The 72,089-nt window shown below is 34.6% G+C and overlaps 6 protein-coding genes across 7 annotated transcripts; 5 read left to right on the top strand and 1 right to left on the bottom strand.

Moving 5' to 3' along the window:
• The first annotated feature begins 5,172 nt into the window (after positions 1-5,172).
• LOC109260030 (olfactory receptor 52N4-like) lies at positions 5,173-6,138 on the top strand. The gene has a single exon (XM_019438018.2). The coding sequence runs from the start codon at positions 5,173-5,175 to the stop codon at positions 6,136-6,138; it is 966 nt and encodes a 321-aa protein (XP_019293563.2).
• A 12,266-nt stretch (positions 6,139-18,404) lies between these two features.
• LOC109259976 (putative olfactory receptor 56B2) lies at positions 18,405-19,557 on the top strand. 2 transcript variants are annotated; one of them, XM_053899227.1, is made up of 2 exons: positions 18,405-18,423; positions 18,620-19,557. In XM_053899227.1, exons 1-2 carry the CDS (start codon positions 18,405-18,407, stop codon positions 19,555-19,557), a joined length of 957 nt encoding a protein of 318 aa, XP_053755202.1. The 2 variants fall into 2 exon arrangements, with proteins under 2 accessions (XP_053755202.1, XP_019293517.2); XM_019437972.2 differs by lacking the exon at positions 18,405-18,423 and having other exon boundaries at positions 18,601-19,557.
• Positions 19,558-27,289: 7,732 nt separating this feature from the next.
• LOC109260038 (putative olfactory receptor 56B2) lies at positions 27,290-28,249 on the top strand. The gene has a single exon (XM_019438025.2). The coding sequence runs from the start codon at positions 27,290-27,292 to the stop codon at positions 28,247-28,249; it is 960 nt and encodes a 319-aa protein (XP_019293570.2).
• A 7,947-nt stretch (positions 28,250-36,196) lies between these two features.
• Positions 36,197-37,180, top strand: LOC109259975 (putative olfactory receptor 56B2). Its single transcript, XM_019437971.2, has one exon. The coding sequence runs from the start codon at positions 36,197-36,199 to the stop codon at positions 37,178-37,180; it is 984 nt and encodes a 327-aa protein (XP_019293516.2).
• Positions 37,181-44,663: 7,483 nt separating this feature from the next.
• On the top strand, positions 44,664-45,623 carry LOC109259974 (putative olfactory receptor 56B2). The gene has a single exon (XM_019437970.2). The coding sequence runs from the start codon at positions 44,664-44,666 to the stop codon at positions 45,621-45,623; it is 960 nt and encodes a 319-aa protein (XP_019293515.2).
• Positions 45,624-68,744: 23,121 nt separating this feature from the next.
• LOC109259973 (olfactory receptor 52N5-like) lies at positions 68,745-69,714 on the bottom strand. The gene is given in 2 exon segments (XM_019437968.2): positions 68,745-69,632; positions 69,634-69,714. Coding segments are annotated over 2 exon segments (969 nt in total).
• Between the last annotated feature and the right edge of the window lie 2,375 nt (positions 69,715-72,089).

The following is a 72,089-nucleotide window of genomic DNA, read 5'->3' as shown; positions in this document are numbered from 1 at the left end:
TTTGTTCTGTCAGTCCTCAGATTGACTTCTTGGGTATTGAGAATGATTTGATATTTATCTAGCTGTGTTTGAGGAATAAAGCAAGCAAGCATAGGGTCTTCCTACTATTCTGCCATCTTAGTTCCTCTCCAGCGTCTAATTATTCCTTACATAATATGTATGCATAACAAGCCTGAACTTTCTCCAATGCCATAATATTCATCATCTATGTTAGGAGGAAGTAAATTTCTTTAAAACTAGGGCAGATCTGGGGCATCTGGGTGGCTCAGTCGGTTGTGTCTGACTCTTGTTTTGGGCTTAGGTCATGATTTCATGGGTTGTGGGTTCAAGCCCTGGATCGGGTTCTGTGCTGACAGCGCAGAGTCTGCTTGGGATTCTCTCTCTCCCTCTCTCTCTCTGCCCTTTGCCTGCCCGCTCTCTCTCCCTCTCTCAAATAAATAAATAAACTAAAAAATTAAAAAAAAACTTAGGGCAGATCGTTTCTGATTCTTTTTTCATAGCTGTTAGCCTGACTTGGGGAGTGCTAAATCTTCAATGATGCTATTCAATTAGACACACGAAAATATAAACAAATAAAAGAAGTGGATGGATGTGTGAATGACTGAAACATTCTGATCTTAAGTGGTTTCAACTTGTGTCCTACAAGGTTCTACATAGAATGAAACAGCTCTGCAACAAATATTAAAATCACTAATATTCATTTTTAAAAGTTTATGTTATTCTCGTTTCCTCCCATATATACACACTCACAAACACACAACATATGAAATTATTCACTTATTTCTGTAATATTATATAGTTAGTAAACATGAAAATATTCCACTGTCTTTCATCCTCCCGAAGGGCTAAGCATGATCATGACACCTGCACCTGTGTCTTTAACGTTCTAAAATATCCTCTGGAGATATACATAATTTTCTCCCTTTGAGAAAAATGCAATAATTCTTTAAATGCTCAGTTAAATATTATAGACATCAAGGGATTTAGAGGTTAAGGGCTATACATGTACATATATTGTAGAATAGTGATGTTTTGTGACCAACATCCAGAACACCTGGAACAGACTGCATTCAGGTTATTGCTTTGCTGTCAGAAACCAGGTATTAAAGAACATACAAAAGTGGGACTAGAGACAGAATTTTTTATTTTATAGGCAGTACAATAAAGAGGAGAGAGTCTTTACATATATAACAATTGGTTATTATACTCTCAGAAACACAGGTTTGATTCCATCTACCCATCTGAAGGCAGAACTGTTGTGAAAGATTAGGTTTTCTTGGAAAAATGTTTATTTCTCCATTTCTCAGGTTGCAATTCAGTGTAACTTTCCATCACGATTATGAATATCTATGTTATCTTCCTCACCAAATAGGGATCACTTGTCCTCTTCAGGTATGAATCACCCCCATGACAAGAAGAAATGGCAGAGAGTAAGAGAACAGTTCTCATCCATGGTCAGAACACTCTTGCTGTTTACCTGCCCTTCCCTTGTTCTCAGAATGAGATCCTAATTTCCTTGCTTAATTTTTAAAGAGATTTACTTGTAATTATGGTTCTTCCATTCCTGATAGAAAAACATATTTGGAGGAACCCTCCATCATATTGAGAAAAAAACTTGTTTTATTTAAATTGAGAAAAGTATAGTGAGGGAATTAATTTATTATCTATGGGTTTGGGGAATGAAAATAGGCAACAGATGATATAAAAATGTACTTTACAAGTGGCAATATTCTTGTGTTGATGTTACTACTTCAGTATAACCTGCCCATCTATAGCATAATAGGAGCCCATTTTCCTTTCAGAAAAATTAAGTTATAATGTATGAAAATAATGTTAAATTTATTTGGGAGAAGTAATTTAATTTGTGGTTAATACCATTACTTGGCAAAAACTTGATGGATCTTTCAGAGTTTTGCAAATGTGTAGAAGATAGTACCCTAACTTCTCATGTAATAATAAAGCTAGTTTTATTCATTGACACTAGAGTTATAAAAAGGAAACACAAGGGCCATAAATATGGTATTTACCTCATATTTAGGATATATGTTCTTAAAAATAGAGCACAAGTGATCTCTGAGATATAATTCCTATACCCAGTTTATGGGTATGTGTGCTTTCCCTAAATTTTCTACTTGCTTCTACTGCATGTATACATAGAATTAAGAGTTTACTGTTCAAATGCATTAGATGAATAAACAAGTAGTGATCTTATTTTTCAACAACTTGTGATAATTTGACATATACTGGTCAAATAAGTGAAATAAGTCAGTCTGAGGAAGACAAATACAATATGATTTCACTCATATGTGGAATTTAAGAAACAAAACAGATGAACACGGTAGGGGGGAAGAGAGAGGAAAACCAAGAAACAGACTCTTAACTATAGATGGATACCAGAGGGGAAGGGGCCGGGGGGATGAGTTAAACAGGTGATGGGCACTACGGAGGGTACTTGTGATGAGCACTGGGTATTGCATGTAAGTGATGAATCACTAAATTCTACTCAAACTAATATTACATTATATGCTAACTACCTGGAGTTTAAATAAAAACATATATCTATATCTATCTATATCTACATCATCTATATATATAAAGGTTATCTTATATCTATAATAATCAAATGAGGTAAAACGCTCAATAACATACTCATCCTAGATTGCTTTGCTATTTCTAAAAAAGGAAGTTCCTTTTTGCAGTACCTAATCTCTCATCATTCAGTGTGAATAAATAAAGATTAAACAGGGGTGTAGGTAGAAAAACAGAATAAGGAACAACTTGATATCTCTGATTTATCCACTATACTAAGCAGTGTTAGCTATCCTTTTAGGATGACCGGAAGTTTATTCTGGGAAGAAAATAACAAGTCCTATCAATGCATATATGTGAGGTGTGATGAAGTCCAAGGCTGCAGCATTATAAAATATGTGAGGGTTTAATCCAACATTCATATTTAAGTGTGACATCTGCAGTGTCCTTCTATTCAACTCCAAGAATGCTGGCAAACAATAAAATTTTCATTCCAGGAAGTAGATTGATAGATTCTTTTAGAAATATTACAAGTCCCTGAGAAAAGACCTATAAACAATGACAACTAAGGATGTCAACAATGAACCAAAGAGGTCCTTACAGAAGATTCAAAATAAATATTACCAATTTCTGACACTCAATTATCACCTGGAGTTTCAAATCAGCTTTCTAAAGACTCCATATTAAGTGTGAATTAAGTCAAAATTTACGACAATTGAGAAACACTTCCAAAATGAAAGATAAAAAATGAAGTAGGCTATAAAAATAATTTATTAAACTTAAAGGTTACAGAAGTAATAGATGAGAAGTAAAATATATATGCATATATCTGTATACATATATAATTTTAATATATGTAAGTATACATATGTTTATGTATATATATATATACATAATTTTTATACATTCACACTAATCAGAGAAAAATAGGAAGTTGGAAATTTGTAATATTATACAACAACAACCAAAACAATATATTTGGGCTATATAACACTTCCAGAACACTTTTAGAAAGTGGATTAAGTAGATTCAGCCTGAACAATTTTAATTAGCAAAAAAAGAAAAAAAAAGAAAAAAAAGAATAAATTCAGAAGAACCAATATCTGACTAAAAAATGTGTAGAAAATAACAGGAAAAAATATTGGGAATAAATTATTAGAAGTTAAGTAAATTTCAAAAGTCAAAGGTGTTAGATTTCCATTGTCAGAAACCCCATTAAATGCCTCGACAATTAGACATACACAAGCACAATACCCTTCTATCATCACCATTTAACTTCAAAGCACAAAAATTTTTATATGTTCTTAAGTAATTCAGGGCCCCAAAACATAAAAATGATTTTAAAAAAATGCCAGCGGGAAATAGTTCATGTACAAGATCAAGAACTGGAATGCACCTCTTAATATCTCACTAGAAGCTAGGAAATCCATATAGAAATGTTTTTAGAAAAACTGAGGGTGGGGGGGAATAGCATTTAATCCAATTTTAAATCCAGCAAAATGATGAATAGACTAAACCATATTCAGACATTGATACTCTTCCAAAAAAGTTTTTCATGCAGTCCAGGAAATAGAAAGAAGAAAAATCAGATTTACAAATAGCAATATGACACAAACAGTAGGTGAAGAGGAATTTCTAGATGAGAATTATGTGTCTAACTGAGAAAAAAACTATTTCAGTGAAGCAGGACAAAGACTTCCCAGAAACAGACAGATGGTGTGGGATGAACTAACATTGATAGTGTTTAACTGTCAAGCAATGATAGTAAAATGTTTTACAATTCTGAAAATAAGTTAAATTTTTTGAGATATCTACATCAAATACTAAGAAAAATAAAGTATTATCAGACGAGATTGGGCATATTCAGGGTGGTATGGCCGTAGACAATAAAGTATTATCAAAAGGAATTTGATATTGCATGCCAGCAACTCAGACATGAAGAAGCATCATCTAAATAGTGCCTCAATGCATTCAACTGTAAAGTGCAGATTAATAAAAATACATCCTGGACTTGTAGTGAGGATTAAATGAGTTAATATTTGTGAAGTTCTTGGAATGGTATTTAGTATAGCATAAATATAACCCAATAAGGCTAATGACAACAACAAAAACGTTACCATATCTGTTAGTTCATTGGAGAAATGATCAATGAACTTCTCCCTAAGAAAACACTCAAAGGGAGATATGCATAGTAATTAACATTTAAATAACATATGCTAACAAAACATCATGAGAAAGATCATAATATAATTATCATTCATTATAAATTTGAGTATTGAATTTATGAATATTGAATCTATTCCTTTTTGTTTCAAAATAGTGAAGGCACAATATATGTCACAAAATCTGGAAACCAGTGAGTGCTAAATATTCATTTTGAATGTATCATTAAATTAATGAATTAATGATAAACACACTCTGGGTTTGAACTATGTTTCAGTATTCTCTCATGTTGGCAATATTTGGTTGATATTAAAATGCACACTTGAGAGAAAGAGAAAGGGAGAGTGAGAGAGAAAGTATGGCTAAAATTTCTCTTTTTTTTTAAAAGAATTTTTCCCCTATCTTGGAGGATCAGCAAACAAAAAAAAACAGAAACACACAAAAATCTATAAGCTGTTTAATGATTACAGTAACGTGATCATGCTAATGTTAAACCAAACAGACCTGACCCCAGCCTCATTCATTCTTAATGGGATCCCAGGACTGGAGGATGTGCACATGTGGATTTCCTTCCCATTCTGCTCCATGTATGCTGTGGCAGTGGTAGGGAATTGTGGGCTCCTCTACCTCATCCGCTATGAGGACTCCCTGCACAGGACCATGTACTATTTCTTGGCTATGCTTTCCCTAACTGATCTTGTCATGTGCACTACTACAATCCCTAAAGCTCTCTGCATCTTCTGGTTCCACCTTAAGGAAATCAGCTTTAATGAATGCCTAGTCCAGATGTTCTTCATCTATACCTCAACAGGGATGGAATCTGGGGTACTCATGCTTATGGCGCTGGACCGTTATGTGGCCATCTGCTACCCTCTACGCTACTCAACTATCCTTACCAATCCTGTCCTTGCAAAGGTTGGGCTTGCTACTTTCCTGAGAGTGGTGCTGCTTGTCATTCCTTTGACTTTCATCATCAAGAGGCTACCCTACTGTAGAGGGAATATACTACACCATACCTACTGTGACCATATGTCTGTAGCCAAGTTATCCTGTGGAAATATCAAGGTCAATGTCATCTATGGTCTGATGGTTGCCCTCCTGATTGGGGGCTTTGACATCCTGTGCATAACAATCTCCTACACCATGATCCTCCGGGCAGTAGTCAGCCTCTCCTCAGCAGATGCTCGGCAGAAGGCCTTCAGCACCTGCACTGCCCACATCTGTGCCATCGTTTTCTCCTACAGTCCAGCCTTCTTCTGTTTCTTTTCCCACCGCTTTGGGGGCCACACAGTCCCTCCATCTTGCCACATCATTGTGGCCAATATTTATCTGCTCCTGCCTCCCACTATGAACCCTATTGTCTATGGAGTGAAAACCAAACAGATACGAGACTGTGTCATAAGGATCTTTTCAAGTTCTAAGGACATCAAATCCCACAGCATATGAAAGGGATATTTGTAAGGGAAGGAAGGAGGAGTGAAGTAGAAGAGAAGCAAAGGGGGGAAAAAAGGAAGAGAAGAGAAAGGGAAGGGAGTCTACAGGAGGAAATAGAATAAAAGAAATACTTCTGTTGGTTGTTTTGTCAGGATCTAATAATGCCTTCCTGAAAGTACCATTTGGGCCAAGAAAACGGAGGGTGTTGAGTATCTCATTCTCACTCAGTGTCTTCGGAATCCTAATATCACTGTCATGCCCACAACATTTTCTATGTGTTTTCATCTCCTCTGTGAAGGACTGGTCTCATCATTAATCAGGTTTCCACAAACAAAAACATAATGAGACAACTGAGGGACATGAAATCAGCTTTGATAGATGTTTGATGGAAGGCAATCATCTACAACCAGATGCCAGTTTGTCCAATTTCCAAATAGTGATTGGAATTTCCAGTTTGAAAATATATTGTTACTTTATTTGCGCTATTTTAAATTAATTGCTGTATTTTTGTCATCATTACCAAAATTCCTCTATTTTCTCAATGTTGTTTTCCTGACGGAGAATCTATGAAATGTTCATGAGGGCATTAGTTTAATGCGGTTTCAGCCTCTACATTTTTAATTTGGAAATAAGTTAGGCACCTAACCACATCTCTCCTAGCGTGTCCCAAACAAAACTGTTTCCTTACAGACTGGTGGGATATGCAGTTCTTTTCAAAATTAGCTTCAATAATAGTGTGGAGAGGTGGAAATACCTGTTAGCCAAATTAAGAAGGCTAACAGTATGCATTATTTTATGAGCACAGGATTAGGAAAGAACAAAAGGTACTTCTTTTGTCTTCTTTCCATTCAAGAATGAAATTCGTGAAATAAAATTCAGTTTTTCATCTTCATATTCTTACAAATTAATAACTAGTGGATAGACCAAAAAGTAGTAATTTTACATGAATTTCACAGAAATAATGCCAATTAAAATGATGCAGAGTAAATTCATTAATTTAATTTCTCCCTATCCAAGTAACAAGAATACACATTTCTTCCAGTGATTCAATTTATGGGTACTCATTAAGTTTTATTTAATTATGTCAAGTTTCCTATACTGCTCCCATTATAAAATCCTGAAAAACATCTGCCCCACCCCTCAAAATATAATTATTCTCCATGTATCATCTTTTCACTTCTCACTGTAACAGCAAGCCTTCTATAAAAGAAATTGTCAACATTCACTTTCTCTTCTCATAACCACTTTCCCTATAGTTTGTCTTTCTAACCATCACCTGGAATTAGTTTTGGTGATTTTATCATTGCCTTCCAAAGTAAATTGAATAGGTCATTCTGTAATCTCATGTAACATTACCTCTCAGAAATATTGTATGTGTATACCCCAGAGTAGCTTAACTTGTTCACACCCTTGGAAAAGCTTTTCTTTCTGTTCTTCAATTCATGTATTTGCTCCCTTTTTTTCCCCCATAAAAAACCTCTTTCTTTTACTCTACAAGCAGGAACACTATTTGGGTTTCTATCTGAATCTGTGCTCCCTGAATTGCAATTCTTTGGTCCCATATAAATTCTCATTTACCTCCCCCCCCAAAAATTATGTTTAATTTATTTATTCCTGTTGTTTTGAAATATATATATTTTTTAATATCAGAAGCATTAAAAATGTCATGTTTTTCTCCACTTTTGCTGAACACTCTTTACAACCGCTAGTTTCATGGGGTGACATAGGATATCTTTGCCTTGCTCTTTTTTTTTCCATACAGAGTGTTTATTTTATTACCACAGGTCACAAATGAAACATCACGCTGCAAGAAATGTGTTCCAGATGACTGAGTTTACTGAAATTGATAAAATACCTTATTCGTATTTGCTGATGTGAAAACTCATTAGTAGTTCTTGATGTTAGTAGCATAGAGTCTGTTGAATATGATACAAGCTGGGGTTGTTTGTATGTATCTTTTGTTAAGCCAGGAAGTTTTCTTTTTTTTTTTTTTTTAGTGTTTTTATGATAAACTGGCATAGAACCATAAAAACCACTTTCTATAACTTCTATAAATATTAAGATAATTATATGATCTTTGTTTCTTTTTTAATATGGTGAGGTATATCAATTAGCTGCATCAAATCACTTATGTATCACTGAGATAAACATTTCTTGTTTATTACATAGTTTTAATACACTATTATTGGTTAACTAATCTTTTACTTACAATTTTTGTTATAAATAATGAAGAAACTGTGCCTATAATTTTGTTTCTTCATATCATCTCTATAAAGTACATGTCTTTGAAATTAACATTGTAAGTGCTTGGCAAAATGTATATCTTTTCTTATTTTACCATTTTCTGGTATACTTTGCATAATTAAAAAATTATCTATCACTTGAAATTTGCTCTTCTGCTGTGAACAGAAACAATCTGGGCCTACAGGATTATTTACTTGTTGGGGGGAATGGAGTGGATTGAAAGGGTTTGAATATGGTATTAATTGTCTTTAATTTTGCCCTGTTTAATATTTTAGTTCTCTTCTGTTATTTTTTGTTTTCAAATATGTTAGCATATAGTGCTTAAAATGTAAAAAGTATTTAAAGAGTGCACGCTATTTGGTTCTTATACTTTTAGGGCCCAAATTTGGTTTCTTTGCATCTTATTTATAATTTTTCTCTCACTCAGATATATAAGAAATGTATCTATATTAATAATATTTTTAGAATAAGTTTTTTTCATTAATCTTCAATATTTTTTATAGTTTTGTTTCCTGTTTTTATTGCATTAAATTCTGTCCTGTCCTGATTATTTTAGTTTTTGACTTAATTCACTTGTTCTTCATCTGTATTTCTGTATAAAATATCGGATTTGTTTTGTTATGGTTAAAATGTTTTTTTTCTTTTTGATAGAAGTTAAAAATTAAAAAAAAGAGAACTTATTTGGATATAGTTTTTACATATGTCATCCACATTTTATCATGAAATTCTTTAAATATAATTTGTTTTTATGAAATTTCTTTTTCTCCCTACAAGATATTAAGTAGCATATATTTTAGATTCTGGCCAAACTGTCCTCTCTTATTAAGTTCTAGTTTTCTTCTGTTATAGTCAGATAATATTTTTATTGATGTAAATTTTGAGAGGACTGAGACATTGGAACCCAATATATGTTGATCTATGTGTACATATCTTGTGGTCTCATTAATAGATGTGTGTTTTCTCTTTGTTGTAGGGTTCTGTATCTCTTCTTTGTTCATACTTGTTAATCATGTTATTCATGGCTTTTTTATTCATATGTGTCAGGCTTAAGGTCCAATGTTAGTAAAGGGGTTTCTCCAGTTACTATATCATCGAGATCCATAAAAATTCTTATTTATATGCTTTTTTAAAATTGATTTTTTTTCTCTACCCAAATTGTTCGTGAGGGCAGGAACATTGTTCTTCTTATTCAGCACAGTAACTATAGGCATGGCTCAGGTGCATGTGCATACACACAACATTCAAAACATATTAGTTGAATAAAGAAATAAATGCATTGATGAGATTATCAAAAGGGAATTTAGGAAAAGAAACTTCAGTCCAAATTCTGAAGAACAATAATACTTAAAGAGTGGGCATTAGAATAAAAGACCATCCAACTTTCTTGGAAGGAATGAATAGGGATGTGAAAAGAATTATTGGTGTATAACAGCTCTGAGTAAAAGGAAGGCAGTGTTTTCTTTCTTTCTTTTTTTTAATGTTTGTTTACTTTTGAGAGAGACAGAACACGAGTAGGGTAGGGGAAGAGAGAGAGGGAGACACAGAATCAGAAACAGGGTCCAGGCTCCTAACTGTTAGCACAGAGCCCAACATGGGGCTCAAACTCAACAGACTGCGAGATCATAATCTCAGCGTAGTTGGTTGCTAACCGACTGAGCCACCCAGGGAAGCCACTGACTGCCTTCCCAAGAAGGCAGTGTTTCCTGATAAGGACTGAGTCAAATATAGTTTGTTACAGTAAAATTGTATAACAAGCAACCATAAAACTTCAGAGGCACACAATAAAAAATTAGTTTTGTCCACGAGCCAAGGACTCACCTGGAGACTTGTGTTAATTTACGTTAGAATTATCTTGCTGATCCTAGCTGGGTTTGTTCATGTATCCAGCAGTCAGCTGGCTGGATGAGTTGAGACTGACTGGGGGACAGCCTCATTTGAGACTCACTTCTACCACATGGGTCATGAATCCTTTCAAGCTGGAAAGCTCCTTCATTTGTAACATGTTACTGGTCAGGTTCCAAGAGAGGAGGTGAAAAGTATATGCATTTTGCAAGCCTATAATTATATCTAGTTTTCTATTGTCCCATTGACCAAAGCAAGAGAGCTAAGCCCAAGATATTAGACAGGCGACTGTACAAATTTATAGGTCTAAGGGTGTGAATATCGACAGACCATTAGCTGCGGTCTCTATGAGGATTTCATTAGTAAGGAAGTTTAATGACAAGAAACTGTATTACAGTAGAATTAATAATAGGTACAAAGAGAAGAAAACAACAACACTTATAAAAATATTATCTATGAAGCAAATGAGACTATTAGTTTCTTCCTAATGATTGAGAATTAAACATATTTAAATGTTTGAAGGAGAAAGCAGTAAAAATTGAAATGCAGACCCCAAAGGCAAAAAATAAACAATAAAAAGTGAGTATCTGAGATACTGAGATAAGTATCTGAGACCAGGAGCACATCTGGAGGCAATAGCCGAAGAGGAGCAATCTCTTCCGCTATGGCAGGCGGACTGGTGGAGAGGGGTGAAAAACGGGCTGTGCTTGTGACTTCGGTAAGAAGTCAGTTTAATTTACAGAAAATGTTATCTTTTTCTTTCTCTCCTCTCACCCTCTGGTTTATTTGTAGAACACCTTCTAAAATGGAGCACTCTTCTCATTATCTTATATACTTATTAGTTTTTTTTTTTAATTTAACTCTTAACTGATATAATCTCGAGAAAATAAAACTCACATCTTGCCCAGAAACTTAATTTGAAAGTTCCCCTGTGTCTTAACCAAACTTGCATATTACCACTGTGTATCTTACCCTACTTCCTGAATACGCAATTCCTTGTGTTTGAAATATGCTTACTTTTCTCTTTTACCTTTTTGGAGTGCTCCTGCTCACCCTCCAAAGTCCACCTCAAAATTTATGTATTCTGCCTTTTTTATTATTTATCACATGTATAATTGATGCTTCTATAATTGCTTGCTTCTACATGCTCTTTTATAATACAGAAATGTACATAATACTATATTAACCGTGTTGTGTTATATAGGTTATTACATTATTATACTATATTAATAATGTGACTTTCACCTTTGATAGACAATAATTTCTTCAAACTCAAGATCTTTGGTTCATTGCTTAAAATTTCCAGCAAATGAAAATGTCTGAACATGGTTGAAGTTTCTAAATACTCATTAAATGTGGGTACTTTTGTAAGTAAATGAATGGATCGTCTATACTTAGATTTTATACATAATCACAACAATAGAATATTCAATTTTGCGAGAGCACATGGACTTTTTTGAAAACCTATAAAGTCAGAATCTACAAAGTATCACATATCTGGCTCCATATTCAAGGCACAGATTTGGATAAGATGAGCATTTGTACTCAGAAATTGTACAACTATGAAGAGGATGTGCTGATGATAAAGGGGGCAATGTCTTAAAATTTAGTACTGCTGGTTTTGTTAAGAAGGGAAATATGCTCGTGGTTAAAGAAACATTTTGATATAGAAATAGAATTTGGAATACGCCTGAGAATAAGTGAAAATGACTAATAGAGATTTTAATCTAGTGTTGGGGTTGTTTTTTGTGTATACAAGATGAATGGGAAGTAGTGAGCACTTGGATTCCAAGTTTAGTTCCACCACATTCTAACTGTATGACGACAGGCCACTTTCTTCACATTTATGCACATCAGTTTACTCATGTATACAGTGGGCAAATAATAGTAATGAACTTCATGGAGGTATTATGAGAATTAATTTTTTAATATATGTAACATGTTTAGAATATCTTATGGCATGCAAGAAGTACTAGACAAGTGTTTGCTATTTTTTTTTTTTTGTGAAATAGATAAAGTAGTTATACTGGCTTGCATGAAGGAAAAAAAAACTTACAAAAGGCTTCCTTTAAAGAGAAAGCTATGCTAAAATGTAGATATTTAAATACATTTATGCCTGTATGTAATAAAAGCTTAGCTGCATCAAACCCAGTTTAGGGTGTTGGCTAAATTATGTGATTTCAATACTTGTTCCTAATTACGTTGCTGGATTTGACTGACTTCAGACTGACTTGGGACTTACCGGCCCTAGGGAATTGGCTTTCTCGCCACAGAACAGGCCACTGAGTTTCTCTCCACTGATCATAAAACCCTGAAGTTCATCTTCAGTACTGGTATCCCATCTCTGGTTATCCTGAAGGCCATTACTTAAGATAAGTCAAATACAGCACACCCACAGTAAGTACATAGTTGGGGACAAAGCCAATCTTTTCATCTTCTGCAGAGATATGGGGATGTCTTCTACAGAAAAGAAGGACCCATCTGTGATAAGCAAAACTGTATAATAATCTCCAGTGATTCTATAGAAATCATGAAATCACTTGGTGCCAAATTAACATAAATCCTGGAAAATTTAACCAAACTTGATAGGACAAAATGATGGAATTTCCATAACCACTATGCTGTAATATGTAAAAAAATATTATAGTATATTAGTACTGACATTGTTTAGAATCATATTCACTGTTTTGTCAATTTTCTTTTATTAGATGTTATGTATCTTACGATTTTTCAGAAAATTTTCCAAACTCAAGATTTAGTTGGCTGTATCAGAAGTCATCACTTCCCTTTGGGTTTCTGTAACATATTTATACTCCTGTTTCTCTTAGCTTTCTGTCTCCTAATAATCATGGTATTAAGCCTTGATGGCTACTGTCCTGAGTAAGGAAAGAGCCATCCAATGGCCTCATTTAAACTGGCCACATAAATATTAATTCTCCTTCTATTTTGCAAGGATTTTAACAGAATTTAATTGTTAATACAAACCCAGGAGCTAGAAATGAATTATCTTATTTCATGATTAGAAGAGAGGATCCTAGAGGCTAAGGTAATTTTTCAAGTTCATTGGGGCCACATAGAGCTACATTTCACTCAAAATATTTGAAGGTTTTCTGAACTCTAAGAACAATACATTTTGGGTGTGTAGCTTTCAGTAGGAAGCCCTGTAACTGAAAAGACACTCAGCTATTCTTAAATGTCTGGCCAGAAATATTAAGTTTTAGCACAAGTCAGTAAATAAATAAACATAATCCACGGTAAGAACACATTACACTGTGTGTTCACTAACTGGAATTAAAATAAAAACTTAAACCCACCAAGCCAATGCAAATGCAAAAAAAAAAAAAAAAAGAATACATTACTCAGTTTTTCTTCAAAGTAATTTTTTGTGTTTTACTAACACATTAGCCTTTGGACCTCTAATATATTGATGAATGTGAACTGAGATAGTGGGCATCTCTGTCCTGTTGATTAAATAAATGATCTTTGTTAGACAATACTTACCATATTACAAAAGTTCTTTTTTAAATACCTGTTGTTGAAGTTGATTTTTAAAATTATAAATAGATAAAATCAAATACTTTTCTGACCTACCTGACCCATATTTATTTTCCTTTAATTTTTAAAAACATTAATAGCATTTATGTTTTAGACCAACTAGGTTCAAAGCAAAATTGAGCAGAAGGCAGTGGGTCAAAAAGAAATTAAAAAAAAAAAAAAAGAATTATCATATGATCCAGCAATTCCACTTCTGGATATATACTTAATCAAATTGAAAGTAAGGTCTCAGACATATTTATAAATCCATGTATATAGCAGAATTATGCACAATAAGCTAAAATATAGAAGCAACCCAAGAGGCCATCAACCAGTGAATGGATAAACAAAATGTGGTGTGTGTGTATGTGTGTGTGTGTGTGTGTGTGTGTGTGATGGAATATTACTCAACCTTAAAAAGGGAGGAAATTCTGCAATAGGCTACAATATGGATTGACCTTGGGGACATTATTTTGAATGAAATAAACCAGTAAGAAAAAGACAAATACTGTTTGATTCTACTTATATGAGATACTCAGTAGTCAAAAAAAAAAAAAAAAAAAAAGACAGGGTAATGGTGGTGGCCAGGTGATTGAGGGAAGAGAGAATGTTCAATAGTTATAGAATATCAATTTTACAAGATAAAAAGAATTATGGGAACGGGTGGTGGTGATAGTTGCACACAATGGGAATGTATTTAATGTCATTGAACTGTACACTTAAAAATAGTTAAGATAATAAATTTCATGTAATTTGGGTTACACCACAATAAAAGAAAATTGAGCAGAAGGTGTACAGAGATATCCTATGTATTCCCTGCCCCCGTACATACATTTCTAAAATAATATGTTTTAATGTCATGAATTATAAATAATATATCTCTAATGATAAACTATATTTGGTTGTGTATGGTAGATATATTTTACATGTTGCATAATTAGATTTGCAAATATTAGAAATTTATAATCAAAATAGTCCTAAAACATTTCTTTTTGCAAGGTATTTTCCGGTTTGAAATTGTCTTATTCTAGCAGCTTGAAAGTTTTCCTCTTTTTATAATTCCTTGAATAACTTCAGAGGATAGCAATTATATCTTCTAAGAAGTAAATTTTAAGATATAATTTAGGAGTTAATATTAGATCCTTTGGCATATTATTCTGATATTTTACACATTTCCAACTTCTGTTTCAATTTATTTATCTATTCAGTCAATCATAGTAAGTTTTACACTCTTTAAAATATTGCACAGTTCCTGAATGTCCAGTTTTGATTCATAAAGTATACCACTATATTCTTTAATATTTCAAAACAATTTTTCCAAATGCTATGTCTCAACTTTGAGTTTTTGTTTTCTGTTGAATAAGTTCTTAGATTGTGTTTATTTTTTAAATGTTTTTATTTATTTTTGAGAGTGAGAGAGCACAAGCAGAGTTAGGGACAGGGAGAGAGAGAGAGGGAGACACAGAATCCGAAGCAGGCTCCAGGCTCTGAACTGTCAGCACAGAGCCTGACGCGGAGTTTGAACTTATAAACCACAAGATTGTGACCTGAGCCGAAGTCAGATGCTTAACCGACTGAACCATCCTGGTAACCCAGATTGTGTCTATTTTTAATTAAAATATAGTTAACATACATGTTACATTAGTTTCAGGGGTACAACAAAGTGATTTGAAAGTCTTTATGTTATGCTGTGTTCACACAAGTGTAGCTAGCTACCATCTGTCACCATATGACACGATTACAACACCACTGAATATATTTCCTGTAGTGTGCTTTTCATCCCTGTGACTTATTCATTCCATAACTGGAAGCCTATATTTCCCCTCCCCTTCCCCTATGCCCAAGATTGTGTCTATTTTACAACACTCTTTAAATAATAGCTTTCATTTTTTGAGACTTCTTACTACATTTTTCCAGTTCCACTACTTTGCTCTCTTATTTTTATTGTTTTCTTTGTTTAATCTGAAATTAGTTGCTGTAATGCCTTGTATTATATGATTGCTTTATCACTTCATAGACACTTTTTTGTTTTCTATTGTATACATTTGAAGTTACAGATTTATTAATGCTTATTAAATTTACAAATGTATTAACCATATTCCCAAAGGTTTAAGTTCATCATTATTTTTCTATTCTTTCTTTTTTACAATTTCTATTATTATATTATATTTGTTACATTTATAAGTTCATACTGTTCCTAAATATTTCCAAATGTATGTATTCTTTTGTCTCTATAAGAATTTTTTGTTATTTCTCACTTATGGCCCATAACATGATGTATCTTGTGTACTTAAAATAGTCTGTAATCTCCTATTTTTGCATGTAGGTTTATAATTAAACCCTTGGGTACAAAATTGTTAATACTGTTATCAAACTTATATCATTACCAATTATTGTTTACATATTTGTTTCAAGAAATATATTTTCACATTTCTCACCCTAACTTTAAATTTGTAATTTCTACTTGAATTTCTTACAAGTTATGGTTCAGTGTTCAGATTCAGGTGAGTCACAAATATTATATTATCCTATAAATTGTCCCATACATCACTGCATAATTGTTATTTTTAACTCCATTAATGCTTTAAAAATAGCTGATACTGATGTTATTATATTGCTTTAAGAATTCTTGATTCTTTCTATACATTTACTTTCCAACTTTGCACTTTTAGTGCCCCTTAGAAATAATACAAGTTTTTTAAAAAAAATTAATTTGAAAATTCCTCCTGTAATCTGCAAATGTATTCTAATAATTATTGTATTTACCGATGTATATGAATTGTCTTTTTCATGCCAATATCCATTATTTTATTTTTGTTTTGATAAAATATCCATTATTCTTTTCTAACTCTATATTGTTTTGATTTGCTTCTCCCTTACATTTTTTAACATTCTCCATTACATTTTCCCTTACATCATTCCTTTACATTTTTAACATACGTGAATATGTCACTATGTCTGTTAACAGCTCAAACCTCCTCATGAATAATTCAAGAATCATGGGCATATAAACTGCTTAATCCTCCTCCAGTATTCTTTCATATAACAAATATGTACTGAGTGTATATTAAGTGCCAGGCATTATAAATGATATAAATTACACAAATAACATGTCTTTGCTTTCTTTTTTTTTTTAATTAATTTTTATTATTTTTTTTTGAGAGAGAGAGACAGAGACAGAGCACGAGCGGGGGGGCGGGGGGGAGCGGGCAGAGAGAGAGGGAGACAGAATCTGAAGCAGGCTCCAGGTTCTGAGCTGTCAGCACAGAGCCCGTCGCAGGGTTGGAGCTCATCAACCATGAGATCATGACCTGAGCCAAAGTGAAATGCTTAACCGACTAAGCCACCCCTTGCTTTTGCTTTCTTTGGGAGATATGTATATTAACTTAATGAACTAGACACTGACACCCATTATTGCTCCTTTGGGAAGTTAGAAACAGTCTTTCTGTTTGTTCTTTTAAGTGAAGTTGAAATTATTCCATTGCTCTGAACTGATGAAGGAATCTCACTGTCAGTACCCAAAATAGCACGCCCAAAGCTATTTCACTGTTCAGGTTTGGGTGTCAAAATGCCAAACCATAAACACTAGAGCTTTTAACCTATATAGTATATATCTAAACTACTATAGCATCAGTTTGAAATTTTAAAAACTTTAATTACATTTATCTCTTCATTTCGATCTCAAGTATTTTTAATTCTTAACTTGAAATTTAGCATATTTGTTAAAAATATTGTTATGTTTTCTTAACAATTAAAAATTAATAGTTACATCTTATTTCATTTAATTAGTTCATTATGTTGTAAGGAGTATAAAATGCCATTATCTGGATTAGGTGAATATATCCACCAAGACTATATTAACACTACCTTTCTGTACATACTATCATTTTAAGACACAATTATTTTTAAATACTCTTTATTTATATTGTATCCTTAATATATGCAATCCTTAAGAAGAAATAAATAAATAGCACACATTTTGAAAGAACACACAATGTAATCTCCTTTCATTTTAAATACAAAATATTAGTAAAATACTATATCAAAGAAATGTCTTATATAGAGAGTAATTTGATCTTATCAGAACTTCTGAATAAAATATTGATCCCATACTCATTAGTTTGTCAGTTTTGTTTTTGTTTTCACTTCTGCTTTATTAAGTATAATGTGACTGTCTGGACTACTTAAGAAGCAAAACTATGTCCAAAAGGGGAAAGTTACACAAAACCAGAAAGAACTGGTTTGAAAATACTGAGATTTCCAACCCATGTTGAAAACCCATATTTATAGTTGCATGGACTTAGGTAAGTAGCATACTGGACAGCACTTTACTGCTTATAAAGTTGATATACTAACTGAACTCATATATTTTAATGACATATAAATAATATTCTATAACCTTATCTGTCATCTGAGAAGACTCCATGCATGGAAATCTCTACTCTGAGACTTGCATTTGGTCTACAAAGAAAGCAATCTACCAGCAAAGTCAAACTTAAAGACCAGGCTATGACATGAGATGGTTTTCTTTTTATCAAGCTTCCATGACATAATATGGAAGATAATAAGCAAGACCCTATTGCTATACTGTTCTATTCCTCAATTATCAGAGAGTTGAAATCTTACAACTTGCTTTATAGAGTATTTGTGATGATTGAATGACTCCTAATTTGAAACGTGTTACCAACATTCCAGTTTTGTAATAATATCACACAAATGTTAGTGCTGAAGTGAGAATAATGAAGATGAATACCCCTTTTAATCTCATGAACCCAGATAACTCCTTTTCAAATACTTACAGTGTTTGTGATATTAAGTACAGTAACTTTGAATGTTTTCTTCCCTTAGTGAAGGATGTTCCAGCATCCTGGAGATTCCAACATCTCTAAGTTCCAGGTCTCTGAGTTCATTCTGATGGGATTCCCAGGCATTCACACCTGGCAGCACTGGCTCTCCCTGCCCCTGGCTCTGCTCTACCTCTTAGCTCTCACTGCCAACATCCTTATCCTGATCATCATCAATCAGGAGGCCACACTGAATCAGCCTATGTACTTTTTCCTAGGTGTCCTGGCTGTTGTAGACATGGGACTGGCTACCACCATCATGCCCAAGATTTTGGCCATCTTATGGTTCAGTGCCAAGGCCATCAGTCTCCCTGAGTGTTTTGCTCAGATGTATGTCATACATTGTTTTGTAGCCATGGAATCAGGTATCTTTGTCTGCATGGCTATAGATAGATATATAGCCATTTGCAAACCACTACGCTATCCAGCAATAGTTACTGATTCTTTTGTGGTCAAGGCAACTGTGTTCATGGCACTTAGAAACAGCCTGGCTACCATCCCAGTGCCTGTGTTGGCTGCTCAGAGACACTACTGCTCACAGAACCAAATTGAGCACTGCCTGTGCTCTAATCTTGGAGTCACTAGCTTATCCTGTGATGACAGGACAATCAACAGCATCTACCAGCTACTTCTGGCATGGACACTGATGGGGAGTGACCTGGCTTTGATTTTTTTATCATATGCTTTGATACTTCACTCGGTGCTAAAGCTGAACTCAGCAGAAGCTGCTTCCAAAGCCCTAAGTACCTGCACTTCCCACCTCATCCTCATTTTGTTCTTTTACACAGTCATTGTTGTCATTTCCATCACCCATAATGCAGCAATGACGCTTCCCCTTGTCCCAGTTCTCCTCAATGTATTACACAATGTCATTCCTCCTGCCCTCAACCCCATGGTGTATGCACTCAAGAACAGGGAGCTTAGGCAGGGCTTGTATAAGGTTCTGAAGATGGACAAGGAGAACTAACCCTGAGAATGGGCTCACTTAGATAATTCTCCCACATATTTATCCATCATATTATCCAATCATTACACATGGCAGAAGAACTAAGGAACATGTACACTGGCAACTTTCAGTTAGTATAAGGAAACTGTGGTGAAAGTGAAACTTCACAAAAAGGGGTGATACTAATATTTGAAATCTTGGTAGTCAGAAAAGTTTTTCGCCATAACACAATGATGCTGATTGTCTCAAGGATTCCAAGGGACAAGTGCAATATGCATCTCATTTTCCTGCCTAGTTGCCCTGGCTAGAACTTCTAGACAATGTTGAATGAGGTGGCTAAGGCAGATATATGCCAGTCTCTTCTTTTTAATGGAAGAGTTTAGTCCACGCATATTAATTTGCTTAGTAATAACATAGTACCAATTTCTGCCGTTTGTATATATGCTTTCTAATGTGTCTTATATCTTTTAAAATTAGCAAAGGACTTGAATAGACATTTCTGTAAAGAAGATGTGCAATTTCCTTCAAGCACATGAAGGAATGCTCAACATCATTAGTCATTAGACGAATTCAAATCAAAACCACAAGATAGCACTATATCCTCTAAATTGGCCTTAATTCTTTGCTGTTGTTGTTGTTGTTGTTGTTGAAGTATAATTAACATACAGTGTTATATTAGTCTCAGGTGTACAATATAATGATTGAAAACATTATTCAGTTATCATCACGATAAGTGCACTCTTAATCTCCTTTATCTATTTCCCCTATCCCCTCCTCCCTTACCTTCCTCTGGCAAACAATTTGTTCTCCGTATTTAAGAGTGGATTTTTGTTTGTTTGCTTGCTTGTCTCCATTTTCTTTGTTAGTTCATTTGTTTTGTTTCTTAAATTCCACATATAAGTGAAATCATATGATATTTATTTTTCTCTGGCTGACATTGCTCTTAACATTATACCCTCTAGGTCCTTCCATGTTGTTGCAAATTGAAAGAGCTCATTCTTTTTTATGGCAAGTAATATTTCATTGTATATATATACTACATGTTCTTTCTCCATTCATCTATGGACACTTGGGTTGCTTCCATATCTTGGCTATTGTAAATATTATGGCAAAAAGACACAGGGGTGCATATATATGTTTTTGAATTTGTGTTTTCATTTTCTTTGAGTAAATACTTAGACGTGGAATTACTGAATTATATGGTAATTCTATTTTTAATTTTTTGAGGAACCACCATAGTGTTTTCCCAAGTGGCTGTACCAATTTGCATTCCCACCAGAGGTTTTTTTTTTAGTACCTTGTACTTTGAAAATTATAAGACACTGATGAAAGAAATTGAAGATGATACAAGCAAATGGAAAGATATTCCATACTTATAGTTTGGAAGAACCAATATTGTTAAAATGTCCATACTACCCAAAGCAATCTATAGATTCAATCCAATGCCTATCAAAATACCAACATTTCTCACAGAACTAGAACAAATAATCCGAAAATTTGTATGAAACCACAAAGACCTAAGCTAACAAAGTAATTTTGAGAAGGCAGAACAAAGCTGGAGGTATCAAATTTCAAGATATGCTACAAAGCTGTAGTAATCAAAACAATATGGCACTGGCACAAAAATAGACACAGGGATCAATGGAACAGAATAGAGAACCCAGAATGTAACCCATGCTTATATGGTCAATGAATCTATAACAGAGAAGGCAAGAATATTCAATGGGGAAAATATAGTCTCTTCAAAAGATGGTGTTTGGAAAACTGGGCAGCTACATGCAAAAGAATAAAACCGGACCACTATCTTATACCCTACACACAATAAACTTAAAATGGATTAAAGACCTAACTGTGAGACCTGAAATCATAAAACTTCTAGAAGAAAACATATGCAGTAATTTCTTTGGCATTGGCCTTAGCAACTTTTTTCTAGATATGTTCTTAAGCAAGTGAAACAAAACCACAAATGAACCAAAATAGTCTTTCACAGACTAAAGAAAACCATCAACAAACCAAAAAGGCAACCTATTGAATGGGAAAAAATATTTTCAAATGATATATAAATCAGGGTAATATCTAAAATGTATAAAGAACTTATATAACTCAACACCAAAACAATAAATAATATGATCAAAAATGGCTTTATTTTTTTAAATATATGAAATTTATTGTCAAATTGGTTTCTATACAACACCCAGTGCTCATCCCAAAAGACGTCCTCTTCAATACCCATCACCCACCCTCCCCTCCCTCCCACCCCCCATCAGCCCTCAGTTTGTTCTCACAAAAATGGCTTTAATTCTTTTCAATTGGTCAGTGTCAGAGATTTTGTGGAAATACTGGTGTACTCACACATTGCTGATGGGAATATAAAATCATACAGGAGATGTTAAGACAGTTCAAAAATTACTCAAAAAGTTGAAAACAACTACCATATGACTAATCAGTTCAAACCCTTAGTATCAAAAGAACCCAAATGTTCATCAGCTGCCTAATGAATGAACAGGCTGAGACATATTCATCCACAAGGCATTATTATTTATCCATAAAAAGGATGAAATACTGATACATGCAATTATAGAGATGAACTTTGAAAACATTATGCTACATGAAAAAAATTAAACATAAAAGTTACATGTTTCATGATTACAGTTATTGGATGTCCAAAATAGGTGATCTATTGAATCAGAGAGCGTATTAGTTATTGTCAGGGGCAAGAGAGACAGGAGAATAGGGAATGACTAATGGTTATGGAATTTTCTTCTGAGCTAACAGAAATATTTTGGAATTATAAAGTGCTAATACTTGCACAGCATTGAGAATGTACTTTAATCCACCCAATTGTACATTTTCAAACAGTTTAACTGGGTAATTTTATGGTATGTGAGTTTTGCCCCTCAAAAAGAAAAGATTAAATGAAAAAAGTGCTAAAAATTTTCTCTACATATGTATTTGTTGATCATTTCCAGCAAAATAAAGAAATATGTATGTCTAAGAGTAGGAAATGGTTTAAAAATTATGTAAATACATATTATGTAATGTTATATAATCATAATATTAATGAATAATCCTATTTTGAATGTGATTCTTATATAATGTCGATTGAAAATGGCAGAATTTATTTTAATATGGTATTATCCAAACTTTCTTCAAAAACATATATAGCAAAAGTGTATTAAGAAATGTATTAGAAGTTACCTCTACATTATAGAATATGAGTTTTGTTTATCTATTCCAAACTCATTTTAGTTTTTTCCGTCAATAAAAATATATAAGCATTACTCGTTATCTAATAAAAGTCATAAAAATAAAATCGGATATTACATTTTATAATTGCTATTATCACCATCATCATTAATATCTCAAATTTTTATTATTTATTGCAGCATCAAAATATTCTTGTCCTAATATGTAGGCGTTATAAACCTGAGCCTGAATTTCTACAATGCCATAATATTCATAAACATTGTCACTGTAAGGTGAAATAAACAATTAAAGAACACATAAATGTGTATGATGGTGATTGAAACTTTGTGAAAAATTTAAATGCTGTCAACTTGTGTCCTGAAGAACTTGACACTAAAAGAAACGAAATTCTCAATGAATATTAAAATCACTAACTTTCATTAAAATTTCCTGTCTCATTCTCACCCCCCATGCATAATTCTTCACACACAAGTACACCAATATTCATGCATATTAAATTATTCTCTTATTTGTGCACCATCTCATAAGTGGTAAGAATGTAAAGCTTCTCTTTTTCTACTTCAGTAAGGGTTAGTTTGACTCTTATACCAGCGTCTGTGTCTCTAATATGGTGCAATATACCCTTGGGAGACATAACAACATTGTTATTTAAAGATTCAATTCAGTAGTACAGACATCAAGAGATTTAGAGGTGGAGGGTTGCACATATACATAGCATCAGGACGTTTTTTACCTCAACACTTGGACCAGATTTCATTCATCTGTCTTCTACAGAGAAACTAAGGTACTAAAGGACATCAAAAGTGAGACTAGTGACAGGATTTAATAAACTTGTCAGTACTGAGATAAATAGGAGCCAGGCTTTGAGGATATATGAATTGATTATTATAAATTCACAAACACAGGTTTGGTTCCATCCATCAATTTGAAGGCATTAATGCCATAAATGATTGGATTTTCTTTACAATGTTCATTTCCTCAATTCTCAGAGTACCATTCAGTGTAATTTTCCCTCACGATTATGAATATGTATGTTATCTCCCTAACCAAACAGGAATCACTGGCCCTGTTGTAGCAGAAGTGAGATATGAATCATCCCCATGACCAGAAGAAATGAAGAGCTAGAGACTAGTTTTCAGTCATGGTCGGAACATTCTTGCTTTTCACCTGTCATTCCATTGTCTTGGAATGAGAATCTAATTTACTTGCTTCATTCCTAGAGAGATTTATTTGTCACTATGCTTCTTCCATTCTAGATAGCAAAACCTACTTGGAGGAAACCTCTGTCATATTGAAAGAACACTCAGGGTTGTAAAATAAGGACCATCCAGTGAGGAAACATGCTTATTGTCTATGGAGTTTGAAAATGAAAACAGACAATAGATGATAAAAAAGTTTACCTTATAAACAGCTATATTTGTGTGTTAATGCTACTACTTCAATATACCTGTACATTTTCCTTGCAGAAAAATTAAGTTATAATGTATTGAAATCATTTAAATTGTTATGGAAAAGATGTGCTATGATTTGTGGTTATTGCTATATTATATGGTATTAACTTGGAGCTTTAACTGAGAATTTGGCAAATGTATTGAAGGTGGACGGAAATCTCTCAGGTAATATTAAAACCATTAGAGTAATCACCACTAGAACTATAAAAAGGAAACACAAGGAAAATAAATATTTATCTCATAGAAGAAATATATTCTTAAGAATGGAGCACAAGTAATATCAGAGACAGATTTCTTAAACTCAATTTATGGGTTTGTATGCTTTTGCTCATTTTCTACTTTCTTTTCTTGCATTGAGTCAAGAATTGACTATTCAAAAAACAGAGAAATAAATGAAGAATGATCCTATTTTCAACATCTTGACAACTAGTAACACTCATCAAATACTAATAAATAAAACATTTCAAATCTATCATACATATGCAGTAATCAAATGTTATGTGTGTGCAAATACATAGTATATATACATGGATATAAGTTGTTGCAGATTTGTACCTCAATAATTTTTAAAAGAAACATGAAATATAATTATCTATAAATACTAAGGAGAAATTTACAGCCCTCACAAAGAGACTTGATGACAATTTTAGTATGCAAGAAATCAAATTTTAATATTGCAAACTCCTACTATCCTTTATCTATAATACAAATTATAAGGCTTTTGAGAGTCTTGCAATTATTAGCTTAAATGCACATTAATACCGCTATGCAAGATATTGCGGATTAGCTAATGAGTTGCAACATATTCCAGTGAATTCCCCACTTTGCATTTTCCACCTTGGATGAATAAATTGAAAATATTACTTCAGAGTCTTCTATTAATTTGTGAGTGGAAAACCATATCATCCCTCTAGTCTTGACTGATCTGTGATGACACCAGGACAGTATTCAAGGAGCATTCTTATTAATTAGTTTGCCTTATGTTGCTTTGCTACTTCCAAAAAGTGTTGCTTTTTGAAGTATCTAATCTTTCATTCTCCTATACGAATTATGGTAAAAGAGAAATGTAGGTTGGAAAAATGCATAAAGAACAACTTGACATCTCTGACTCATCCACTATGCAACACAACATTAATTATCATCTTATGATGCCTGGTCATTCTGGGAGGAAACATTAACATGTACTACACATGCAGATGCATCCACTGCGATGTGGGCAAGGGGGAATGAAAGGGCTGAATTCAATATTCATATTTAAGTGTGAGGCCCAGAGTGTCCAAGAACACTGGAAGTCCATCACATATTCCTCCAGGAATTAACCATGTGGATTCTTCTCTAAAAAAAGAGTGAGTAAAGACCTATAAACACTGATAACTAAGGATGTCAACAATGGGGCAAAGAGGTCCCCAAGAGGACCAAAGTAAATCCTACCAATTGCTGAGACTCAATCATCACCTGGAGTTTCACATCAGCTTCAAAGACTTTTTATTAACTGTGAATTCATGCTCAAAGATTGCAAGATATTTGACAAATAGATCCAAAATTAAAGATAAAAGAGCAAGCTATAAAAATTTAAAAAATTGAAAGTAATATCTTATGAAAATAACAGATATAAAACAGAATAGGTATATTTACATAAATACATATATTCTTAATATACAACTCTTCATTATGATATATATATAATAGAATGTGTTTACTTGGGTGAGGAAGAATATATGTGTCATGTCTATTTATACACTGCTCTTCTGTAGATACTATAATTTGAACCACAATATCTTCCAAATATTCTGTTTTTATATTAAGTTCTTAATATGTCCAGTTTTAAGGGAAATAATAATAAATAGCCTATATTTGGTAGAAGTACATCATAAAATTCTGTTTCACTTTTACCTCTTAATGAAGAAATTATTGAATTAAGGAATTGTTTAGATATACAGTAATTCAGTAATATGATTTAAAACACTTATCTCAAACTCATTTTCTCAAAAACATGTATTACTCATTACAGTGAGAGGATCTACTTGGCTCCAAGAGGAAAAGTATGTAGAAATAGGAGAAAGTTACTCAAAACTTGAATCAATTGGTTTTAAAGAACACTGAGATTCCTGAAACACATTTCTCTCTGTTCTAGTTACTTGGATTTGGGTAAGTAATTAGAAATTTTGGAAATTTGTTTCTTCACAAAAAAATTGGGTATACTAATTTACTCCATGCATTTTCATTAAAACTAAATAATATTCATGGATACCTCAAAAAATCCCATGTATCTGAGTAAATGCAGTAATTTTCAAAATCTATAACCTGATCCATGACCTAAATGTCTTAATGCCTAAACATTCTATTCTCATTCTGTACTCTCTCAATGCCTAAACATCTCTACTCTCATTCTGTACTCTCATTCTATACCTGCAAATTATTAGTTGCCCAGAGCTGGAAGGATGAGTCAAACAGTCTGTAAAGAAAGTAACCCCATAGCAAAATCAAAGTGAAGAGGCCAGCTTGTGGTATCAGATCACTTTTCTCTTATTCAGGCTCCATGATTTACCAGACAGAAGATAATGACCAAGGTCCTGAAAATTCTACTGTGCAGTTCTTCAATTCTGGAAGGGTGTAAATAATATGTTCTGTCTTATGGAGCTTTTAGGATGATTAACTGACTTAACACATAGAAAGTGCTATCACAGTTTTCATTTCGCTAGAAGTGTCCATAAATATAAATGGCAGGATCAGAATGATGAAAATGAAGAATCCTCAATTTCAACATCTTAAACATGGATAACTTCTTTCCAAATGTAATCAGAGAGGTTATTAAAAATAATGACCCTGGAGCCCCTGGTGGCTCAGTTAAATGTCTGACTTGGCTTAGGTCATGACCTAGTGGTTCATGGGTTTGATCCTCCCTTGGGCTCTGTGCTGACAGCTTGGAGTTTGAAGCTTGTTTTGGATTCTGTGTTTCCTTCTCTGCCTCTTCCTCAATTGTCCTCTCTCTCTCTCTCTCTCTCTCTCCTTGTCTCTGTCTCTCTCTCTTTCAAAAACACATAAACATTTAAAATAAAAGAATAATGACTGAATATTTTCCCTCTTAGGGAAGGATGTTCCAGCATCCCGGAGATTCCAACATCTCTAAGTTCCAGGTCTCTGAGTTCATTCTGATGGGATTCCCAGGCATTCACACCTGGCAGCACTGGCTCTCCCTGCCCCTGGCTCTGCTCTACTTCTTAGCTCTCACTGCCAACATCCTTATCCTGATCATCATCAATCAGGAGGCCACACTGCATCAGCCTATGTACTATTTCCTAGGGGTCCTGGCGGTAGTAGACATGGGTCTGGGTACCAACATCATGCCCAAAATTTTGGCTATTTTATGGTTCAACGCTAAGGCCATCAGTCTCCCTGAGTGCTTTGTGCAGATGTATGCTATACATTGCTTCATGGGCATGGAGTCAGGTATCTTTGTCTGTATGGCTATAGATAGATATGTAGCCATTTGTAAACCACTACACTATCCAGCAATAATCACTGAATCTTTTGTGGTCAAAGCAACTGTGCTCATGGCCCTCCGAAATACCTTAACTACCATCCCAGTGCCTGTGTTGGCTGCTCAGAGACACTACTGCTCACAGAACCAAATTGAGCACTGCCTGTGCTCTCACCATGGAGTCATTAGCTTATCCTGTGATGACAGGACAATCAACAGCATCTACCAACTATTTCTGGCATGGGCATTGATGGGGAGTGACATGGCTTTGATTTTTTTATCGTATGTTTTGATACTTCACTCAGTGCTGAAGCTGAACTCACCAGAAGCTGCTTCCAAAGCCCTAAGTACCTGCACTTCCCACTTCATCCTAATCCTATTCTTCTACACAGTTGTCATTGTCATTTCCATCACCCATAGTGAAGCAATCACGCTTCCCCTTGTCCCAGTTCTTCTCAATGTACTTCAAAATACCATTCCTCCTGCCCTCAACCCCATGGTGTATGCACTCAAGAATAAGGAGCTGAGACAGGGCTTGCATAAGTTTCTAAAGCTAAACACTAAGGGCAACTAACATGACCATGAGGCTCACTTTTAATTTTCATATTAATTCATCGATTATATTCTCAAACACTGCATATTGCAGAAAGAACTAAGGAACATATCATCTGGCAACTACTCAGTATAAGAAATCTGGTGAAAATGAAACTTCAAAATATAAAGTGGTAACTACATTTGAAACATTCGTTGTCAAGAATGATTTCCAGATGAACAAAATGATGCTTATTATCTCAAGGAATCCAAGGGAGGGATGAATAGAATATGCATCTCACTTTTTTACCTGGTTTCCCTAGCTTAAACTTCTAGACAATGTGTAACTGAGGTAGTTAGAACAGATATCTGCCAATCTTTTTTAAATTGGAGTTTAATTGACATGCATTGGTGTAAGTAGTGATACTGATACTGATACTGCCATTTGTCTTTTGCTTTCTAATGTGTCATATATATTTTTAAGTGGACAAAAGTACTTGAATAGACATTTCTCTAAAGAAGATGTGCGATTGCCATCAAGCACATAAAGACATGCTCATCTTGTTTGTCATTAGACAAATTCAAATGAAACCACAATAGACCCCATATGTCCCCTAAAATGGCTGTAATTTTTTTTAAGTTTATTTTTGAGAGAGAGACAGAGCATGAGTGGGGAGGGGCCGAGAGACGGGGAGACACAGATCCGAAGCAGGCTCCAGGCTCTGAGCTGTCAGCACAGAGCCCAATGTGGGGCTCGAACTCGTCAACCTTGAGATCATAACCTGAGCTGAAGTCGGACGCTCAAGTGACTGAGCCACCCAGGTGCCCCTAAAATGGCTGTAATTTTTTAAATTAGCCAGTGTTGGAGATTTTGTGTAAATATTACAATCCTCATACATTGTTAGTGAGAATATAAAATCATGCATGAGATGTGGAAAGCAGTTTGATATTTATTCAGGAATTTGAACGCAATTACCATATGACTCAGCAGTTCAACCTCTAAGTATATACCCAAATGAATGACAACTAATATTATAACAATAACTTATACACAAATGCTCATAATAGCAATATTAGCCAAAAAAAAGGAAAGAATGGAAATGTCTATCAGCATCCTAATAGACAAACAGGTTGAGGCATATTCATACAAGGCATTATTATTCATCCATAAATAGGATAAAGTACTCATCCATGCTGTTACATGGCTGAACTTTGTAAGCACTGTGCTGAGTGAAAAAAGCCAGACACAAAAAGCTACCAGTTGTACATGTATGCAAAATTCCATTTATTTGGTATGTCCAGAATAAGTAAGTCCATTGAACTAGAAAGCAAATTATTTGTTGCACAGGACTGGAAGGATGGGTCAAAATGGTGTACTGATTAATGATTATGAAGGTTTTGTTTTGTTTTGTTTTCTGGTTTGTTTGGGACTGAATCCTTTCTGGAGTTATGTATTTCTGATGGTAACACAGCATTGGAAACGTACTAAAAGCCACTTAATTATGCACATTAATTGATTTAAATGGGTAATAGATGATATGTGAATTTTACCTCAATAAAATAAAATTATAAAGTCAAAAACCGTGCAAAAAGTGTTATCTCCATATATATTTGTTGTTACATAGCTTGTGAAATAAAAAAATTAAATATGATTAAAGGGGAAAATGGTTAAAGGAATGGTATAAGTACATGTGATGTACTTTTATGTAGTCATAATACTACTGAATAATCCTGTTAATGCTTATTACATGTCCATTGAAAATGGCAGAACTTATATGTTAATATTGTATTACCCAAACCTTTTTTCCAAAACGTATAGTAAATATTTATTAAGAGAAATCAAAATTTACCCCTAAATTATGGAATTTGAGAGTTCTATTTATCTTCCTCCAAAATAATTTTCTTTTTCCAATGAATACAAATATACAGGAATGAATCTTATTATCTAATTAACATTATTAATAACTAAAATCAGATATGTTGCTATCATCACCATCATCATTATTATCTCAAAATTTGGGTGTCTAAATATTCTTACTTAATATGTATGCATAATAAGCCTGACCTTTGAATGAAATTCTACAGTGCCATAATATTTATCATCAGCCTCACTTAGAAAAAAAGAAAATAAACCAATAAAAAAGACATGAATGTATGCGAGAGTATATCAAACTTTCTGAAACATTTTAAGTGCTTTCAACTGTGGTCCTAACGTCTTTCACAGAAAGAAACAAAATTCTCAATAAATATTAAAATTGCTAATATTTATTGAAATTACCTTCATTTCCATCCCCCACCCAATACTTTTCTCACACAAGTACAGAGATATAGGTATATGCATGTAAAATTATTATTTTATTTGTATATGACCTTATAGACAGTACGAATGTAAAGCTTACATAATGTCAGAATCATGGCAACCTAAGTTGTTACTTTTTTCTCTCCCCTTGATTTACAATATTTAAAATTAACAAACTGGCTAAGGGACTACAACTTTGTTATACCAGTGAAAAGAAAGAATAATTATGTAACATCATATAGGTGCTAATTGTTGCTACCTTGACCATCATATTACGGCATATAAATGTACCAAATTATCATATTATACACCTTAATTTACACAATGTTTAAGTAAAATGGATATTAATAACAATTTAAAGATTTATTTTACTTAAGAAAATGTAAAGCTTCCACTCTTACTTGACTCCAATACCAGAACCTATATCTCCAAATGTTGTGCAATATTCCTTTGGGATAAATAACACATATATTTCTCTAAAGATTCAGTTCAGTGGTACAGATATCAAGGGATTTAGAGTTTTCAGGCTGTGAATGTACATATATGGTAGAATCATAATGTTTTTGACCCATACCCTGAACACCTGGACCAGATTGCATTCTACTCACTGTTTTTGCTGTTCAGAAACTAAGGTATTAAAGAAAGCACAAAAGTGGAACTGACAAAATTCTTGTTGTTTTTGTTAGTACTGAGATAAATTAGGGAGAGTCTTTGAGAGTATATGAATTGAATTGATTTCTATTTGAGAATTACAGGTTTGATTCCATCCACCCATTTGAAGGCATAAATGTTGTCAAAGGTTGGGTTTTCTTAAAAATGTTTATTTCCCCAATTCTCAGGTTACAATTCAGTGCAACTAAATTTCCATGATGTTATGAATATCTTTTATCTTCCTAACCAAATAGGAATCACTGTTCCTGTTCAGCAGAAGTTAGGTATGAATCACCCCATATGATACGAGGAAATGGTGGCGAGCTAGAGAATAGTTCTCAGTCATGGTCAGAACACTCTTGCTCTTTACCTGCCTTCTCCTTGTTCTCAGAATGGTAATCCAACTTGCTACAATTCTAGAGAGATTTATTTGTGATGTGTATCTTCCATTTTATACAACAAAACCTACTTGGAGGAACCCACTGTCATATTGAAAGAAGAGCATGAGGTTACCCTGAGGACAGTCTAGTGAGGAAACAAATTTCCTGTTTATGGGGTTTGGGAAAGAGAGTAGACAATAGATGATGTAAAATTGTACTTTATAAGTGGTGATATTCCTGTGTTGATGTTACTACTTCTACATATTTGCCCACCCATAGCATAATATGAGTCCATTTTCCTTAGAGAAAAATTAAATTATAGTGTATTGAAATTACTGAAATTTGTTTTAGAAAAATTCTAATGTAATTGGTGGTTAATGCTATATTACTCAGTTAATTCGGATCTTTAGCTGAGATTTTATTTTATTTTATTTTATTTTACCGTTTTTATTTATTTTTGAGACAGAGAGAGACAGAGCATGAACGGGGGAGGGGCAGAGAGAGAGGGAGACACAGAATCAGAAGCAGGCTCCAGGCTCTGAGCCATCAGCCCAGACCCGAAGTGGGGCTCGGACTCAGGGACCGCGAGATTGTGACCTGAGCTGAAGTCGATGCTTAACCGACTGAGCCACCCAGGCGCCCCTTTAGCTGAGATTTTAAAAATGCATTGAAGATTAACCTAAATGACTCATATAACAATAATACCAGTTATAGTAATCACAGTAGAATTATCCAAAGGAAACACAAGGAACATAAAAAGGATATTTATCTCAGATATAAAAATATGTTCTTAAGAATGGAGTACATGTAATCTAAGAGACATAATTCCTGTTCTCACTCTATGGGTATTCTACATTCTCCTGTTGCATGAACACCTGGTGCCAAGAGTTGACACCAAGAGTTCAAAAGTATTGAGAGGGAGAAATGAGAAATGATCCTATTTTTTTCAACATCTTTGACACAGGTCAAATTACATCAGTCGATGCATTTCAAAGTCTATTGCATTTCCATAGTAATTAGTTACACACACATATATATATAAGTATAAATACATATACATATGAATTATTATAGTTTTGTTTCTTAATAATAATTTTGAAATGAAATATGAAAAATATAATGTATACAAACATTAAGTAGAAATTTACAAGACTGACAAAAAGAAATGATGACAATATTGGTGAGTAAGGGAAGATGCTAATACTGTAAACTCATGTTATTATTCTATCTGTACTGTACATTACAAGGCTTTTGTTAGTGTTGCAATTATGAGCTTCAATGCAATTTAAATCTATACAAGAAATGGCAGATGATTGCTATACAAGAAACTGAAGATTAGCTAATGAGTTTCAATATATTTAAGTGAATTCCCCACTTTTGAATTTTCCACTGTGGCTTAATAAAGTGAAAAATGTTATTTCAGAGTTTTCTATTATTTTGTAAATGGAAAATCATTTCATACCTGCAAATGAAACACTTCGTAGAATCATAGAGAATAGAACTGTGTCAAGCATGTAATCTTGTCTCTCAAAAGTGATCTTGATCCAAAACTTGCTTGTTTGGTCTCATTCTTGTCTGACATTAATATCTCTGGACTAGTTTTGGGGTATGCATTTAGTGTGTATGTATGACTTTTGTTAACCAAAAGTCTTTGTGCATACTTTGTGTATGGTTTGCTTTGCACATCTTGTTCAAAAATATTTTTATTTATATATATGCATATATTTTTATAGCATAAGTTTGTATATAAAATCACTATGAGTTGTGAACCAAATGTAGTATATGTTACTTAATTGACCCTTATTTCTCAATCCAAAACATTCGTTTTTCTTGCTGCCTTATTATTTCTCTGCTTTTTTATGTTTCTTCTGATTTATCTATTTCATAATGGGGACTTTTTTTGAAATTTAGGTTTTCTATAAATTTATGAAGTACACATTATAGTTCAGCTTCCTATACTCTTCTCCAAAAAATTATACTCTACCAAAAATAGTATTTTGACTGCCTATAAGAATACTCAAAGTCTATTATGAAGTTTGAGCTATTTTTACATTAGTCATTCATTCACTCACAAACCCCTGTTGATATCTAACACGTGCACATTGTCTTGCTAGACACTGCAAATACAAATATAAAAATAAAAATAAATATAAATATAATGTGTATTTAATGTATAAATGGTTTGGTTAAACTGACTGACACAAGAACATCAGTAGGTTTTTACAATACCATCAAGTTAGAATAGAAAAAAGAGATTGATCCATTGGCAAATATACTCTTCACCTACAAAGCCTGCCACTTTTCCAATTATTTGATATTAAGAACATTTAAGGGGTGGGTCTCTCTCTCTGAGAAACAGTTGTTCTTCTGAAGAAGGTGATGAATGCAGCTGGATTCGGTGGTGGGAGGACACAAAATAGATTGGAGGGGTGCCAAATGAAATGCCAAAATTACCAGCGTGAGCTGAGTACGAAAGAGCAAACAACATTATAACAGATAGCTGACCTGGCAGAATCCTAATCACGTTTCAGGTCTAAGAGCATTTGTCTTTTCCTCTTTGAAAACTTTCCTGATCTCCACCAAAAGTTAGCTTAGTTGCCCTTTCCCTCTAGTCTTGCCTGATCTGTGATGACACCAGAACCATCTTCAAGGAACATTATTATTAGTTTGCCTTATGTTGCTTTGCTACTTCCAAAAAGTGTTGCTTTTTGAGGTATCTAATCTTTCTTTCTTCTATGAGAATAAAGGTAAAAGAGAAATGTAGGTTGGAAAAGTGCATAAAGAACACCTTGATATCTCTGATTCATCCACTATGCAACACAACATTAATTATCATCTTATGATGCCTGGTCGTTCTGGGAGGAAACATTAACGTATACTATACATGCAGATGCATCCACTGCGATGTGGGCAAGGGGGAATGAAAGGGCTGAATTCAATATTCATATTTAAGTGTGAGGCCCAGAGTGTCCAAGAACACTGGAAGTCCATCACATATTCCTCCAGGAATTAACCATGTGGATTCTTTTCTAAAAAAAGTCTCTGAGTAAAGACCTATAAACACTGATAACTAAGGATGTCAACAATGGAGCAAAGAGGTCCCCAGGAGGACCAAAGTAAATCCTACCAATTGCTGAGACTCAATCATCACCTGGAGTTTCACATCAGCTTCAAAGACTTTTTATTAACTGTGAATTCATGCTCAAAGATTGCAAGATATTTGACAAATAGATCCAAAATTAAAGATAAAAGAGCAAGCTATAAAAATTAAAAAAATTGAAAGTAATATGTTATAAAAATAACAGATATAAAGCAGAATATATATACATAGGTATATATATATCTTTGTATATATAATTTCACCTTTAATTTACCTTTCTTCACTATAAGTGTAAAGGAAAGTTTTTACATGAGTTACAGTGAGTTTATCCATCAAGTCTAATCCACACTGATCCTCTACTATAATTTTGAACAGATTATTTTTAAAATATTCTGTTTCTATTAAGTCCTTAAAATTTCCATTATTGCAAGGAAATAAATAATAAATTACACGTATTTGGTAGAATTACTTCATGAAAATTTGTTTCAGTTTTTACATTAAAATAAAGAAAGTCTTAAATATAAGAATTTGCTTAGATATGTGGTAATAATTTATTCATTTGTTTTAAAAACATTTATCCATTTATCTCAAACTCATTTTCATTAAAGATTCACTTTAATTATTATAGTGTGAGTAGCTGTACAGCTCCAAGAAGAAAAAATGTGTTAAAGAGAGGAAACCAGAAACAACTGGATTTAAAGAATACTGAGATACCTGAAACATATTTCTCTCTGTTATAATTACTTTGATTTGAGCAGGTCATTCACAATTCTGGACATCACTTTCCTCACTAAAAAAAAAGGGTAACTTACTTACTTCACACATTTTAATTAAAATTAAATAGTATTCAGGGGCGCCTGGGCGGCTCAGTTGGTTGAGTGTCTGACTTCAGGTCAGGTCATGATCTCACGGTTTATGAGTTCAAGAACCACGTCTGGCTCTCTGCTAACAGCTCAGAGCCTGGAGCCTGCTTTGGATTCTGTATCTCTTCCTTTCTCTGCCTTCCCATGCTCATTCCCTTCTCTCTCTGTCACTCAATAATAAATAAATGTTAAAAAAATAAAATGAAATAGTATTCATGAATACTTAAAATATTCTCATGTACTTGAATCAAAACAGAGTTATCTTCAGTAATCTATATTCTGATCTGTGACTTAAGTGTCTCAACACATAAACATCTCTATTTTCCCTGTGTATGTTAGGTGTCTAGAGAAAGTATCAGAGCACTTTCCTCTTCTCCAGGTTCCATGATTTACCAGACAGAAGATAATGACCAAAGTCCTGACAATTCTAATGTGCAATTCTTCAATTATGAGAAGATGTAAATAATGTGTCCTGCCTATGGAGCTTTTAGGATGATTGGCTGAGGCAACATGTAGAATGCACTACCATGTTTACTGTTTTGCTAGAAATTTCCAATAAATGATAGTGGCAGTATCAGAATAAGTAAGATGAAGACTTCTCCATTTCTAAAACTTAAACCTCGGTGCCTTCTTTTCAAAAATAATTAGAGAGGTTATTAAGAATAATGACCCTGAATACTTTCCTTCTTAGGGAAGGATGTTCCAGCATCCTGGAGATTCCAACATCTCTAAGTTCCAGGTCTCTGAGTTCATTCTGATGGGATTCCCAGGCATTCACACCTGGCAGCACTGGCTCTCCCTGCCCCTGGCTCTGCTCTACCTCTTAGCTCTCACTGCCAACATCCTTATCCTGATCATCATCAATCAGGAGGCCACACTGCACCAACCTATGTACCATTTCCTGGGGATCCTGGCTGTGGTAGACATGGGACTGGCTACTACCATCATGCCCAAGATTTTGGCCATCTTATGGTTCAGTGCCAAGGCCATCAGTCTCCCTGAGTGTTTTGCTCAGATGTATGTCATACATTGTTTTGTGGGCATGGAATCAGGTATCTTTGTCTGCATGGCTATAGATAGATATGTAGCCATTTGTAAACCACTACACTATCCAGCAATAATCACTGAATATTTTGTGGTCAAAGCAACTGTGCTCATGGCCCTCCGAAATACCTTAACTACCATCCCAGTGCCTGTGTTGGCTGCTCAGAGACACTACTGCTCACAGAACCAAATTGAGCACTGCCTGTGCTCTAATCTTGGAGTCACTAGCTTATCCTGTGATGACAGGACAATCAACAGCATCTACCAGCTACTTCTGGCATGGACACTGATGGGGAGTGATGTGGCTTTGATTTTTTTATCATATGTTTTGATACTTCACTCAGTGCTGAAGCTGAACTCAGCAGAAGCTGCTTCCAAAGCCCTAAGTACCTGCACTTCCCACCTCATCCTAATCCTATTCTTCTACACAGTTGTCATTGTCATTTCTATCACCCATAATGCAACAATGACGTTTCCCCTTGTCCCAGTTCTACTCAATGTACTACACAATGTCATTCCTCCTGCCCTCAACCCCATGGTATATGCACTCAAGAACAAGGAGCTCAGGGAGGGCTTGTATAAGCTTCTGAAGCTGAACATCAAAGGCAACGAACGTGGAAGAGGCTCACTTAGGTAATTTTCCCACATATTTATCCATTATATTTTCCAATCATTATACGTGGTTGAAGAAGTAGGGTACATGGGCATTGTGGCTACTTCAGTTAGTGTAAGGAATCTCTTTTGTAAATGAAGCTTCCAAAAAGTGGGTGAAACTAATATTTCAAATCTTGTAAGTCAGGAAGGATCTTCATCATAACACAATGATGCCACTTGTCTCAAGGAATCCAAGGAAGGGACAAGTAGAATATTCATCTCATTTTCCATGCTAGTTGCTTGGCTACAATTTCTAGACAGTGTTGAGTGGAAGTGGTTAGAGCAGATACTGCCACTCTCTTCTTTTTAATTGGAGAGTTTAATCCATGCACATTTATTTGCTTACTGAAACATAGGACTTACTCCTGCCATTTGTCTATTTGCTTTTAAATGTGCCTTATACATTTTTAAATGAACAAAATACTTGAGTAGACATTTTTTTAAAGATGTGTAAGTGCCATCAAGCACATAAAGAAATGTTCAATATCATTAGTCATTGGACAAATTCAATTCAAAACCATGATTTGTATTTCCCTGATGATGAGTGATATTATACGACATCCTACATCCTTTCAAATGGCTGTAATTTCTTTTTCTTAATCAAGTAAGCAAGTGTTGGATTTTGTGGCTACAGTGGAATCATTGTGTATTGCTGGTGGGAATGTAAAATCATGCAAGAGATGTGGCAAACAGCTCAGGAAAATAGACAAAAAGTTGAGTACACTTACTATATAATTCAACAATGCAACTCCTAAGTATATACCCAGACTACTTAAAAATAGGTATTACTATAAAAGTTTGTACATGAATGTTCCTAGTAGCATTATTTGCCAAAAAAATGGGAATAACCCAAATGTCAATCAGCTTTTAAATGGAAAAAGATAATTAGATGTAGTCACACAAGAAAATTAATCATCTATTAGTATAAAGTACTGATACATGGTGTTATAGATATTAACTTTGAAAACATTCTAAGTGAAAAAGCCAGACACAAAAGACTACATCTTGTATGATTCCATTTATATGAAGTGTTCAGAACAGGTAAGTCTACTGAATTAGAAAGCAAATTGGTTATTTCCCAGGGTAGGAGAGACAGGACAATTAACGTTTATTGAGTTTTCTTCTGAGGTAATGAAATGTTCTGGAATTATACAGTGCTGATGGTTTCAGAGCCATTTAATTTACATTTCAAATGGTAAAATGGTTAATTTTATGGTATGTGGATTTTACCCAATAAAAAATAAAATAAAATAAAATAAAACTGTCAAAAGTGTTCTCTACACATGTGCTTATTGTTTCAATCCTGCAATATAAAGAACATATATGTCTAAGAATAGAAAAATGGATAAACAAAGCATGTAATTATGTATGATAATACTTTTATTTAATTATAATATTACTGAATAATCTTGAGTTGCTTATTATATAATGTCAATTGAAAATTACAAGATTTATATTTTAAAATGATAGTGTCTAATTTTTTTCAAAAATGTATATAGCAAATGTTTATTAAGAAATGCATAAGAAGTTACCTGTAGTCTTTTTAATTTGAGTTCAAGTTATCTCCTTCATCATTATTATCTCAAAATTTGGGCATCTAAATATTTCTAACTTAATATATCAGCTAGTTAACTGACACTTTTGATGAATTTCTACAATGCCAAAATATCCATCATCAACCTTATTTTTTTTTTAAATCAAATAAACATATGAATGAACGTGTATGAGAGTGATTACAACATTCTGACACATTGTAAATACTGTCAAATGCATCCTACTGGTCCAACAGAGAAAGAAACACAACTCTTCAATCAATATTAAAATTGGTAGCATTCAGTAGATGCTGCTGTGTTTATTCCAATCTTCCCCATATATAATTCTCTTACACAAGCAGATATAAATACATGCACATAAAATTACTCTCTTATTTATATATCATCTTATAGGTGACAAGAAGGTAAAGTTTCCATTCATTTTCCTCCTCAGATAAGGTTTGACTAGAGTCTCATATCAGCACCTATGCTCTAATATGGCAAAATAGCCCCTTGGGATATATAACACACCTTTTTTTTTTCTTTAAGGATTCAGTTCAACAGCATAGATATCAAGGGATTTAGAGGTTTAGAGCTGTACATATACATATATTGTAGAATTGTAATTTTTTTACCAATACCCTCAACATCTAGACCAGATTGCATTCAGCTCATTGTTTTTGCTGTCCAGAAAGTAAGGTATTAAAAGAATATAAAAAGTGGGACTAGTAATAGGATTTTTGCTGTTCTTCTTAGTTCTAAGTTGAACTGGAGGGAAGCTCTCATAAAGAAGAGACAGGCTTTGAGTGCCTATGAATTGATTATTATATTCTCAGAAACACAGGTTTGATTGCATCCACCCATGTGAAGGCAGAGGTGTTGTAAAATATTGGGTTTTCTTGACAATTTTTATTTCCTCAATTCTCACATTGCAATTTAGTGTAAATTTGCAACATGATTATGAATATCTATGCTATTTTCCTAAATAAATAGGAATTATTGGTTCTAGAAGTCCCATATGAATTACCTTCATGACAAGAAGAAATAGAATAACTAGAGAATAGTTTTCAGTCCTGGTCAAAATACTCTTGCTTTTTACCTGCCCTCCTATTGTCTCAGAATGAGATTCTAATTTACTTGCTTCATTTCTAGAGAGATTTATTTGTGACTGTGTTTCTTCCATTCTAGATAGCAAAACCTACTTGAAGGAACTCACTGTCATATTGACACAGTGACATGAGATTACACAGAGTGAGAAAACAACCTTACTCTTTATAGGGTTTGGAAAAGAGAACAGACAAGAGACCATATAAAATTGTGCTTTACTAGTGGTAATACTCCTTTGTTAATGTTACTACTTGAATACCCCTGCCCACCCACCCTTAGCATGATATCAGTCCGTTTCTCTTGCAGAAAAATTAAAGTACAATATATTTAAATCATTTAATCTTGTTTTGGAAAAAGTCTGGTATAATTTGTCATTAATACCATATTACATGGTGTTAACTGGTATCTTTAACCAAAAGGTTTGCAAATGTATCGAAGATGGACCTAAATGTCTCATAAAAATAAAACCAGTTTTAGTAACCAACACTAGAACTACCAAAGAGAAACACAAGGAACATAACTAGGATATTTATATCACATATAGGAAACATATTCTTTAGAAAGGAGCAAAATTGATCTCAGACATACTTCCTATTCTTAATTTATGGGTATCTAGCTTTCCCCAATTTTTCTACTTTCTTCAGCTGCAGGAAAACATAATGTCAACAACTGACTGGTTAAAAATACTGAGAGGGAGAAATGAGGAATGATCCAATTTTTTCAACAGTTTTAACAATTTGTACACCCTATTGAAATATTTATCAATAATATATTTCTAAGTCTATCTTATTTTCATAGTAATCACTTATTTTTATGGGTAGGTAATTAGGTAATTATGTATCTGTACCCATATATGAATTGTAATACTTCTATTCCTTAATGATAATTTCAAAAAAAAAGTGAAAGACATAATGTGTTATACAAACATTAAGTAGAAATGTATAAGCTGGACAGAAACTTGATGACAATATTGGTATGAAAAAAATCCAGATTCTTACACTGCAAACTCATATTATTATTTTGTCATTAACACAAATTACAAGGCTTTTGTTAGTCTTTCAGTGATTAGCTTCTAGTGTACACCAATGTTGCCAAACAGGAAATTGAAAAACAACCAAAAAGTTGTTAAATATTTAAGCGAATTCCTCTTTTAAAAAATTTTTACCCCAGAGCACCTGGATGGCTCAGTCGGTTAAGTGTCTGACTTTGGCTCAGGTCATGATCTCACAGTTCATGAGGTCAAGCCCAGCCGGGCTCTGCACTAGTGGTCTGAAGCCTGCTTGGGATTCTCCCTCTCTCTGTCTTTGTCTGCCCGTTTGCCACTTGCATTCTCTCAATCTCTCTCTCTCTCTCTCAAAATACATAAATAAACTTAAAAAAATAAAAACAAAAATTTTCTACCATGTACTAATAAAGTGAAAACGATATTGTCAGTATTTTCTGTGTGGAAAAATGTATTAAACCTTTGGTGATTAAATAATTTGGTACAGTCAACTTTAATTGTATGCCATCTATTATTTCTCAAAGATGACTTTTATCCCACTTATGCTTTTGTTTTCTATTTTGTGTGACATTAATATTTCCAGCCAAATTTTGTTTTATGTGTTTGATGTGTTAGTATGTACTTTGTTTCCCCAAAACATCTGTGCATAATTTGTGTATTGCTTTATATATATATATATATATATATATATGCATATGTAAATTATATATGTATATTTTTATTGCATATGTGTATATAAAATCACTAGGTAATATGACCAATTAATAGTGTAGTTTAATTGACCTTTACTGCCCAATCCTAAATGCATGTTTTTTTCTCTGCTTTATTTTTTTCTATGCTTTTTTTGGGGATTTCCTTTGTTTAATCTATTTTATGAAAAAGGATTTTTATTTTTTTACAATTTTAAGTTTCTTTCGTATGAAGTAGTTCTGTTTCTTCTGGTGGCTCCTTTTGTGCTTTTCAAAGAATAATATTTGGACAACAGCATACTAATTCTTAAAGTCTATTAGGAAATTTAAATCATTTTCATTCATCTGTTTATTTACTCAAAAACATCTGTAATATCTAATATGTGCATGGTGCCTTGCTAGACACTGCAAATACAAATGTAAATACAGTATGTACAAATATTAAGGGTTTGGTTAAATTGTGGCTGGGCTGATTCAAGAACGCAGTAGGCTTTTACAATACCATGATGTTAGAATAGAAAAAAGAGATCAGGAGATATACTCCTTACCTACAAAGCCTGCCACTTTTCCAATTATTTGATATTAAGAACATTTAAGGGGTGGGTCTCTCTCCTTTCCGAGAAATAGTTGTTCTTCTGAAGAAGGTGATGATTGCAGCTGGATTCGGTGGCGGGAGGACACAAAATAGATTGGAGGGGTGCCAAATCAAACGCCAAATTACCAGTGTGAGCTGAGTAGGAAAGAGCAAACAGCATTATAACAGATAGCTGACCTGGCAGAATCCTAATCATGTTTCAGGTCTAAGAGCATTTGTCTTTTCCTCTTTGAAAACTTTCCTGATCTCCACGAGAAGTTGGCTTAGTTGCCCTTTCCCTCTAGTTTTGCCTGATCTGTGATGACACCAGAACCATCTTCAAGGAGCATTCTTATTAATTAGTTTGCTTTGTGCTGCTTTGCTACTTCCAAAAAATGTTGCTTTTTGAAGCATCTAATCTTTCATTCTTCCATGAGAATAAAGATAAAAGAGAAATGTAGGTGTAAAAACTAATCTCCAAGGCACAGATGCAAATCTTGTTGGGGAATATGATTGCATAAAACTAAGTTAATGGAGTGGGGTTTGGCAAGGGGTCAGGGGACAGCACCTCCAAATTCTGGTTCTAGTTTCCCTGGAAAGATTTTGTTTTGTTTTGTTTTTTTAACTTGAACTTTAAACATGTAATAACATGATTTTTTGGCAAACCAAAAAAAAATTGATATTTTTAATCTATCCACTCTCCTTAATATTAACTATTCCCTTATGATGACTGAAAGTTTATTTTAGAAGAAATTTTAACAAACACTATATATATATATATATATATATATATATATATATATATATAATGAAAGCCAAGGATGAAGCATCATAAAAAATGAGAGGGTAGAATTCAATATTCACACTAAATGTGAGAAACCCAGTGTTCATCTACTACTCAACTCCAAACTAGCAACCAGTCATATATTCCTGCAGGAAGTAAGTTGGTGGGTTATTTTCTGAACAAATTCAGAGTCCCTGAGAAAAGACATATAACACTGATCACTAAGAATGTCTACAAAGAAGCAGTAGTCCCTATAAGAGCTCTCAAAGGAAAAGATACCAACTGATGATATGTACTCATCACCTGGAATCTCAAGTAAGCCTTCAAAGGCTCTTCTGTATTAAGTGTAACTTAATAGTCAAATGTTGCATAACATTTGAGGAATAGTTCCCAAACTAAAGTTAAAAGATAAAGCAAGCTAGCAAAAATATGATTCAACCTTAGAAGTTATAAAAACAATAGATATGAAGCAGAATAGGTATATTAATACAAATACATAGGTTATTTTTCTTCACTATGTTATAAGCACACGGCATGTCATTACATGGTTTAAGATTAGTATATCCACCAGTCTACATTAACATTAATTATTGTGTTTTATTATGCCCTTCATATTTGAAACACTGAAAACAATAATAAATAGAACATCTTTGGTAAAAACAGATAATGAAAATCTGCTTTCAGTTTTTAATTAAAATATTATAAATGGTTAAAATAAGAATGTTACAGTATAATTTGATTATAGCAACACTTCTGTCAAATCATTTATCTTAAACTCTATTTTTTCCTATCTGCTTTATTCATTATAGTGTGACTGGCTGGACAGCTTTAAGATGCAAAAGTATGTCCCACTAGGGGAAAGTCACTCAAAGTCAGAATCAAGTGGACACAAACTACTGAGTTTCCAGGTATATTTCTTTTACAGTAACTTGGCTTTAGACAGCTTGTTTGCATTTTTAGATATCATTTTTCCTGTTTAAAAATGGATATACTAAATTACCTCATATATTATAATGACATTATAATATTCATGATTATTTCACAAATTTTTGAGTACTTGAACTTTTAAAAACGGATAATTCTTATATTCTTTCACCTAATCTGTTACCAAAAGGTTTCTCTGCATAAAAACCTCTACTCTGAATCTATACCTTTGGTTCCTAAAATAACCAACTCTGTCAAAATAAAGCTTAAGAGGCCAGGCTGTGTTACAAGATTGCTTTCATCTTGTCAGTCTCCATAACTTATAAGATGGAAGGTAATGACCAAGGTTCTGGTAACTCCAATGTCCTTATTCTTCAATTGTAAAAAGGTGGAAATAATGTGACCTGCCTTATGGAGATTTTGTGATGATTAAGAGAGTTAAACATGGAATGTGCTATCATGGTTCGTGTCATTAGAAATGTCCGATCGGGGCGCCTGGGTGGCTCAGTGGGTTAAGCATCCGACTTCAGCTCAGGTCATGATCTCGCGGTCCGTGAGTCCGAGCCCCACGTTGGGCTCTGGGCTGACTGCTCAGAGCCTGGAGCCTGCTTCGGATTCTGTGTCTCCCTCTCTCTCTGCCCCTCCCCTGTTCATGCTCTGTCTCTCTCTGTCTCAAAAATAAATAAACGTTAAAAAAAAATAAATGTCCGATAAATGTTAGTGGCAGGATCAGAATAATGAAGATGAAGACTCCTGCATTTCATAAACATGAAGGTGGGTAACATCTTTTAAAATACTGTCAGAGAGAATATTAAAAATTGTAACTTTGTATATGCTTTTCCCTTAGTGAAGGATGTTCCAGGATCTCACACATTCCAACATCTCTAAGTTCCAGGTCTCTGAGTTCATTCTGATGGGATTCCCAGGCATTCACACCTGGCAGCACTGGCTCTCCCTGCCCCTGGCTCTGCTCTACCTCTTAGCTCTCACTGCCAACATCCTTATCCTGATCATCATCAATCAGGAGGCCACACTGCATCAGCCTATGTACTTTTTCCTAGGTGTCCTGGCTGTTGTAGACATGGGACTGGCTACCACCATCATGCCTAAGATTTTGGCCATCTTATGGTTCAGTGCCAAGGCCATCAGTCTCCCTGAGTGTTTTGCTCAGATGTATGTCATACATTGTTTTGTGGTTATGGAGTCAGGTATCTTTGTCTGCATGGCTATAGATAGATATATAGCCATTTGCAAACCACTACGCTATCCAGCAATAGTTACTGATTCTTTTGTGGTCAAGGCAACTGTGTTCATGGCACTTAGAAACAGCCTGGCTACCATCCCAGTGCCTGTGTTGGCTGCTCAGAGACACTACTGCTCACAGAACCAAATTGAGCACTGCCTGTGCTCTAATCTTGGAGTCACTAGCTTATCCTGTGATGACAGGACAATCAACAGCATCTACCAGCTACTTCTGGCATGGACACTGATGGGGAGTGACCTGGCTTTGATTTTTTTATCGTATGTTTTGATACTTCACTCAGTGCTGAAACTGAACTCAGCAGAAGCTGCTTCCAAAGCCCTAAGTACCTGTACTTCCCACCTCATCCTCATTTTGTTCTTTTACACAGTCATTGTTGTCATTTCTATCACCCATAGTGCAGCAATCACGCTTCCCCTTGTCCCAGTTCTCCTCAATGTACTACACAATGTCATTCCTCCCGCCCTCAACCCCATAGTGTATGCACTCAAGAATAAGGAACTCAGGCATGGCTTATATAAAGCTCTTAAGTTGAACATCAAAAGCAACTAACATGGAGAAGGGGCTCACTTAGGTAAAATCCCAAATATTTATCCTTATGTTTTTCCTATCATTATGCATGACAGAAGTACTATGGAAAAAGGGCACTGTGGCAGTTTTTCAGTTAATGTAACAAATTAGTGGTAACAAATGAACTTAAAAAACAACCAGGTGACAATTAGTTTTGAAATGTTTGGGTTTCAAGCAAACATCTTACTGGAAAAGGGGACCATTCTGATTCTTACATTCCCAGGGATTCTAGGGAAAGACAAGTGAAATATACTACTTGACCTTCCTCAGACCTCTCTGAGGAGGTTTATCTTTTCTTTGCATATTTCACACTCTTTTTTTCTTGTTTAAGAATGTCTTTCTCCAGCGGTGTGCCTGGGTGGCTTAGTCAGTTAAATATCCCTTGATTTTTGTTGGGGTCATGATCTCAGGGTTCATTTAATGGTTCGTCTCATAGTTCAGGAGTTCAAGCCCCAAGTTGGAATCCCAGCTTGTGATTCTCTCTCTCTCTGTCTCTCTCTGCTCCTCCCTGTTCTTTCTGTATAAAAATAAATAAATAAACTTAAAAAACTGTCTTTCTCCATTTCTCAATTCACAAGGAAGAAAATACTGATTGTCCAAATTAATCATATTTATTCGTTCAATACATTTCAGTATCAATTGGAATATTTTTTCCCATTGCAAATGTCCAGGGAAGCATTCTGTCCATATTTATTTTGGGAAATCCTTTCTGAAATAATTAACCATTATCCAAGATCCATACCCTTCATGCATCACTCAGTTAGAAACTAAATAATGTCCTTGGATACCAAAGTAACAAGAAATAAAAATCATGAGGGGCGCCTGGGTGCCTCAGTCAGTTGAGAGCCCAACTTCGCTCAGGTCATGATCTCACAGTTTGTGGGTTCGAGCCCCACATCGAGCTCTGTGCTGACAGCTCAGAGCCTGGAGCCTGCTTTGGGTTCTGTGTCTCCCTCTCTCTGCCCCTCACTTGCTCACGTTCTGTCTTTCAAAAATAAATAAACATTAAGAAACAATTTTAAAAAAGAAATAAAAATCATGAGAATAATACACTGTTAATGGATTATTAAAATACTGCAATCTAAGTGTCTAGAAAATAACTTTATATGAGTATCAACACTAATACAGGTCTTTGTAACTTGGCAAGACTTTAACACTGTATATAATTAAAGCATCTTCATATTTTCCTATTTTGAATTCAGGGCATCTAGAATTGCTACACTACTTTGGGGTTTGTGGATTTGTAACATGATTTTCATGGGTTCCATGTTGATAAATTGTTGAAAGAGCAGTTTCCAGAATGAGGAGGAATGTTACAGGGGACAGTAGGCACTGAAGAAGCAAAATGAAAAAAACATTTAATGTAATTTACATTGAGGTGTAGATACACTCTCATAATTTCACTGCTTATAAAATGTATAACAAACATTATGAATGAAAAAGTATCAGGACTGTTTCTAATATTGCCGATGCCATGGTTACACTACCCTTAAAAATTTTTCTCAATGATCATAACCAAAAGACCATGGTCATGTTTGAGATAATTTTTTTTTTGTTTTTAAGCCTTTTATTCTTCTATACCAGGCTACTCACTTTTTTTTTTCAGGGGGGCTTCATCCACTTAAAGCCATCCTGTTATTCAGTCCAATCTTATTTGGGGATCTCTCTAAGTCATCTTAGAGGCAACTGAAATCTGTTTTTTCACTTGCTGTTTATTGTTTATATATTTACCTCACCACCCATTTAACTGTTGAACTGACATAGATTGCAAAAATGCTGGTGATAAAATAGGAAAAAGATAAGAATTGGTGGAAATATGGCATAAGCAAAATATGAATAAGAAAATATAATCTAATTACAAAATTCACAAACAGAAATTTATAGTTATGCTTTCACCCAAATGTGAAATTTAAGAAATTTAAGAAATGAGACAGATGAACAATGGGGGAAAAAAGAGAGAAGCAAACCATAAAACAGACTCTTAGCTGTGGAGAACAAACTGAGGGTTGCCGGAGGGGAAAAGGGTGGTGGGTTTAATGGGTGAAAGGTATTAAGGAGGGCACTTGTAAGGAGCACTTTGTGTTATATGTAAGTGATGAGTCACTAAATTCTACTTCTGAAACTCATACTACACTATATGTTAGATAACTGGAATTTAAATAAAAACTTAAAACTATAAAATCAAAAGAAAAAGAAAGAAATTTATATCATGTTGCTTAAAAATTGCTACAATTGGGATTTAAATTTTCCTTCAATCATTTTGGCTACAAAAAGAAAGTTCTAAATTATAAGTTTCACAAAAGCTTAATCAAAACAAGTTGTTCTGGATGGGCTCAACATTCCTGACATTGAGATGGGAGAGGTGATATTTTGCATGAGTTCTAATCAATATAAGCACTTTTATAACTTATGGAACTCCCAATAGCATCTCTATAACAAAAATAATGGATTTTTCCTGTTTGTTGTTTCATATAGTGTACCTCATAGGACTAAGGAAATAACAAGAAAAGAAGTTTCAGTAAATGCAATTTCATAAGGGCACAATGTTGACCTCACTGCAATCCTGGTATAAAGTTCTCTCGTATTCTTTTTCATTTAAGTGTTAAATTGTGGATATATAAATGAATATAAGAAATCAGATGTCCTTCAGTCAATCCTTTGTTAATATCACAAATCTTGACTTTAAAATGTATTGAAAGTCACTAATACTAGCAGGAATTAGGGGTAATCTGTTAGTGTAATCTGTTAATTAAGGGATATTTAATTATTTTTGTTAATCAACTAGTTAAATGATATGCACAGTCTTGCCCTAGATCAAGTCAAAAGATCTTTCATTTGATTATCTAAGAAACTTCTTAATTTTCACAACACAGCAGTTCATATTACAGCATATGTGCCAGTTGTACAACTGTCTGGACCTCTGGACCAAACATTCCGTGAAAAGATTAATGACTTATTCATCTCTGTATCAATAACATTTAATATAATGTAAGATGTACACTGTAAATTATAAATGAATACTTTTGACTGAGCAAGTACATTTTCTTCACTTTAAATTTAACAGCCATTGACTTATAATTTATATCACAATTAGCATAATACCCAGCTCATCATGATGTGTTAGATTTGCAGCTGCTCCAGAAGATATTAGTAGTATGGAAGAACTTTGAGAGTTGTAGGACTATACCTACAAGATTCACTGAACCTCATGGAGCCACCTGGAGAAGTTTCAGGTCTGTCTACCTCTATATCTTGTCTAACACACATGGAGCTGTAGAATTGTGTCTAACTTCAGCAAGAGAGATAGACTGCAAATGTAAAGTTCAGCATGATGTACATCCAAATGATAAGTTACTATTAGCAATGTAGTATGTTTTAGCTTGCTAGGAACCTTAGGGTAGTGAATACCAAAAAAAAATGTCTGTTTGTACACTGGAACCCTTGATACAGGATAAGGAAATAATGTAAATGTTGCTCAGTAAGGAGTGCCTGTGTGGCTCAGGCAGTTAAGCCTTGGATTCTTGATTTCAAAATAAATAAATAAAGTTTTTAAAAAATGTCACTCAGTAAAATAAATTTCTGAAGCTTGAAAATAATGTATATCTGATATGATATAGCTATTTTCTATCGAAGTGTAAAATAAAACATATCTTCTTCTCTTCAGGCAAGTTTTTTTTTCATTAATATTTATTTGGTTTGTGTTCCTGTTAAAGGTTTGGGTTCATTAATTAGAAAAAATCTGGGGGTAAGCAGGTCTCCTTCTTTTAAATTTATTTATTTACTTTGAAATAAAGAGAGAGAGAGAGAGAACACGAGCAGGAGAGAAAGAGGGAGAGAGAGAGAATCCCACACAGGCTCAATGCTGCCAGTGCGAGCCTGACATGGGGCTCAATCTCACTAGCATGAGATCAGAACCTGAGCCACCATTAAGAGTTGGTTGCTTAACCGACTGAGCCACCCAGGCACCCCAAGCAGGTCTCTTACTTTCACAAGATAGAGATAAAAACTCATCTGCACTGACTAGAAACTGAGACATGTCTTTAAAATGACCTTCAAAACCTGTGTAAATATCTTTACATGACTCTCTCCACATCTAGATTTGAACTTTGCCTTGAAAAAGACTGTAAAATTTTTATAGTTGCAAAGTTAGCACATGGTACAATGTCAAGCACCTTCTCAATATATGTTTTTGATTAATATAATAAGCTTTCACTATAAATGTATGTCAACATTACTGTATTACCTAGCCCATTGTTGCTGTCAGCTAAAAATTTGAGACGCAAATATTAAATTAACTAAAAAACCCCAAATGTTGCTACCTTATTTTTAAAGTAATATTTAATTGAGGTATAACAAAGACACAGATAAGAATAATTCATGACTACAAAGCTTGGTGAATTAGCATGAAGAGAACACAAGCCAGGTCAAGAAATGTATTTTCTCAGCATCTGAATTGCTCCACTCATGCCCCTTCCAAGTCAATAACCTGAAAATAACCACTCTTTTGACTTTTATCCACATTGATTAGTTTGGGCCTGTTCTTGTGCTTTATGCAAATGCCACCTCATTATTAACTAAGCAATTTATATATAAATACTTGTTAGTTCTTATACTGCAATGAGAGCTGTTATCCATAATTCCTAAAATTACCATATGACTCATATACTTCGTGGTTCAACCTTTTCTATAATTTCCTTAGCAGCAACTTAGAGAAAATTAAATGACTGAATCAATATTTCCTTTTTCTCCTTCAGAGCCAGTAGTAGTTTAAGATGAAGATGTATAGTACACCAGTTAAACACTTTGTCTCTGTTATCAGAACAGATCATCTTCCAAACACTAACTCGGCCCCCTGTTATTTGTATGAAATCTGAATTTCATTCCTAAAGTGTGGATGATAATATGCCCTTTTATTAAACCTGTTAGTATTAGTTCATATTATAAATAAATAAAATAAATGCTGAGTATCTCTCTTTAGGGAAGTGGCTTCTCACATTTATAGTCTGTTTTAGAAGAGACACTATCCCATGGTGAGCTCTCCCAGAAGCAGATGTAAGGTAAAAATTTGACTTAAAGGTTTTATTTGGTAGACGATACTGGGAAACATTGATGACAGGGAACATAAGACAAGAAAGACAACGAAATCTGTACAAGGTGTGTAAATAAGCAGGTTACTGACTATAAGTACATGGGCTCAGAAAATCTGTGTTTTTTTTTTTAAGATAATGTTATGGGACATGTATCAGCATTCTCCCACCATGAGATGAGAACACCTGAGGACTTGTCCTCCAAATTCAACTCCAACTCATGGGTCTTAGGTAACTTAATCCCTGGTCACTTCTGGATTTGACTACTTGCTAGCTAGTGGTAGTTTTCAAGCAGAGTCATCACTTTCAATAAGACACTATAGGTAACTGAGGGCCAGAGGATATGGGAGGGGTGCCGAAGCATCTAGTATATTCTACCACCCACAAGATCCAGACCCAGTGGTGTCTGACATTAACTCTAGCTTTTCATGGTCTTTCAAGTTATCAGCCAGTCACAATTTCTATAATAATAAAAAAAGACAACTTGCAACAGGAAGGTTAATGAGACAATATACAAACCCACTGCTGTAGGTGATACTGAAGAAATGATAACCATCATCTCCTAGCTACTTCCTATTATAGATTCTCCTCTCCCATGGTTAGAACTTCTGCTAGCTTATGTTTTATGCCAAAGCAAATTTATACATTTTTATCCGTGAAGGGACTAAACCCTTAGGTTTCTATGCCCTTTCCAGTATTATTCTATGCCCTTTCCACTATATTTGCCTATTGATAATCACCAAACTTTGGAAGCACCTAGAGTCTGCACTGAACTCAAAACATGCCCATCTGGACCAAGTATTTCTGCCACTAGAGCTACTGCTTTCTCTACTTCCTGGTCGATAGACAGGGCCATCCACAAATATTCATGTAGCAGCCATAGTTTTAGGCACTGTGTGCCAGGTAGAAAAGATCCCCTATCCTTGGAAATTAGAACCTACTACCAATAGAGACTAAATTGAGAGGGGGAAAAAAAGACAGGAGTGATAACAATAACGACTTCTATTTCTACCCATTGGCTTCTGAATTTTGTGGTTTAATTACCAAAGACAGAAGACCATGTAATGTACTTCAGACATCTACCATATACGCCTCAACTCCATAGAATGTCATGCTTGAGTTAGTGTCTTAGCTGCATTTTCTAAGACATGTTAAAAGAAAAAAAGTCTATTTTTAAAACGATTCTAGTGAAATGTCTCACAATTTCAAATGGTTTGCAGACTGTTGCTGAAAGTATTAAATCCAACTTAGTTAGACCACATCAACCTTAACCAAATGTCAATGCTAACATCATCAAAGGGAATAAAATGACAACATATGCCCTTGGTGTTTTGATGCACTGACAAGGCCAAAATATGTAAATATATTCCAAGAATGCATAATCTGAATCTAATCATGAGGAATACTCTTATCTAGGATACAAGCTGTTCTATTAAAAAAAAATTTAATGTCAACTTTATAAAATTCAAAGAAATTCAGTAAAAGTATTTCAGTTTTAAAAAGACCAAAGATAATTGTTAAGTACAATTTATAACTTGGATTGGGGAACAAGAAGTTACTACATGGAACATTATAGGGAAAATTGAATTGCTTTATATATTAACTATACATCAGTTAAAAATGTTATCTCTAAATTTGCAACTGCACTAAACAGAGATATAGAGACAGGGAAAAAGAGAGAGAGAGAGAAAGAGAGAGAAACAGAGAGAAAGAATTTGCAATGACTACATTTAACAAATACAAACTTTAATAAATTAGAAAACTCAATAGGAAAATTGCAAACGATTTAGATACTTCAAAACGAGAACATCTAAATGGGAAATATTCAAATGAAATGTTTGGCAGCAGTCGTGAGTGAAACGCAAATTAAAAAACCACAGTGATTATACAACTCAAAACCAAAAAAAAAAAAATCCAACTTAAAAATGGGCAGAAGACATGAACAGACGTTTGTTCAAAGAAGACACAGATGGCCAAGAGGCACATGAAAAGATGATCAAAATCACTAATCATCAAGGAAATGCAAATCAAAACCACAATGAGATATCACCTTATAATGAGATATCAACCATTTAACAATGGCTAAAATAAAAAATACAAGAAACAACAAGTGTTGGCAAGGATGTGGAGAAAAAGGAACTTTCTTACACTGTTGGTGGGAATGCAAACTGGTACAGCCACTCTGGAAAACAGTATGGAGTTTCCTCAGAAAGTTAAAAATAAAACTACTCTACAATCCAGCAATTACAATACTGGGCATTTACCCAAAGGATAAAAAGTACTAATCCAAAGGGATACACTCACCCTGATGTTTATAGCAGCATTATCTACCATAGCCAAATTATGGAAAGAGCACAAATATCCACTGAATGATAAATGGATAAAGAAGATACGGTATGTATGTATGTGTATATATATATATATGTATATGTATATGTATGTATATATATATATATATATATATATATATATATATATATATATATAATGGAATATATTCCATAATATTACTAGAGAGTATTATGCTAAGTGAAATAAGTCAGTCAGAGAAAGGCAAATATATGATTTCATTCATATGTGGAATTTAAGAAACATACAAGTAAAATAAGGAGGAAGAAAGAGAGGCAAACTAAGAAACAAACTCTTAAGTATAGAGAACAAACATGATTACTGAAGGAGAGGTGAGCAGGGGAATGGATTAAATTGGTGATGGGTAGTAAGGAGGGTACCCATTATGAGCACTGAGTGTTGTATACAACGGATGAACCATGAAATTCTACACCTGAAAATAATATTGTAATGCATGTAAATAAATAGATAAATAAACAAATAAACAAATAATACAACATTCAATTGGTCAAAAAAAGAGAGTATATCTTATGTTATTAGTATTAAACAAATTTTTAAAAATACAAGGAAGTCTATGATGCTGAAGTCAAAATTGTAGTTATCTTTGGTGACCATATGGAAACCACTAAATACGGAAATGTCCTATAATTGGGTCTGCCAGTAAGATAAGTATACTTAATATTTGTGCACTGTACTCTACATAAGTTGTATTTCAATTTAAAGAAGAGGTATAATAACAATGACCTCATGAGAATGGTTGACAGAGCTGAATTTACTCATAGGTATTAGATCAGTGATTCTTAAAATCATTGGTCTTACTATCCAATTTACACTATTAAACTTTACTGAAACTCTAAAAAGCTTTTGTTTATGTGGTTCATATCTATAAATATATGTTGAAAATTAAAACAAAAATTTTGAAACTTTATGTATTAATTTTAAAATAGCAAATAATAAATCTATGTACCATAAGATGTTTTTATGAAAAATAAGTATATTTTGGACTACACAAATAGTAAGAAGAGTCATATTATTTTATATTTTTGCAAGTATTTTAATCCCTGGCTTAATAGACAACAACTAGATTCTCATATCTGTTTCTGCATGAAACCTGTTGAAATATGTTGTTTTGTTTCATATTTATGAATATGACATCACATAGATATACCGTTGTAAGAGGAAGAAGTTGAGATTTTAATACCTCTTTTAGTTAATTGTGAATATTCTTTGATACTACACACCAAATCAACAACAGATAGTTTTCTAAAGATTAGTGCAATGTAGGGGTGCCTGGGTGGCTCAATAGGTTAAGTGTCCAACTTCAGCTCAGGTCATGATCTCGTGGTTCATGAGTTCAAGCCCCACATCGGGCTCTGTGCTGACAGCTCAGAGCCTGGAGCCTGCTTCATATTCTGTGTCTCCCTCTTTCTCTGGCCCTTCCCCTCTTGAGCTCTGTCTCTCTCTCTCTCTCTCTCTCTCAAAAATAAATAAACATTAAAAAATTTAAAAAAAAAGATTAGTGCAATGTATAATCTGAAAGTTTATCAATAAATTTTAGTACTCTGTTGCATTAAAACCCATTGGTCTATAAGAGGAAGCCATATTGGAAAAGAAATTAAACTGTCACTTTTTGAAGATGGCATGATATTATACATGGAAAGTCCTAAAGATGCCACCAAAATACTACTAGAAGTAATAAATTAATTCAGTAAAGTTATAGGGTACAAAGTTAATACCCAGAAATTGGTAGCATTTCTACATGTTAATAACAAATTAACAGAAAGAGAAATTTAAAAACAAAAACCCACAACACTATTTTCAATGACAGCAAAAAGAATGAAATACCTATAAATACACTTAAAGAAAGAGGTGAAAAATCTGTACTCTGAAAACTATGGAGCACTGGTGGAATAAATTGAAGATGACACACAAATACATGGAAAGACATTCATGTTCATGGATTGGAAGAATGAATATTGTTAAAATGTCCATACTATCCAAAGCAATCTACAAATTCATTGCAATTCCTATCAAAATACCAACAATATTTTCCACAAATTGAGAACAAATAATCCTAAAATTTGTATGAAGCCACAAAGACCCTGAAGAGCCAAAGCAATCTTGAGAAAGAAAAACAAAGCTGGAGTTATCATTATTCCAGATTTCCAGATATACTACAAAGCTGAATAATCAAAAAAGTATGGTATTTGCACAAAGAAACATAGAACTATGAAACAGAATAGAGAGCCCAGAAATAAACTCATGTTTCTATAGCCAATTAATATATGAGAAAGGAGGTGGTAATATACAATGGGGAAATTCAATCTCTTCAATAAATTGTCCCAGGAAAACTTGACACCTACATGCAAAAGAATGAACGTGGACCACTTTCTTACACAATACACAAAAATAAACTAAAAATGGGATTAAAGAGAGGAGGAGCCAAGATGGCGGATCATGATGGAAGCTTTTTGTGTGTCTCGAATCCATGAAATACAGCCAGACCAACACTGAACCATCCTACACATCTAGAAAACAGATTGGAAGATTAACACAACAATCGGCACAACCTGAACCACAGAATTCAGCAGTTACCCGGCGCAGAGAGGTGAACTTGGGGAGCAAGAAGGAGGATGAAGGGAGGTGCTTTTGCAAGCAGAAAGAAGACAGAGACTGGGGGGAGGGGGGGAGAATACGGGAAAAGCAGCCCTCCCCAAAAGCAGCTGGAGAGAAAGTGGAAAATTAGAAACAGCCGCAGGGACTAAACTAAAAAGGGAGAAAGGAGAAAGGAGAAAGGAGAGGGTTTAAATTCCATTAAGACTGTAAACAAAGGGAACGCAAAGGCTGCAACTCCTCAGCTCAATACCTGGCGGTGCACTGGTGGGAAGGGTGAATCCCCAGGAACAGAGTGGGGTCCAGGAATTTCTCGGGCCACACGGGGAAAAGCAGTTCCACTACTGGAAGGACATTTAGTAGAGACTGTTGAAGCCACCTGGTCCCAGCAGACTCCAGAAAATGGCCACAGTCGCTGGTGCTGGAATAAGGTTGTTAAGGGTTAAGCCTGGTGCCAGATGTGTGTTGCAATTTACCATAAACCCTGAAACGCTGCTACTACTCTGTCTCGCGAACTTTTTCTGGGGCAGGCTGGCACCTGGCCGTGGTCTCGGGGCACCAGCAACAACAGGGTCCAGTGGGCATTCCTGGGTGCAGCCAATATTTGGCCATTGACCATTCGGCCATTGCTTGGTGAGACCCTCCTGCAGAGGGGTGGAGCGGATCAAAGCCGCAGTCCTTCAGAAGTAAGGGGCCGGGGGAAACAGCTGCATCTGAGACAAAACTTGGGAGAGAAGTACTGTCTGGGGCCTGGTCACAGAGAATGAAAAAACGGGGAGTGGACAAGAGCTGAAGACAGAGGACCGGGGCACAATTGCTGATGGGAGAGAACAGACTGGGTAGCTGGGTGGAGCCATTTTCACTGTTCCCACGCATGCGCATATGCACCTACAAGGGTGCAACAATCCACCTGAGTAAGCTAGCAGCGCCATCTAGTGAAGAGCAGAGCTGTTACACAGAGCCCCGCCCAAATGGGCCAACTTTTGTCTTCAAACACAAGTCTCACTGACGGCTTGATTTATGGACTATAAAGAGATACACAGACTGACTTCTAGGGGAAAACGAAGCAATTTCAGTCTTACTTCAATCTGTTAGCAGGTTCATCTATTCAATTTTCTTTACTTTTTTCTTTTTTCTTTTTCTCTTTTACAATTCTTTTCTTTTTCTTGAATACAGAAAGAGAAAAATTCATTTTTATTTCCAATTTTTATTAAAAATATCTTTTTTGTTTTATTGCTATATTTTTTACTTTTGTGTAATTTTTTTCAAATTCTACTTTACTTCCATCATTTTATTTTAGTCTACTTCAGTGTATTCATTTTTTCAAGTCTGAAATGATTTCCTTTTATTTTCTCCCCCCCCCCTTTTATTTTTCATTTCTCTAATCTGTCAAACTACTTTCAACACCCAGACCAAAACACACCTAGGATCTAGCATCATCTATTCGATTTTGTGTGTGTGTGTGTTTTTAATTTTTAATTTTAATATTTTTTTAATTTTTATATTTTTAAATTTCAATTTTTCTACCTCATTAATTCCTTTTCTCCCTTAAAAATGACAAATGAAGGAATTCGCCAAAAAAGAAAGAGCACAAAGAAATGACAGCCAGGGAGTTAACAAACACAGATATAAGCAACATGTCTGAACCAGAATTTAGAATCACGATAATAAGAATACTAGCTGGAGTCAAAAATAGATTAGAATCCTTATCTGCGGAGATAAAAGATGTAAAAAATAGCCAGCATGAAATTGAAAATGTTATAACTAAGGTGTAATCACGGATGGATGCAGCGGCAGCAAGGATGGACGAGGCAGAACAGAGAATCAGCGATATACATGACAAACTTATAGAGAATAACAAAACAGAAAAAAAGAGGGAGATGAAGGCAAAAGAGCACAATTTAAGAATTAGAAAAATCAGTGACTCATTAAAAAGGAACAACATCGGAATCATAGGGGTCCCAGAAGAGGAAGAGACAGAAATAGGAGTGGAAGTGTTATGTGAGCAAATCATAGTAGAAAACTTTTCTAACCTGGGGAAAGACACAGACATCAAAATCCAGGAGCACAGAGGACCCCCATTAGATTCAACAAAAACCGACCATCAACAAGGCATATCATAGTCAAATTCACAAAATACTCAGGCAAGGAGAGAATCATGAAAGCAGCAAGGGAAAAAAAGTCCCTAACCTACAAGGGAAGACAGATCAGGTTTGCAGCAGACCTATCCACAGAAACTTGGCAGGCCAGAAGGGAGTGGCAGGATATATTCAGTGTGCTGAATCAGAAAAATATGCAGCCAAGAATTCTGTATCCAGCAAGGCTGTCATTCAAAATAGAAGGAGAGATAAAAAGTTTCCCAGACAAACAAAAATTAAAGGAGTTTGTGACCACTAAACCAGCCCTGCAAGATTTTAGGGGGAATCTCTGAGGATAGAGAAGATAAAAATATAAACAAATAAATAAATAAATACCAAAAGCAACAAAGATTAGAAAGGACCAGAGAACACCAACAGAAACTCCAACTCTACAGGCATCATAATGCCCATAAATTCATATCTTTCAGTACTCAGTCTAACGTCAATGGACTCAATGCTTCAATCAAAAGACATAGGGAAACAGAATGGATAAGAAAACAAGATCCATCTATATGCTGTTTACAAGAGACCCACTTGAGACCTAAAGACACCTTCAGATTGAAAATAAGGGGATGGAGAACCATCTATCATGCTAATGGTCAACAAAAGAAAGCCAGAGTAGCCATACTTATATCAGACAACCTAGACTTTAAAATAAAGACTGTATCAAAAGTTGCAGAAGGGCATTATATCATAATCAATTATATCATAATCAATATAGACCAAGAAGATCTAACAATTGCAAACATGTATTTGCCAAATGTGGCAGCACCCAAATATATAAATCAATTAATCACAAACAAAGATACTCATCGATAGTAATACCATAATAGTAGGAGACTTCAAGACCCCACTCACAGCAATGGACAGATCATCTCATCAAAAAATCAACAAGGAAACAATGGCTTTGAATGACACATTGGACCAGATGGACTTAACAGATATATTCAGAACATATCATCCTAAAGCAGCACAATATACATTCTTCTCCACTGCACATGGAACATTCTCCAGAATAGACTATATACTTGGATACAAATAATCCCTTATTTGTACTTTGTAAGTAAGTACAAAGAGATCGAGATCACACCATGCATATTTTCAGACCACGATGCTATGAAACACGAAATCAACCACAAGAAAAAATTTGAAAAGGTAACAAATACTTGGAGACTGAAGAACATCCTACTAAAGAATAAATGGGCTAACCGAGAAGTTAAAGAGGAAATTAAAAAGTATATGGCAGCCAATGAAAATGATAACACCACAACCCAAATCCTCTGGGATGCAGCAAAGACGGTCATAAGAGGAATGTATATAGCAATCCAGGCCTTCCTAAAGAAGGAAGAAAGATCTAGGATATGCAACCAAACTATACGCCTTAAGGAGCTGGAAAATGAACAGCAAATAAAACCCAAACCCAGCAGAAGACAGGAAATAATAAAGATTAGAGCTAGAAATTAATGCCAGAAGATGGCTCTTTGAAAGAATTAACAAAATTGATAAACCACTAGCCAGTTTGGTCAAGAAGAAAAAGGAAAGGACCCAAATAATTAAAATCAAGAATGAAAGAGGAATGAGATAACAACCAACACAACAGAAATAAAAACAATAATAATAGAATGTTATGAGCAGTTATACACCAGTAAAATGGGCAATCTGGAAAAAAATGGACAAATCCCTAGAAACATACACACTACCAAAACTGAAACAGGAAGAAATAGAAAATTTGAATAGTTCCATAACCAGTAAGGAAATCGAATTCTTAATCCAAAACTCCCAAAAAACAAGAGTCCAGGACCATATGGCTTTCCAGGGGAATTATACCAAACATTTTAGGAAGAGTTAACACCTATTCTCTTGAAACTTTTCCAAAAAATAGAAATGGAAGGAAAACTTCAAACTCTTTCTATGAAGCCAGCATTACTTTGATTCCAAAACCAGACAGAGACCCCACTAAAAAGGAGAACTATAGACCAATTTCCCTGATGGACATGGATGCAAAAATCCTCAACAAGATATTAGCCAACCAGACCCAACAATACATTAAAAAAATTATTCACCATGACCAAGTGGGATTTATACCTGGGTTGCAGGGCTGGTTCAATATCCGCAAAACAATTAACGTGATTCATCACATCAATAAAAGAAAGGACAAGAACCATATGATCCTCTCAATAGATGCAGAGAAGGCATTTGACAAAACACAGCATCCTTTCTTGATAATAACCTCAAGAGTGTAGGGATAGAAGGATCATACCTTGAGATCATAAAAGCCATGTATGAACGACCCAACGCTAATAGTATCCTCAATGGGGAAAAACTGACAGCTTTCCCCCTAAGGTCAGGAACCAGACAGTGATGTCCACTCTCACCACTGCTATTCAACATAGTATTGGAAGTCTTAGCCTCTGCAATCAGATATTGCAAAGAAATAAATGGCATCCAAATCAGCCAGGAGGAGGTCAAACTTGCACTCTTCGCAGATGACATGGTACTTTATATGGAAAACCCAAAAGATCCCACCAAAAAACTGCTAGAACTTATTCATGAATTCAGTAAAGTTTCAGGATATAAAACCAATGCACAGAAACCTGTTGCATTCCTATTCACCAAAAATGAAATGACAGAAAGAGAAATCAAGAAATCGATCCCATTTCCAGTTGCACCAAAAACCATAAAATACCTAGGAATAAATCTAACCAAAGAGGGGAAAAATCTATACACTGAAAACTATAGAAAGCTTATGAAAGACACTGAAGAAGACACAAAGAAATGGAAAAAGATTCCATGATCCAGGATAGGAAGAACAAATATAGTTAAAATGTCGATACTACCCAAAGCAATCTACATATTCAATGCAATCCCTATCAAAATAACACCAGCATTCTTCACAGGGCTAGAACAAATAATCCTAAAATTTGCATGGAACCAGAAAAGACCCAGAATAGCCAAAGCAATCTTGAAAAAGTAAACCAAAGCGGGAGGCGTCACAATCCCATATCAAGATATACTACAAAGGTGTAATGTTCAAAACAGTATGGTACTGGTACAAGAACAGACACTCAGATCAACGGAACAGAATAGAGAACCCAGAAATGGACCCACAAATGTATGGCCCACTAATCTTCGACAAAGCAGGAAAGAATATCCAATGGAATAAAGACAGTCTCTTCAGCAAGTGGTGCTGGGAAAACTGGACAGCAATATGCAGATGAATGAACGTGGACCACTTTCTTACACCATACACAAAAATAAACTCACAATGGATGAAAGACCTAAAGGTAAGACAGGAAGCCATCAAAACCCTCGAGGAGAAAGCAGGCAAAAACCTCTTTGATCTTGGCTGCAGCAACTTCTTACTCAACACATCTCCAGAGGCAAGGGAAACAAAAGCAAAAATGAACTACTGGGACCTCATCAAAATAAAAAACTTCTGCACAGTGAAGGAAACAATCAGCAAAACTAATAGGCAACCCACAGAATGGGAGAAAATATTTGCAAATGACACATCAGATAAAGGGTTAGTATCCAAAATCGATAAAGAACTTATCAAACTCAACACCCAAAAAACAAAGAATCTAGTGAAGAAATGGGCAGTTGACATGAATAGACACTTCTCCAAAGAAGACATCCAGATGGCCAACCAACACATGAAAAAATGCTCCACATCAGTCATCCTCAGGGAAACTCAGATCAAAACCACAATGAGATACCACCTTACACCTGTCAGAATGGCTAACATTAACAGCTCAGGCTACAACAGATGTTGGCGAGGATGCAGAGAATAAGAATCTCTTTTGCATTGTTGGTGGGAATGCAAGCTGGTGCAGCCACTCTGGAAAACAGTATGGAAGTTCCTCAAAAAACTAAAAATAGAACTACCCTATGACCCAGCAATTGCACTACTAGGCATTTATCCACGGGGTACAGGTGTTCTGTTTCGAAGGGACACATGCACCCCCATGTTTATAGCAGCACTATCAACAAGAGCCAAAGTATGGAAAGAGCCCAAATGTCCATCGATGGATGAATGGATAAAGAAGATGTGGGGTGTATATATATATATATATATATATATATATATATATATATATATATACACAATATTATATATATATATATATACAATGGAGTATTACTCCACAATCAAACAAACATGAAATCTTGCCATTTGCAACTAGTTGTATGGAACTAGAGGGTATTATGCTAAGTGAAATTAGCCATTCAGAGAAAGACAAGTATCATATGACTTCACTCATATGAGGACTTTAAGAGACAAAACAGATGAACATAAGGGAAGGGAAACAAAAATAAAAACAGAGAGGGGGACAAAACATAAGAGACTCATAAATATGTAGAACAAATAGAGGATTACTAGAGGGGTTGTGGGAGGGCGGATGGGCTAAATGAGTCAGGGGCATTAAGGAATCTATTCCTGAAATCATTGCTTCACTATAGGCTAACTAATTTGGATGTAAATTTTAAAAGATAAAAAATAAAGTTAAAAAAAATTTAAAAAATCTCTGGATACATGCATGCAAAACGTTGCAGAAAAGGCTGTGATCACCAAGACTTGGCAACTACTTCAGAGAATATGCTGTATGAGCTGGGGGACCAAGAAATAAACATGAACTGAACTACAGGACTGCAGCGCAATTTAGATCATGAAATCAAGTTTGGGCATGCTGTGTTTTTATAAAATGGTTGTACAAAGAACAGTTGTTTTAAAAGTGCTCTGAAAGAATGGCTAAAATCAAAAACACAGGAAACAACTGTTGGCAAGGATGTGAAGAAAAAGAACCTTCATGCACTGATTGTGGGAATGCAAACTGATGCAGCCTCTGTGGAGAACAGTATGGAGGATCCTCAAAAATCTAAAACTAGAACTACCTTATGATCTAGCAATTGCACTACTGGGTATTTACCCAAAGGATATAAAAACACTAATTCTAAAGGATACATGCACCCCTATGTTTATTGCAGCATTATTTACAATAACCAAATTATGGAAGCATCCCCAAGTGTCCATGGACAGATATCCATGGAATCCATGGAATGGATAAAGAGGATATATATATATATATATATATATATATATACACACACTATACACACACACACACACACACACACACTGGAATGTTATTCAGCCCTAAAACACATGAAATCTTGCCATTTGCAACAACATGGATGGATCTAGAAAGTATAATGCAAAGTGAAGTGTCCGAGAAATACAAATATTATGATTTCACTCATATATGGAATATAAGAAATAAACAATGGAGAAGAAAGAGAGAGAGAGACAGAAACCAAGAAACAGACTCTTAACTACAGAGTACAAACTAATGGTCACCAGAGGGGAGGTGGGGGGGGATGGGGTAAATAGGTGATGAGGATTAAAGAGCACACTTATCATGATGAGCACTGAGCAATGCATAGAATTTTTGAATCACTATATTGTACACCTTAAAGTAATAGAACACTGTATGTTAACTGTACTAGGATTAAAATTAAAAAAAACTTTTAAAAAGTAAAAAAAAAAAGGGATTAAAGATCCAAATGTGAGACCTAATGCCATAAAAATCCCAGAAGTGAATATTAATAGTAATTTCTCTGACATCGGCCTTAGCAACATTTTTCTAGACATGTATTTTCAAGCAAGAGAAACAAAACCAAAAATAAACTATTGGGACTACACCACAGTAAAAAGCTTTTGTATCGTGAGGGAAACAACAAAACAAAAAGGCATCCTACTTAATGGAAGAAGATATTTGCAAATTATATATCCAATAGGGGGTTAATATCTGAAATGTATTAAGAACTTAGATAATTCATCACCATAAAAAATGGGCAGAGAACTCCAATAAACATTTTTTCCAAAGAAGACACATAGATAGCCAACACATGAAAAGATTCTCGACATCATTAATCATCAAAGAAATGCAAATCAAATCCACACACCTGTGGCTATCACCAATGAGATATCACCCCACACTTGTCAGATGGCTAAAATCGAAAAGACAAAAACAACAAGTGTAGTGAAGATGTGGAGAAAAATCAACCCTCATATACTGTAGGTGGGAATGTAAATTGGTACAGCCACCATGGAAAACAGTATGGAGTTTCCTCAAAAATCTAAAAATAGAATTACCATATGATCCATTAATTTCACCACTGAGTATTTGCCCAATGAAAACAAAACAAAACAAAACAAAAACTAACTTGAAAAGATTTATGCACTCCTATGTTTATTGCAGCATTATTTACAATAGCCAAGATATGAAGCAACTTAAGTGTCCATTGATAGACAAATGGGTAAAGAAGATGTGTGTGTGTGTAATAGAATATTACACAGCCATAAAAATGGATGAGATTGTGCCATTTACCATAACATGGATAGATTTAAAGGGTACTACGTTAAGTGAATTAAGTCCAATTGAGAAAGACATTTACCATATTATTTCGCTCATATGTAGAATCTAAAAAAACAAAGGAATAAACAGAGATGTAGGTGGGGAAGGTGGGTGAAATATTTGATGGGGATTAAAGAGTAGACATCATGATGAACACTGAGTAAGGTATAAAATTGCATAACTTAATTGTATAATTTAATGTATAAAATATTGTATATCTGAAACTAACATAACACTGTATGTTAACTATACTGGAATTAAAATCAAAAACTTAATTAAGAAAACAAGTGAATGAATAAACAGAAAGCAGAATCAGATCTATAAATACAGAGAACAAACAGCTTAAGTAATATAGTCATGACACTGTAATCGTGTTCTATGGTGACAGATGCTAGCTATGATTGTAGTGAGCATGGCATAATGTATAAACTTCATGTGTCAACTATACTAAAAAAAAATGAAATAGGGTCACCTGGGTGGCTCAGTCTGTTGAGCGTCCAACTTCCAATTCTGGCTCAGGTCATGATCCTAGGGTCATGCGTTTGAGCCCTGCATCAGGTTCTGTGCTGGGCATGAAGTGAAATAATTACAAAAAAAGGTGTATCTAGAACTGGAATTAATCTTTACACATTCATCATCTTGAAACGTCAAACATTTGTCATTTGGAAATATTGGTTTATTGAGTGATGCAGATCTTCCAAATGTTGACATAGTTTATTTTACAATAATGATCACACACCGTATGTACTCTGGAAAACTCCCTGTATGTTACAGGTAATAGGATGAAACTGAAAAGGGCAAATAATACTTTAACATTACTATGAAAATTATTGTGACTTCCTAGATTCCCCAAGATGGTCTTGAAGCCCTCAGGGGTCCATGGACAACACCACAATAAGTATTGCATTAGATGTTCCAGAGATGAAGTGGAAGAAACTGGAGATAGATCACTGATGATCAATGAGACAGAAAAGAGATATTACTGAATTGAGAGATTATAGTGGAGAGACTACATCCAAAAATTTTCACACCCATGGTAGTTGTGAGCATTATTAATAGTGTCCATAGTATTCTTAATAAGTAATTTTATTCAATAGAGAAAAAACAAGATATCAACAAATGAGAAAAAATAAATCAATATTGAGAAACAGCATAGGTGTGTTGAGTCATATATTGCATTTATCATGAAGGGCTAACCTATACATTGTAAGCATTCTTTATTCTTTTTTTTTCTTTAAAAATTTTATTATGACATTTGCTACATACCAGAAAACACTTGGTGTAGTGTCTGTCATGTCAGTGAGCATCTTCATAGTTTACTGTATCTTTATAGCTTACTGTAAAATAGTGAAATAATGCCACTGGGAAAACATTTGACCAAACATTGATGAACTTATGACATATGACCTGTTTGCCTTTGACCCCAGATTGTCAAATTATTCTGAGGGTAAGAATATTTATGTGAGAATATTGCTTGATGGTTGGTCTTTTTCAATTTTTTAATTTAATTTTTAAAATTTACATCCAAATTAGTTAGCATATAGTGCAACAATGATTTCAGGAGTAGATTCCTTAATGCCCCTTACCCATTTAGCCCACCCCCTCCCACAACCCATCCAGTAATCCTCTGTATGTTCTCCATATTTATGAGTCTCTTACATTTTGTCCCCCTCCCTGTTTTTATGTTATTTTTGTTTCCCTTCCCTTATGTGCACCTGTTTTGTATCTGAAAGTCCTCGTATGAGTGAATTCATATGATACTTATCTTTCTCTGACAGACTAATTTCACTTAGCATAATACCCTCTAGTTCTATCCACGTAGTTGCAAATGGCAAGATTTCATTCTTTTTGATTGCTGAGTAATACTCCGTTGTATATATATACCACATCTTCTTTATCCATTCATCAATCAATGGACATTTGGGCTCTTTCCTACTTTGGCTATTGTTGATAGTGCTGCTATAAACATGGGCGTGCATGTGTCCCATCGAAACAGAACACCTGTACCCCATGGATAAATGCCTAGTAGTGCAATTGCTGGGTCATAGGGTAGTTCTATTTTTAGTTTTTTGAGGAACCTCCATACTGTTTTCCAGAGTGGCTGCACCAGCTTGCATTCCCAACAACAATGCAAAAGAGATCCTTGTTCTCTGCATCCTCACCAACCTTTTATCTGATATGTCATTTGCAAATATCTTCTCCCATTCTGTGGGTTGCCTTTTAGTTTTGCTGATTGTTTCCTTCACTGTGCAGAAGCTTTTTAATTTGATGAGCTCCCAGTAGTTCATTTTTGATTTTGTTTCCCTTGCCTCCGGAGACGTGTTAAGTTGCTGCAGCCAAGATCAAAGAGGTTTTTGCCTGCTTTCTCCTCGAGGGTTTTGATGGCTTCCTGTCTTACCTTTAGGTCTTTCATCCATTGTGAGTTTATTTTTGTGTATGGTGTAAGAAAGTGGTCCACGTTCATTCTTCTGCATGTCACTGTCCAGTTTTCCCAGCACCACTTGCTGAAGAGACTGTCTTTATTCCATTGGATATTCTTTCCTGCTTTGTCGAAGATTAGTGGGCCATACATTTGTGGGTCCATTTCTGGGTTCTCTATTCTATTCCGTTGATCTGAGTGTCTGTTTTTGTACCAGTACCATACTGTCTTGATGATTACACCTTTGTAGTATATCTTGATGTGGGATTGTGACACCTCTTGCTTTGGTTTTCTTTTTCAAGATTGCTTTGGCTATTCAGGGTCTTTTCTGGTTCCATACAAATTTTAGGATTATTTGTTCTAGCCCTGTGAAGAATGCTGGTGTTATTTTGATAGGGATTGCATTGAATATGTAGATTGCTTTGGGTAGTATCGACATTTTAACTATATTTGTTCTTCCTATCCTGGATCATGGAATCTTTTTCCATTTCTTTGTGTCTTCTTCAGTGTCTTTCATAAGCTTTCTATAGTTTTCAGTGTATAGATTTTTCCCCTCTTTGGTTAGATTTATTCCTAGGTATTTTATGGTTTTTGGTGCAACTGGAAATGGGATCGATTTCTTGATTTCTCTTTCTGTCATTTCATTTTTGGTGAATAGGAATGCAACAGGTTTCTGTGCATTGGTTTTATATCCTGAAACTTTACTGAATTCATGAATAAGTTCTAGCAGTTTTTTGGTGGGATCTTTTGGGTTTTCCATATAAAGTACCATGTCATCTGCGAAGAGTGCAAGTTTGACCTCCTCCTGGCTGATTTGGATGCCATTTATTTCTTTGCAATATCTGATTGCAGAGGCTAAGACTTCCAATACTATGTTGAATAGCAGTGGTGAGAGTGGACATCACTGTCTGGTTCCTGACCTTAGGGGGAAAGCTGTCAGTTTTTCCCCATTGAGGATACTATTAGCGTTGGGTCGTTCATACATGGCTTTTATGATCTCAAGGTATGATCCTTCTATCCCTACACTCTTGAGGTTATTATCAAGAAAGGATGCTGTGTTTTGTCAAATGCCTTCTCTGCATCTATTGAGAGGATCATATGGTTCTTGTCCTTTCTTTTATTGATGTGATGAATCACGTTAATTGTTTTGCGGATATTGAACCAGCCCTGCAACCCAGGTATAAATCCCACTTGGTCATGGTGAATAATTTTTTTAATGTATTGTTGGGTCTGGTTGGCTAATATCTTGTTGAGGATTTTTGCATCCATGTCCATCAGGGAAATTGGTCTATAGTTCTCCTTTTTAGTGGGGTCTCTGTCTGGTTTTGGAATCAAAGTAATGCTGGCTTCATAGAAAGAGTTTGGAAATTTTCCTTCCATTTCTATTTTTTGGAAAAGTTTCAAGAGAATAGGTGTTAACTCTTCCTTAAATGTTTGGTAGAATTCCCCTGGAATTCTGGACTCTGTTTTTTTGGGAGATTTTTGATTACTAATTCGATTTTCTTACTGGTTATGGGTCTATTCAAATTTTCTATTTCTTCCTGTTTCAGTTTTGGTAGTGTATATGTTTCTAGGAATTAGCATTATTTATTCTTGAGTAAATTGGTCTGCAAAGCTTTTTACAATATCATGCTTACTAAATGCCATTCTTTTAAAATCCATGATGGTCAGTTTTATCTGCATATTACCAGCCTAATTAATAAACTGAGTTTTAATTTCAAAGATGGCCCAGGCTGGAAAATGTCCTGAAAAGTCATTTTGTTTCTTATCCAAAGGAGGGTTACAAACATAGAAAAGACAATTAAGAACTCTCTCAAAAGTTTAAGAAAATATCTTACATGGATACGTTAGAGAAAATTTTTAATGAGCCCATATCAGTTACCTGATTAAAATTGGTGGAGAAAAAATAAGGGAAAGGTACTGGGCTATAAATCCAGAATTAGCTATATATTTACCTACTATCATTGCAGAAAAGATACTCTGGGATAGACCTGGAGAATATATGATACCACACATGAGTTAATGTATGATATCACACATGAGTCCCTTCTTTGTCGTTTTTCACTCATCTTCAACTAATTTCATTTGTCCTGAATACTTGGATCTTTCTCACCCTGAAAGAGTTTTATGACACTGTCTCTGATCTGTTTTATCTTTATCCCATAAACAATGGGGTTCAGTGTTGGGGGAAGAAGAAGAAGATAAAGATTAGCCACAATTAGGTGAAGAGAAGGGGGAATGGTGTGTACCCCAAAATGGAGCGTAAAGAAAGTGAAGAATGCTGGAACATAGGTGATGATTGTGGCAGATTTATGGACAGTGCAGGTGCTAAAGGCCTTCTGCCAAGCATCTGCTGGTGAAAGACTGACCACTGCCTGAAGGAACATAGTGTAAGACACAGATATACAGCAGATGTCAAACACTCCAATCAGGAGGGCAACTGTCAGACCATTGATGACATTGATCTTGATGCTGGCACAGGACAACTTCACCACTGACATGTGGCCACAATATGTATGGGAGATAATATTTCTTTGGCAGAAGGGCAAATGCTTGACCAAGAATAGGAAAGGAATAATCACCAACACACCCCTCAGGAAAGTGGCAAGCCCAGCTTTGGTAATAATAGGGTTAGTGAGTATGGTAGCATATCGCGATGGGTAGCAAATGGCCACATAGTGGTCCAGAGCCATGAGCATGAGCACACCAAACTCCACATCTGTGAACCCATGGACAAAGAACATTTGGACTAAGTAAGCATTGAAGTTAATATCCTTGAGATTGAACCAGAAGATGCAGAGTGCATTGGGTAGAGTAGTGGTTCAGGTAAAGAGGTCAATGACAGACAGCATGGCCAGAAAGAAATACATTGGGTGATGTAAGGACTCCTCCTGATGAATTAGGTATACAAGGCCAAGGTTTCCCAAAAGAGAGATGGTATACATTATACATAATGGGAGGGAGATCCATTACATGTACTCTTTCTAGACCAGGAATTCCATTAAGAATAAAAAATTGGGGGGCAACATATGAATTGTTGAAAACTGGCATAACTATTTCAATAGAGGAGCTCTATGTATCCAGAGGTGTCTATCTTGAGGAGAAGGAATTAAGAAATAGAAATTTAATTCAGAATGTTTTGAGAATGAAAATTAAATTTGGAACATAGTTACATTCATAACAGAACAAATATAAGTAATTGTAACTATGAAAATATACCATTTATTGAATAATACTATATTATGGTAATATTTTAAAAGTTTTATAAGCAATCTAAATGTAATTTTGAAGCCACAATTACCAAGCTGTGATTATTTTTTTGACATCAACTAGAAAAAAACCAAGGCACAGAGATATCAAAATGTAAATGACACAAAACTAGATTCAGGGATAGCAATGATATTCATGCAATCTCTTTACTATGCATCCAGGCTTGACAGAGTACATACCTTATGATAGCAAGTTATCATTATATGAAGGATGGACTGAAGTTTGCTCATTACATTAATCTTGTGTGGCAATACGTAATGGGAAGATTATGATTATATCAAAGAAGATCTTGTTCAAATTTAGCTCTTTCCATACCAGTCTTATAACTTACTGAGGTTTACTTTACTCTTGAAGCTCAGATGCTCATCTAGAATATAAGGCTAATGACACCTACCTCAAAGAGTTATGAAAAATCAGGTTTTTTTTGTTTGTTTTTTTTACTCTTAGGTTAGTATCCTGGTGAATTGGATATCTTAATTTGAAATACAAGTGTAGGTAGGACATGGCTATGAGAGATAAGGATAGTGGCCATGAAAGTCTAACTTAATTGTCCCATGAAAAAGAAAAATAAGAAACCTCCATTTCTCAAATACCCTGTAATTCCCAAAGTCAATGGAGTCACCTATTTCCTTTCCATGTCTCTGTTTTTACATAATTCTTGAGAAGCATTTTCTCTCTCTTAGAATATGTCTACTCTTATTACCTCAAATATAGCCAACATGAAGGTAATTTTTCCAGTAATTAATTTTATAAGAAAGCTATTTAACAATTGTTGAGTCCTCCTTCTAAATGCATGCTGGAAACTTCCACAAGCAGTTTGAATCACCATGTCCAAGACTAAGCTCATCACTTCAGTCTTTACCCCATGCCAAAATAGGTTCCATTTCTGAGTTTTGTCTTTTGGATAATGGTGTCATTATCTACCATATGATATACCAGCATCTTTGTGATCTTCTCAGGTATTCTTCCACTTCATCTTGGGTAAAATTCCTTTACAGCTCAAAATGCTTCAGTTCCTACTCTGTCCAGGCCACTTCAGCATGTCTACTATCTACCCGCTATTCTCAGACAAAACAAGCTTTCTATTTTTAAATCCAGAAATATTTACAATGTCAGCCTTTTCTATCACCAATCTTACTGTCTTTCAAAGACCACCTAGCTAGGGTGCATCGGTGGCTGCCTGTTAAGCATCTGGCTTTGACTCAGGTATTGATCTCATAGTTAGTGAGTTCAAGTCCTGCATTGAATGACCTCGAGCCTCACTTTGGGTGAGGCACACTTCTCCCCCTCTCTCTACCCATCGCTTACTTGTGCCCCATCTCTCTCAAATAAATAAATAAATAAATAAATACCATTAACTAAATCCACCTATTTCTTGGCTTTGCCACGAAATTTTTCAAATTTTTTCAAATGAATTTTTTCAAATTTGATTTTCAAATATTTTTCAAATCACATTTGTCCTAGAGCATAATTTTGAAGACAATTTAATGCTCTGCTTAATAATCTTCAATGTTTTCTCATCAAGTTGAGGGTAGGACTCAAATTTCGTGGCATGGCATTTAATAAAGTAAAATTTAGGTCTTATCCTCTCTTTCCATTTTATTTCTTTCCAATTCCTAACCACTCAAAGTGGTCCTGGTTTGGACAAGAAATTATATGGTCACTGTATCCTAGCATTTCATGCTTAAACTTTGATAGGCTACATGCCAATCCCCAAATCCTACAAATACTTCAAGTTTATGTTGACTTTGCTCAGTTTCTTTCCGTTATTCGAAAATCTCTCTCTGTCATGTACTTACCTTGAGAAGTCTTCTTTGAACATTGAATCCTTCTTCCCTCCCTTCCTTCCTTCTTTCCTTACATTATTTATTTTCTCTTTTTTCAAGTTTTTATTTAAATTCCAGTTATTTAACATACAGTATAATATTAGTTTCAGGTATAGAATTTAGTGATTCATCACTTACATACAACACTCCGTGCTCATCACAAGTGTTATCCTTAATACCCATCACCCATTTAAACCATCCTGCCACTCATCTTCCCTCTAGCAACTCTCAGTTTGTTCTCTATGGTTAAGAGTTTGTTTTATGCTTTGTCTTTTTTCCCCTTATATTCATCTGTTTCGATTCTTCCTTTAAAGAAGCCTGTGCATTCCG

The sequence above is a fragment of the Panthera pardus genome, unplaced genomic scaffold (genome assembly GCF_024362965.1).
Source record: "Panthera pardus isolate Hobbes unplaced genomic scaffold, ASM2436296v1 HiC_scaffold_12, whole genome shotgun sequence".
Taxonomy (NCBI): Eukaryota; Metazoa; Chordata; class Mammalia; order Carnivora; family Felidae; genus Panthera; species Panthera pardus.
This window is presented reverse-complemented; position numbering and strand designations above follow the sequence as displayed.

Excerpts from the sequence above, each read along its gene's own strand:
- LOC109260030 (XM_019438018.2), top strand. The coding sequence starts at position 5,173 with ATGCTAATGTTAAACCAAACAGACCTGACCCCAGCCTCATTCATTCTT.
- LOC109260038 (XM_019438025.2), top strand. The coding sequence starts at position 27,290 with ATGTTCCAGCATCCCGGAGATTCCAACATCTCTAAGTTCCAGGTCTCT.
- LOC109259975 (XM_019437971.2), top strand. The coding sequence starts at position 36,197 with ATGTTCCAGCATCCTGGAGATTCCAACATCTCTAAGTTCCAGGTCTCT.
- LOC109259974 (XM_019437970.2), top strand. The coding sequence starts at position 44,664 with ATGTTCCAGGATCTCACACATTCCAACATCTCTAAGTTCCAGGTCTCT.